General features: G+C 40.3%; 2 protein-coding genes across 2 annotated transcripts in view; both read left to right on the top strand.

Moving 5' to 3' along the window:
* LOC115633595 (Krueppel-like factor luna) overlaps positions 1-22,634 on the top strand; it is a 176,578-nt gene extending 153,944 nt beyond the window's left edge. The window contains exons 2-4 of the mRNA XM_030531041.1: positions 13,447-14,746; positions 15,518-15,658; positions 22,073-22,634. Of these exons, the coding sequence (XP_030386901.1) occupies positions 13,447-14,746; positions 15,518-15,658; positions 22,073-22,248 (1,617 nt within the window). The 3' untranslated portion in view covers positions 22,249-22,634. The remainder of the gene's footprint in view (positions 1-13,446; positions 14,747-15,517; positions 15,659-22,072) is intronic.
* A 40,362-nt stretch (positions 22,635-62,996) lies between these two features.
* On the top strand, positions 62,997-64,847 carry LOC115631665 (serine protease inhibitor 42Dd). The gene is made up of 4 exons (XM_030528481.1): positions 62,997-63,129; positions 63,207-64,129; positions 64,402-64,549; positions 64,612-64,847. Exons 1-4 carry the CDS (start codon positions 63,114-63,116, stop codon positions 64,734-64,736), a joined length of 1,212 nt encoding a protein of 403 aa, XP_030384341.1. The 5' UTR covers positions 62,997-63,113; the 3' UTR covers positions 64,737-64,847.
* Positions 64,848-72,089: the final 7,242 nt, after the last annotated feature.

Raw genomic sequence — 72,089 nt, 5'->3', positions numbered from 1 at the left:
ACGTTGTAGTTGGTGGTGAGGGAGGAGGTGTGAGGGGGGAGGGGCAAGCAGGAGTGTGGATGGGTGGGAGAATGGAGCTGTCGTTGCAAGACAAGTAAATCAAGGCATTACACTTTGTAATGTTGCACAGTTATTTGACCGCTGCATGTCCTGCAGTCTCCTTCTATATGTTTGTGCACTGATAATGCCAATAATTCAATTATCCTGCTGCGTTTGTTGACTGCCCGCCTGCTCGTTCGCCTGCTCGGTCGGTCTGCTCCGCTGCCTGAGATGTCCTTACAGTCTGCTGAGTATGTCGCCAGCGTCTGTTCTTGGCTTATTGTTATTGCCAAACTGACAAGCTCGTTGTTGTTGTTACTGCTGCTGCTGCTGTTGCTGTTGCTATTATTGTTATTGCTGTTGCACTTACAGCACAGCTCGCTTGTATTAAGAAGTCACTTAACTGACAGCCAGATAACAAGCAGCATAGCAGGGCGTAAATTGAAAACAATAGTTGCAATCCAGGGAAATAAAATGAAATGAAATGAAAATGTATCAATCGCTGCAGCTGACTGTGCACCACATACAGGGTGAGGGAATGGGGGCTCATCAAAAATTGACCATTAAATGAATGAATGGGGAAATACTAATAATAATAAGGAAATGCTACCTCCAAGGAAACAAAGTGAATTTGAATTCTCAAACACACATTTGACCGACCGGCCAGCTTTATTAAATGGGCGGGTTTAGACTTAAATGGTACAACATTCAAAATTAAAAGCGAATCAGTTTGAATGTTTCTCATCTTTTGTTTCTAAACTGAAGGAAATGGTTCAAAAATGTATAATAAAACAATTCCAATATCAAACGCTGCCATTAACAGCGTTTCCCTTTTTCAGCTTTAAACATCATTAAAAAATGTTTGATAATTATTTTCGAAATATTTCTCATAAAGTTGCTGAAAGGAATTAGGAAATCTATTCGTAGCACAAATACCATTTACATCAATACAGAATGCTAATGAGCTACAAATGAAATTATTCTTAAAAAGTTAGAACTTTTCAAAGCAAATACGAAACATAGTTTAAAATGTACAAGTACTGTTCATCACCCTGTACGTGTAGAAGATGATTTCTGTATAATGTTGCTACTTACAACTTTAATGTCTAGCTTAAAGTGCTTGTTTTGTGGAAACAAAAACACAACACATACGCACACACACACACACACACACACACACACACACACACACACACACACACACACACACACACTCACACACTCATATCACAGTGACAATAAGTCCCAGCTCTGTCGCCGCGCCGCATGGCCCCAAGCTAGTAGGCAAGGCAGGATCTAAGCCTCGCAACCGACATTAATTGTCAACATAATTTCATTACATTTCATTCATTAAAACTTTCGAAAAATTGTCGTGGTTGGCGTCGAAAAAGCAGAAAGTGAAATTAAAAAGAAAACGCGCAATGCTGCCTGCATATCTCTAGGGGCTTATAATGCGAAGCTCGCCGGAATTATGGCTCATTAAGTGACATAATGCAGAAAGCGAAATAGCATTTGGCGCAACCCCCATGTGTACAGAGTGCGCTGATGGCGCATATACGGGACCAATTGTGGGAGGATATTCGCCTGCCATGGCTTACTTTTCGGCAACTTAACAGCTGGGCGACTAAAGAGCTGAGCTGTGCTCTTCTGTCTTGAGTTGAGAAACCGCAGGCAACGTCGCCTGCTGGCGTCTGCTAATGTGTTTCTAATACACAGATGCGCACACGTACATACACACTCTTACACAAACACGCATACATATCGCATAATAGCCTTAACAAGATTTTTCGACATATAGTATATGAGTTCTTTTTTCATTTTCTTCTTTTTTTTGCCACGCCTGAGTCCTGAGCGTCAGAGCCGAGCCGAGCCGAGTCGAGCCCGGCCGTTGTCCTTGTCTCGACTTCAACATCGACATGTTCCTTAACTGCCGTTGCGTCTTTTTCAATTACACACATAATTAAATATGTGCTGCCTGCTGTCCCCTTCTACACACATACATACTCGCCCATGCACGTACATGTGTGTTTCTGTTGTGGCCTCCCGTTGGGAAAAACTGGGCCTAGGCAAACATTTTTCGTTGCCGGCAAATACTCAAAATCTCTCCCAATTGTGCGATTCTCCTGCTGTCATATCGCATTTTGTAGATTTTAATAAACATGCAGATAATTAAATTTAATCGCATGCTTTTATTTTACATTAGCAACAACAACGACAACAACAGCACTAGCAACACCAACCCAGTGGCATCTAGTCCTACTTATACAATGTGTATGTGTGGGATTTTCCACGTTCTTCTGAACAAACTCTCTAAATGGAAAACATTATTTACTGTGGCCAAATTGAATTCCGGGCATTTCACAGGAATTGCTTAGAGCCTAAGCTCAGTTGTGGGGGTGCGAGTGTGTGTGAGTGTATGAGTTCTCTGCATGAAGCCTTTGTGTCCTAGCTGAAAGCAAACATTGCCTTAATTTCACTTCAATTCATTTGCTTAGGTTTATTATGCTCTTTAAACTCAACTAGGGAAAAAGAAATATGAAGAAAGAGAGACAAACAACTTGACAAGCAATTTGCAATAATTTACTTTGGCAAACAACAAAGTACTCGTACTACTCCCCGTATTCTCATTTTTTGTACACATATGCCAATATTCTGGCCCTTACCATGCTTTTTCGATAATTATGTTTATGTACCTTGCATTGGCTTGCCACACGACATAATTGAGTTGTCAATGTATTTCGTCGTTAATTAATAAAACCCGTTTGGAAAGTAGCATAAAATATTAACATTCCTAAAGAACAGAAAATACTCTCCAATGCCTAAACAGAAAATAGATTAGGTAAGGTTATGCCGGTGGACCGCCCTTGGCTGCCCCACAATTTGCCTCAATATATGGAGATTAATTTTCTCCAGTAAGGCTAGCAACAATTTACGAGTCTTCAATCTTTTTGGACTAATTTTAGAATTTTTCCTTTAAAGTCCAGAAAGTATAATCGAGATAACAAAAATCAAATTTCCACAGCTTAATATAAAATATTGTCTGATATTGTATGATTAAATGTGAAGTATGTTTAAGCACATCTCTGGCACTTCCATCCACGAATCATTTAATTCAAGAACCATTCGAAATTGTTCACTGAAGCAATTAAAAGCTTAGACCCCAGAAGTCCAACCATATCACATATTCAGCCTTTAAAAGTTCAATAGACATCTGAATTCTAACTCACGATTCTTTTTAGGCGGCAAGATTTATTGCGGTTAAGTAATTGAATTAATGAATATATAGTATAGACTCAGCTGCAAAGTAAACACGCTAATACCAGTACACTATGATTCTGGCAGATCCATTAGAGTGAACAGAATTTTCTCGTTTTAATAACCACAGCTAAAAGCATGGATGGAGGGTGACATGGACTGAGATATCGGCGCTAAGTGCAGAAGATAAACCACAACAACGACGACTAACGACTTAAGGCTAAAAACAAAAGTTGAAACGGAAATGAAAACCACAATTTAAGATCGAGAAGGAAAAGAAAAACAAGCGAAACAACGAACGAGCGAACGAACGAGCAACAGCAAAGCTGTGGAAGTAGACGCAACGGAAATGAAGATTTTTATGTAGCCAACTTGGGCTATACATTGCCACAAACCCAATGCCATTGCACCATTTTCCGCTGCCTTCATTTTCCTCTTTAAATGTTTTCACAGTCTTTTGCTTCGTGACATGCATGGAAAAAAACAGCAGTAACAAAAAATACGCGCACTTGGCACATAAATTGCTGGCAAAAAGTGTGCAAAAGTGTTTGGATGTGTGAATAAGTGTATAGTATATGAGTGTGGTGGGCACACCCTCAGCCCAGCAAATAAATATCTATTAAACACAAATGAGCAGCACAAACAAAGTTTTACAAGCAAAGTTTTGGCCACACATCAGACTGAACTTGCGATACACGCTTAGATTGACAAAAATTCCTTGTGGCTGGCTGCTGAGTACCGGGGGGCGGGAGGGTAAATTATTGGATGGCCTGATTGTGTAACACCCTCAACTTTTTGCCAACAATAATTATGTTGATTACATGCCCAACAACAACAACATCAACAACTTATATCTCCACACTCATTTTTGGTTGAACATATTCGGCGCTTTAAGCTGCTTAAAAGCGTAAGCTGCTCACAAAATACCACCAAATTGCTGCAAATTTGTTAAATTTCATTGAAATTTGCAATATTGTATTTAACACAAATGAAAATATTCAAAATTCCCAGACACATTTCTGTGGTGTAAATAAAATGACTTAAATGTAATAAAATTTGCCATATTTATGGTGTTCTCGTATAAAAGCTGCCCGTGGCATCAATTTGTGTGAGTGAATGAAAAAAACGCTCTACATACGAGTATCTACACAAACTAGAGGTGGACATGGGTCGAAAGTCCTTTGAAATTCCACAACATAATTACGTTACAACAAATTATAATAAAAGTAACTTATATAAAATATTATGAATGAATCGTATAGTTTGTAGATGATCATTTTTCATGATTTTCATATATACAATCAATGAAACTTAATTAATAATAATAATAATAAAGAAAGTGTGAATTTAAAATATATTTAACATATTTCCTTATTTTAAATAAAATTATATCTTTTTTTTATATGTTCATTTTTTAACTAGAAATAACAATATTATCCAAGAAAAACAAATGTACTTAAGGTTTCTCTATAAAAACTTTGTTTCTTTATTTCGCGACAACACAGGAATTGTAACGAGATTTTCATTTTTGAAAGAACCTTAAAAATATTCACGAAATTCATAAAAATATTACCTGCATACCCTTTCGTGATTTCTCGTGCCTGTGTCACTAACCACACATTATTGTCGTTTTTATGATGTGATGATGAGAAAGTATGCTCGTATTGTTTTGCCTGTCAACCTTTTGTTGGTATTTTGTTGAACTTTAATTAAAAACGCGCATTAGTGGCCGAAATTGCTGCTGGCAAGCACATGCAGAGGGTCGCTTCAACCAATTTAATTGTGTTGGCCAGTCGCTGTCGCTGTTGCTGTTGCTGTTGCGATTTGCGCAATTATGTTGCTTAGTAAGAGGAGCAAAAACAATTGTTATAATTAGTGCACATTTTAGCATGATGATATACATAGATAGTAATGCTGTAAATGCTAACAAATTTTGACCGCAACCATCGAGTGCGATGCATGCAATAACAAGCACTCGCATACATACGAGTGTACATACTGATGAGCCAATTTGTATAATGTTTAACATCAAGCGGATTTGTTTTATTCATGTGCAGGGTGCTATCCTTTTTGCTTTCCCTTCCAAACGCCCCAGAAACTAATTAACTTTAAATGCTGGCTAGTCCCTTAGTCACTCGCCTGCCATCCCCAGGGATGTGGGCGGTGCAATTTTTCAAGCCAAATGCATTGGCACGCGCTCGAACTGTGCACCCAACGGCCATCAATCAGCGGCTATTGGCCATGACTGTTGAGGGTCAGTCTAGTGCACCTATCTAAACCAGGTGTGTTTGTGTGTGGGTGTGTGTGGAGGGGTCTGCATGAAAAATTTCAAAGTCGCATGCAATCTTTTGTGATTTGTTGCAACGACTGCAAAGTCAACGTCGCCGTCGACGTCAACGTCAACGCCAGCAGCGTTGCATAAATCAAAATGCCAGTTTTGGCCCTCTTTGGTGGGGGGATGCGGTAAATGCGGGCGCTTTTTCCATGGCATGTGTGTTTTGTAAGGCGGAAGTGTTCGCTTTTATATCATATTTCATATTCCAAACAGTTCTGTTACATTTTATTTAGATTTTTGCCCAAAGATTGCGCGCCAAACAAAAGCGACGCCAAGTCAGACAAATGCAGGCAGCCACCGTCTCATGAGTGGCCGGAAATGTTCGTTATGGGCGGAAAGCTGTGGGTGGTTGAATTTAAAGAAGTGGGTGGGGTGGCGGGGGGGGTGTATAAAGGGAAATGGAAAATAAATGCAGCAGCCGCACATTAATCATGCTACATGCAAGTGCAGCAAGGGTGTGCGGAGGCGAGAGCCGAAGGCGACTTAGCGAGAAGCCACGCGAGTCGCTCGCAGCTCTCAACTCCCGATTCATAAACCATTATAGCTTCTGTCTGTTTGGCTGGCTATAAATTCACGCAACTTGTTTACGCTGGCGACTCTGCGAATGCTGGAGCTGCATAAGCTTAGCTCCTCAGCCTCCTACTAGCCGGATCTCTCAGATCTCTCCCCGCTCTCTGTGTTCGCGCGTCTGTCTGGGAAGGGTTAGGAAATTTATGTGTTGCAATTATTTTCTTGAAATAACACTTTAAGTGATTTACTGTGTGTGCCGCAACACACGACTGCCTGTGTATGTGTGTGTGTGTGTATGTGTGCCTATGTGTACAAGTATGTGCGAGTGACCAAAATGGCAAAGCAAACGCCAAATAACAGCAGCATACTTTTGGGCGTTTCTTCTTAGCCACTTTCCATAGCAGCTTCGTGTTTTATTGCGGCTGCTATTTATTCCAGCTCATTGATTTTACGCATAGCCTTGCACTTAATAAGATTTGTTAGCTACCCTTACGTTGCCTGACCGTTGTCGATGACCAAAATGATGCCCCAAGAAGCCTCCGCACAAATGATGCGGTCAACACTAAAAATAAAACCCAATAATGTTAGCAATTTGTGCGCTTTAAGGTTTTAGAGCTTAGCCCGAGGCTAGTCCAACCCATTATAGTCTTCTATTTGGCTTTTCGAATGTTCTGAAAAAATGGTCTCTCTTTAGTTATTATTCGGGTGACTTACTGTAAGGATAATTTTATTGGCCTTCAGAAATGAAATATAAAGGGGTTCTTTTCTCATCCCATTGAAAAATATCCCTATTGCATATTATACTACTTAAATACATAAATGCCAAATGCCTGTGTGAAGACAAAATATAAAATTCTCTGGCTCTAGCAGCTCTAGCCACAATTTGTAATATACAAGTACATCGAAAATTGTCATCTAATAAGTATATACCAATCATTAAATATGGTTGAATACATTTACTCGTACTATATGTGCCTTATTCGATATCGACTCATAACTTCTTCTACCGAAACCAAAGTTTGAAGGCAGAGCAAACAGCTATGGATTGTGAGGGGTTGCGCCTCTCTGAGCGCAAGTCGACAAATTTAATATCCAAGCGTATGTCAATATCCTGAGCCACAGTCTGCTCATTTACGGCCCTAATGAGTTTTGCTGCTTGGTGCAACGGACTGCAATTATGTTCCAAGTTGCAAGTCGATAGCCTAGTCGCCATATGTAAATCGAAATGGATGTCTGCAACGCCCCCAAGTTTCCAATAGATTGTTGTTTTGTTTGAAATTGATTGCCACTGCAATGACAAAGTTCTGATGGGCTGTTGAGCTGAGGGGCAAATGGCGAATGATGTACGTCAAAAGGGCGTATATTTGTGCCTGCAGCGAAAAACAAGTGTACAGTTCGAAAATCTCGTCCTCACAAAGGCCTGCAATGTCCAAGTTCCTGCTGCACAGTCGTGTTACTACAAACTGCAACTTTTCGGCAAAGGCGAACTGCTGGTGCGAGGCAGTCGAGCGCGCATCAAAGGGAACAGGAACAAGCGCGCAAAAGCAGACTCCTCCTTGCCAAGCACCGCCCATTATTGCAGCGACACATAGTTGCGCGGCTCGGGTGTTCGTTGCTGTTTCTGTAGCTGCTCAGCCCAGTCGACTCCTTTTTATGGGCTCTTAATTGTCGCACCTAAAAGTTGAGTATGCAATGCCATAAATTCAATGCAAAATTATTACCTGTAATTGTGCACGCATAAAACATAATTTTGAAATTTATGTTTATGTGCCACAAAGTGCCGGCAACAAGGACCTGCTTGCCGTTTGTTGCAGCCTTTTAGGCGCAATCGCCAAGCCGTAAATTATTTGCTTAATGTGCTCTAAAATTCTTGAGTTGCATAAATATTTCTGAAATTTTAATGGCAATCGTCGTGTAAATTCAATTTGCTGCCTTTCGCTCGCTGTGCGTCCATTAGGCGGCAAAGTTCTTAATTCTATAATGGAAATGGTCAGGCAAACTTTTTCCTGCCACCAATTGGGACTCAAAAAAGTTAACCAATTTCTGCTGCGTGCAGTTGCTTCAAAAAATAAAAAGGACAGACACCAATAGGAGTTGTGTGTTTCATCATACAAAACACTCTGTTTTTTACGAAGGAACTAAATTAATTAAATGCATGCACTTAAAATTGCAAACTACAATGGAGAGTGAAGTACAATATGTGCACACAACTATTAAAAATCTGAATAATCCACTCACCTAACACGATTTGAAAAGCGCTTTGAATTAAGAACAAGTATTGTACTCCTAACAGAATATTTTGAATAAATTCTGCTGTTTCGCAAACATATTGCAACATCTTTTTCTAATTGTAGTAAATTCCTCTTTTTCAATTATTTCGCGTATAGTGCGTTAAAAAAAAAAAAAAAAAAAAAAAATCACCCGGAAACCTAGTTTCACCTTGGCTTTTTGGCAATCGTTTAGTATCCTTATTTTCTTGGATTCCAATCAACAATTAATCTGCTGTATGGGGCTGCTCTGCTGACGTATACACGTCATCGAAGCAGAGACAGCCCAGAATTTTTCTTCTTTGCTTGATTTTGCAAGTCATCTTATCTCACGTAAATGAATGCTGATGAAGACTCGGCCGCTCTCGGAGCAGCTGAGGAAGTAGTCAATAAGCTGCCGAAGTACGTGGAGATGAGAAAAATTTCTGGTAAATCACCTTCGGAGCTGAGAGCAAAAATAACCAAGGACTTGCATATGTCAATGGGAAAACCATACTTAAAGCCGTCAAGCTCAACCAGTAACTGGATTGCCTCAACCACTTGTACATCGACTACAAGTACCCTAACGTTCTCTGTGGTGAACTCTCAATCAATGTATACTACAGTAGCGACATCAAATGGCAGTTTGTGCTCCACACCCGCCGTTGTGAGTACACCGGCTTCAATCACAAACTTAGTTGCAAATCCAACTCTGGACAAATTTTGCTCGTTTCAAATGTCAGTACCCGGTATTAATAGGAAGCGGAAAGGAGCCGTCGAGTCACTAAAATCGGCTCAAAAAAATAAGCCAACTCCTGTCAATACAACCCAGGGACAACGAACTGCGTCCTCCTCTCCGGCAGCGCTTCAAAATAATAGATTTGCAGCCCTTTCGGAAGAAGCTGATTCCATTATGGAAATGGAAGAGCCAGATTCCGAAGATCCATCGAGCCAGCAAAATGAAGCCAGCCGTTTCCAGCAGGGAAGTAGTATTCCTAAGCCTCCTGCTATATGTGTGCCACAAGTTAACAAATTGGATAAGCTGGAGGTGGCGCTCAATTCTGCTGTCTCCCCTGACGATTACGACATACGCACATCGAAATCTGGGATCTCGCGTATTTATACGAAGAATTCGAATGCGTTTCGTGCAATAATCAAATTATTGTCCAATCAAAATTGTCAATTCTGGCACCACCAGTTGAAGGAGAACAAACCCTGCAGATTGGTGCTCAGAGATATTCATCCCAATGTACCCAGGCAATTAATAGAGCGCACCTTTACCGACAAGGGCTTTACAGTTTTGAATATATATTGCCCCAGAAAACCGGACTGGCGTAACATTCAAATTAATGAGGAGGATGGTGAGGACATAAATAATGTCAAAACAAGACAAAATATGTTTTACGTTAACCTCCAGAACGCACCCAACGTTGCTGAGGCACTAAAAATAACTCAAATTGGTAGACACAGGGTTACAATATCAAAGGCCAAACAGAGTAAAGAGCTGGTACAATGCTTCAGATGCCAAGATTTCGGGCACACGAGGAACTATTGCCTTAAAAAGCCGGTTTGCGGTAAATGCTCGGGGGACCATGATACTGGCTCAAAATCATGTAACCTGAATGATAATGGGGAATTTATATGCGCTAATTGCGGCGAAGACCACATGTCGAGCTTCAGAGGCTGCAAGGTAAGAATTGATCTAGCCAAAAAACTTAAGCCAGCTGTGAGGTTGCCGAGAGATGGTCTAGTCATCGGTAGCAATAGGAGTTACCCAAACAACCAAGGCAATAAAGTACAGTTCATCTCAAGCTCTGCTGTTAAGAGTGGCTTCTCTTACGCTGATGCAGCAAGGCCAATTGAAGGAAAGCGTACCATCGCGCCAACAAACCAAAACTCGCCTCGGGCACACATTTCCGCTGAAGATTGGCATCTAAACAATAAATTTAGTATGCTGGAAAAGGCGATTTTTGATCTAAACGCAAGAATGGATCAAATGTATAAGCTCATTCAGGAAAATATGGATTCCAATAGAGCCTTCCGTGACTTGGTACAAAAACTAATATCCAAATGTTAAATCCGCTGTTAAAAATCGGATTATGGAACGCACGGGGCCTGGTCAAAAACAATGATGAACTCAGGCTTTTCCTAAGTTCAAACTTGATCGATATCATGTTAATAACCGAAACGCATATGCGTCCTGGCTTGAACGCATATTTGCCAGGATACGACCAGTACTACGCTAATCATCCCAGTGGCACCGCTAAAAGTGGTTCTGCAGTCATCATTAGATCAAGTATCGCTCATTCACAGAATGAGCCAATTCTAAAAACAAGCATCCAAGCGGCCAGCGTAACTATACCGACGAATGGTGGAAGCATCAAAGTCTCCTCCCTATATCTTCCTCCCAATGAAGCTTGGTGCAGGGCCGACTTTGATCTATTGCTTGCAACCTTAGGAGATAAGTTTATTGTAGGCGGTGATTTTAATGCAAAACACCAATGGTGGGGTAATTCCAGATCTTGCAGGCGAGGAAGGTGTTTGCAAGAGGCCATAGCTAGTACTACTTGCCAAGTTCTTGCTACTGGAGAGCCAACTTTCTACTCTTACAACACACGGCTTAACCCCTCTGCACTAGACTTCTTTATTGTCAACAGGATTGCCCTAAACAGACTCACCGTTGAAACAAAATATGAGCTCGCATCGGATCACCTTCCAGTAGTAGCGACGCTACATCATGCACCGCAATATAATCCCAAGAGGGAATATATTCTACCACCTGGCTCCCGTATTGATGTTTTTAAAGCCGATCTCGAAAGAAGAATTAACCTGAACGTCGAAATTAACAGCCCAGAGGATATCGAAGACGCGATATCAATCCTCATGAAGAACATTTCACTGGCTGCGTCTTCTGCTGCACCGAAAACTTTACGCTTGCCAACCCAACATAGTCAAGCTAGTCTACCACCAACGGCTGCTGCGCTCTTAAGCCTGAAAAGAAGAGTCAGGAAAGAATATGCAAGAACTGGAGATACTCGCATTCATCAAATCTACAAAAGACTGTCCAATCGACTGCAAAAAGAGCTTGCTAAAATCAGACAAGGCAGAATTGATGACATATTGGAAAGTGCTGGTCCAGATGCATCATTTAATTACTCGCTCTGGAAGCTTACGAGGCGATTCAAGAGGCTGGTCATCCCTAAGACTCCAATTAAGGATCCTTCAGGTGGATGGAGCTATTCCAGTCAGCAGAAAGCTGAAATCTTTGCAAACAGCCTAGAGGAAAGATTCAAGCCTTTTGACTTTACATCAGCAGATAGGCGAAGGGTAGTCGAGCTTAGGCTGGAGATGCCATTCCAAATGGCCTTGCCTGCAAGCCCAGTTACACTGCAAGAAGTGGTACAGCAGATAAAAAATCTAAAGGTCAAAAAAGCGCCTGGAGAAGACCTTTTAGACAACAGGACGCTGAAACTGCTCCCCACAAGGGCTCTGCTGTATATTGTTTTGCTCATGAATAACATACTCAGGCTGAGGCACTTTCCAAACTGCTGGAAAATGGCGCTAATTACGATGATTCCAAAGCCAGAGAAACAGCATACTGAAGTAGATGGATATAGGCCGATTAGTCTGCTACCTGCCCTCGGGAAGATGATGGAACGCGTGATTCTGGACCGGATTCTCCAGCTCGAAGCCGTGACGCGCAGAATTCCAAAATGGCAATTTGGATTTCGAAGAAGTCACGGAACACCGGAACAGCTCCACCGTGTGGTCAACTTCGCCCTGGAAGCCATGGAGCAAAAGATGTACTCAGTGGCTGTGTTTATGGATATTAAACAAGCTTTTGATAGAGTGTGGCATGATGGTCTCCTCTGCAAATTGAAAGGCATACTAACTCCTCAATTGTTTCAACTCATCGAAAGCTTTCTAAGGGACAGAAGCTTCAGAGTTGCTGTTGATGGAGTGAAATCCACGAGGCGCTCAATTTGTGCAGGAGTGCCCCAAGGCAGTGTTCTCGGTCCTACCCTGTATACATTATTTACTGCTGATATGCCTGCACCGCAAGAGATCCTTGGAGTAGACGAGAATGACGCACTAATAGCTACTTACGCAGACGACACTGCGGTGCTTACCAGATGCAGAGATATCGATGTAGCTTCGGAAGCCTTACAGCAGTATGTAAGTAGTTTCGAGAAGTGGGCTCTGAATTGGAACATTGGTATCAACGCCAGCAAGTGTGCGAATGTCACATTTACAACAAGGCCGTCGTCATGCGGAGATATCACAATGTTGGGGTCCACGCTCAGTCATACAAATTCGCACAAATATCTTGGTGTCATTCTGGACAGAAGACTCAACTTCAGCAAGCATACAACAATGGTCAAGCGATCGGTCATGGCAAAAGCCGGAAAGATGGCATGGCTGCTTGCACCCTGCAACAAGCTGTCTCTGCACAGTAAGGTGACAGTATACAAGTCCATATTAAGTCCAATATGGAAGTATGCGCTACCAATTTATGGCATTGCCGCTGCATCGAACCTAAATAAAATAAGAGTTGCGCAAGCTAAAATACTCAGAAAAATATGAAACGCTCCCTGGTATATGCGCACTAGGGACATCGAAAGAGACTTATGTGTCCCCAAGGTTGGCGATGTCATTCAAATGCACGCAAGCAATTACGAGAAGCGACTCGGCAGTCACCCCAACGCACTAGCGAGGCGGCTCCTGTCCAAACCTAAGAAGAGAAGATTGAAGAAGTGCCATCCAAAGGATCTCCCCACAAGATCCCTTGTATAAAATATATAATATATATCATAAAATATAATTTCATTTCTAATGTAAAACATTGTAAATATTGTATATATGTACATAGATATAAGTGCGTCCTATAGATGCTTACTATAGACAACTTTTGTATTCCCTAACTTTCAACTAGCTTAAGCTGCCATATTGGTAGTAGAAAACTAGTTTAATAAATTGTATATATGTAAAAAACATCTTTTTCTGAGATTCTCTTCGTTCATCACCTGTATTTATTTACAATATTGTATTTATTTATTGCAGACCTGCTACGAACTGGAACGTTATTTGCGCGACGAGCCCAAATTGCAGACCTACAAGAAGAAGATGCAGAGTGATTTGGACACAGCCTGGGACAAATTCTACACACCTGCACGCATTTTCGAAGAGTTAAAGATAAAGGAACAGCACTTGGACACGATCTCCACGACTTCGTCGGTGTCGTCGAATTGCTCGGGCATCTCATGGGACAGCAATGGCTCGCAAGCACTCAGCTGCTCGGTGCTGGTCAAGCAGGAGCGCATCGATGAGGACGACGAGGATGCCGCACACTCAGATGATGACAAGCTAGGTGCACTCTTTGCCGCACCACCCTCCGCCATATCGCCAAATCCCAGCATCAGCAGTGCCGGCAACATGACGCCGACCAGTAGCAGCAGCAGCATCAGCAGCGGCGGTGGTGGGGTCAGCAGCAACATACCGCTGAGTCCTGCCAGCTGCTCCTCACCAGCTATTAAAGTCCGCGTGCTACAGGCCAAGAGCCAGTTGGGCAATGCACGATACAATGGCCAAGGCCTGAGCGTGCATGACTTTGTGCTTCCCACACTGACGCCACCCTCCTCCCCCGAATCCAGCCTGCGCAGCACCAATAACTATGCACAGCAACAGCAGCAGCAACTGCATCAGCCACAGCCAACGCCACAGCAGATCGATGCCAACGAATTGGCCGCTCTAATACAACAACAACAGCAGCACCAACAACAGCAGCAGCAGCAGCAACGTATCGGCCAACAGCCACAGCAGCAAGCAGCACAGCACTCAACGCCCACAACCGCCATTCTGCGCTTCACCAGCCAACTGCCCAGCGCTGGCCCTGCCAAGAATCCCACACTGACACAGGCCACCACGCTGCAGTTGCAACAGCAGCAGCAACAGTTGGCCGTGCAACATCTGAGCGTATGTCCGCAAACACTTTCGGCAAACAACAGCACCTCGGCAACGGCAACAGCAACAGCAGCAGCAGCAACAACAACGGCCACACCCGTCACACAACACAGCAACATTCCGCGGAGCACCATAGTCCGTCTGACCACGGCGAATGGCAAGACTAGCGCCGCCGGCATCAGTCTGGCCCGTGTCCTACAAATGCAGAACAATGGCAATGCCAATGTGGCCGCCGTTCTCAGTGCAGCGGCCAGCGGCAATGTTGTCCAGCAACAGCAACAACAACAGCAGCAATCGCAGCCGGCATCACAGCAGCCACAACAGCCGCCACAGCAACAACAACCAATTGTTGCTACCATGACTCCAGTGGCAACGCCGCGAGCTGACAAATCCACAACTGGTACGTACAAGAACATATTGACACGCCGAACTGTTTAATTTTTAGTCAGTTCGCTCATGCTGTTGCCGATATTTGAATGATAGGCAAATGAATTGCACACAAATACGTCAAATTCATGTCCATGTGGTATAGGTTTTTAGTAGGGAACAATTTTATTTTTAGCTTAGCTTCATTTACACAATTAAGATAAATTTGTATTTATTTTCCGATCTCAACAAATATATTTACAGCCTGATTATCAATCACCTAAGCCACTTGGTCCAGACCTTTCAGTTTAGAGGCACTCAAATAGTCCCCTGACTTATGCTTGTAGCCAACAAGTAAACTCAAAATTACAAGATTGTTCAAGATGTTACCATCACCTTTTATACTTTTTATCAGCGATCAGTGCAGTGTACCCTTTAATGAAATGAAATATAAAACTTAATTATTCTTTATAACCAGTAACAACTTTTAAAGTCCAAAAAAATTTTCGGCATTCTGACCGGTGACAACTTTGCTGTCTGAAGTTAAAGATCCCCAGTATTGAAAATAGAATATGGTGATATTCAAAATTAAAACAGAAATCAATTAGACGTATGACGAGTAGACATCTTTGATAAAGCAAAGCTGACTTCTAGGCGCCGAATGTGTAGATTGTTCCATTTTTTATTTCACTTCGAGTAGGCTACATATGTATGTTTCTTTAAGCCTGGCTAAGCCTTAATTAAATTTGTAAAATGTTTAACCCCCACTTAAAAGTTCGCTTCGGCTTTCAAATCTCTTTTGTAGCGTCTGCCAAAAATCACCCGCGCCAACATAACGAGCACAGCCCGGACGCCAAACGTCGGATACACAAGTGCCAATTTCTGGGTTGCAAAAAAGTCTACACGAAGAGTTCGCATCTGAAGGCGCACCAAAGAACGCACACAGGTGAGTGGACAGGGGCTGTTATTGTGCATGTGTCTGGCATTTTGAAGAGCAATGCCAGTGTTGAAAAATTGTCAAACGATTGCCGTGTACTGGAAGTGGGTGGAGGGGGAGGGGGGAGGGAGAAGGGAGAAGAGGTATCCACTGGAGACAAAAACACACGAAGGCACACCGCACTTCGGCGATGTTTTGTGCGATTAATAAATCAGGCATGAGCAACGACCGTTGGCCAACAGACCGAAGGACAGACATACCTGCGCCTGGCACCACCGACCCACCTGTACGTGTATGTGTGTTTAAAGAGGTGGCCGGTGTGGGCAGAAGTGACAGGTTGCATTGTTTTGCTGACACTGCTCACTCGGGCGCATTCAGAAAACATGAAGAGTCAAGTGCTCGGCCGGCAACCAAATCCCGAATGCACGTCAGCGGGCAGGGCTTGAAATTTCAATAAAAATCGCATAATTCAAAAATGAAATATTGGTCACACGCACACCATTGCGATCGCAAGCACAAAACACACACAAACGTGCTAACACCGCACATGGTTGTGAAATGAAATTTTATTACAGCACATTCAACATCAGAGATTTTGGTTCATTCATTCAATGGAACGCGGCAATGGACGGACGGATGTATTGATTTGTGTCATGCGCGCTGTTGGCCAAACTATGAATTTGTGTGTGCGTGTGCATGGGTGTGTGTGTGTGTGTATGCGCTTACAAGAGCTTTGCCAAAAACACTTAACCCATAAAACAGAAAACCAAAATCCATTTTGCATTCAATTCTCCTTTTGTGCAGAGGCCCAAAAATATTTGCAGTTGTTGAAATGTGTGCTCATGCAGTTATATTTTGGATTATGTTTAGAGAGGCGGGGCACGGTAAACATCTACTATATGCGTGCGTGTATATGCGAGAGTGTGTGTGTGTGTGTGTCTGTTTGTGTGAATCATGTAAGTTGAGCTCTAAATTTTGTCGGATGGCAAATGAAATGATTTGGCACTCGGAAAAGTGCAATCAAGCTTGAAACATTTTTGGCCATCTTTGGCATTATTGCCAAGTGCAGACCTAGTCCTCTATATCTGTATATACTTGTATGTGTGCATGCCTAAGCATTTACCACTGGCCATTGTGCTTGTGTCTAAGACAACAAGCAACAAGCTGGCCAAGTGAACCGTTCTTGGCCAACAATTGCCATTTCTTTGTTTGTTTGTTTGTTTATTTATTTGTTTATTTATGCAAGCAAGTGTTGTCATGTGTCTGTTTGAGATTGCCATTCGGTTGTTGTATTTAAATTTGCTCTTTGCCTGTAATACCAAATGAATTGCAAAGCGCAAATGTGTAGCCTGCTCGTACATGTCTGTTTGTGTGAGTTTTCGTTTTTCCTGCTAACCCTTTTTTGGGTTGCCTTTCTTCGACCACACTTTCACTTGATGCCCACATGCCACACACAATCAAGCAGAGCCATCAACTTCCTCATTCATACTTGCCATATGTAAATGGAAACTGTTCTCGTGTAGCACACACGTGCGCCGACTTTGGAATTTACAGTGTGTAGCTATTTTGGCTGAAGGGGTTCAATCAGCGTTAGCTTCCCGACCCCTGTTCTACAATCATTTTCCATTAATTTCATCATTTTAATTAACATTCAATTTGCTCAAAATTGTTGCCGCCGGCTGGCAGGCGGGCATGCGGACAGGCGGACAGGCGGGCGTGTTGTGCTTTTGTTAAATTGTTTGTTTTCAAACAACAACAGAAACAGCTCAATAAAAATCCATGGCAGGCACAAGTTTCGCTCATAATTTTCGGTTTATCTTTGGCGCATAAAAAACTTTCAAGTAAAATCGACAAAGAAAATTGAAAACCCTTGTAGGCGCAATTCTATAGCTCACACAGTGAGTGCAACTTTCCAACAAGGCTCCAATCAAGCGGGGCCTCCTTAGGCCCTTTTGTTGTGCTTACTCTGTGTTGTGTTGTGTTTGTCTACCATATTGGCCCATCGAGGCAGGCGCCGACGCGTGAAGTGTTAATTTGGTAGGACAAAGTTTTTGAGCAAGTTCTTGACTTAACTGTGCCTACAACTGCCGTGTCAGTTTGTGTGGTGGAGAGGGGGCATCCCTCTTTTTATGCAAATTTAAACTGATAAAAATTCGTAATTAATTGCACATGTGGAGGGAGTTTTTCGCAATATACTTACGATCATTGCGGCGTCCAGTGGCAACTCAATAAATCAAAGGAAAAGGTGTTCGAGCGATAAGATTGAAATATTTGATTACGTCCTGCCCGGTACGGCTGAAAAGCTAAAATGGAAATTCCAGCCATAGCCGCCAACAGACGTCGAGCAGCAAAAACCAATTACTTTAATGACACCATGGAGACCGTAGGGGCGAGGATGTGGAAAGGCCAGCGTGCGGACGTCGGCTACAAATTAAGAAAATTTAATGAATTACGTTTTTCGCATAAAATTAAGGCAAAATTTCATTAAGACTCGCCCGAGCGCCACAACGCTTTAATATTATCGCATTAAAAACGAAGACGTTGGCCAGTCGGAAAGAAATGAGAAAAAAACAAAAATAATTTATTGCAAGCAATTTTTCAAATTTATACAAACAAGCACAAGTGCAAAGAAATGCCCAACATCCTTGAACTACTACTCTACTTATCCTTGACTTTGCCCCATAATGCCGGCCCGTCAATCCACAAGACAGGAGTGCAAATATAGACAATCTCTCAGCCTGAGAGAGTTGGATGCAGGCGCTCTAATCTGATTTTGCACATTTCCGGCATTCATGGCGTTTCCTCTTGTGACTGGCATTTCAGTTTGCAGGGGCGACCTGGTCACATTTAATTAGAAATCAAATTAAGCACTCTCCTTGCATATTTTATAATTGAATGCCTATCAATTAAAGCGGCAAGCAGCAGCCAAGCAGCAAGCGAGAGCGCCAATAGCTGCGAGTATGCTCGTAAATTCCGCCATCGATGCAATTGGGGAGCAGCGCAGACATGTGAGCGCTGAACAGCGAGGCTAGACAGCGCGTAAGATTTCAATTAGTTAAACGCAGTGTTGTTGGTGGCTATAAAAATGCCGAGGATGCATGCGAAACCGTTAAGAAAAGATTACAAGTGCAATCAGGCGGAAAGACGCAAACAGACCATAAAAATTGTGTGTTGAGTGCAAAAGCCGAGAAGGCAGCAAATAAAAGACAAGAAAGAGCAAGAAATTGAAATGAAAAGAACAAACCGGAAGGAGTGAGTGTACCAGCTCAAGCAATGAAAGGAATGCCCAACGTTCGACCCTCCAACTCTACACGTTCTATTGCGGCAGCCGCTTGCTGGCGAAATTAAAACCAACGCCAGAGAAATTTATAAAATATTAACTGGCTGCTCAGCCTGGCTGTCTGCTCGCGGCTGCCTGCGGACTGTAAACCGCTGCTGCCTGCTGCTTATTGCCTTTAAACAATTTACAAGTGCAAACTTTATGGCTTATACGGGCTTGCCTGCCCTGCCTGCTGCTACGTAGTATGTATGCGAGTGTATGGCTGTGTGGGTGTGTGGGTGTGTAGGTGTGTGGGTGTGTGGGTGTGTGCAGCTATCAATATGTAGACAAACGGCTGAGGTTAAGTTTTAACTGCATTCTACTCAATAAATTAAAAGGCGCGCTCCAGTCGACCTCAAGCACATGGCGTCGCCAGCGTTTTTATGCTCTTCATGTTGCAATGTCTACGGCTCGTTTGCTTCCCCACCTTCTTTGCCACTTTAATGGCCCCAACCTGGTCTCTAACGGCGAACCAAACCAAGCAAAATGCAATGTCGGTGACGGTGCCAAAATAAAAAAAAGCACACATAGTAAGAAAAATGTTAAAATACTTAACCCAGTTGCAAATTGCAGTTGCCTGCTGTTGTTGTTCCTGTTGTTTTTTTCTCGTGAGCTATTAATTTTGGTCTGGCAAAAATGATGGGCGAATTTTTGCTTTTTGGTCTGGGGCTCGATGGAGCCTCATTGGCTGGCTGCTAACAATGTCAATGTGTAAAGGGTAGCGGGAAATTAATTAAAAAATCGTAAAGGAGTTCCCATTCTTTTGACTTTCGGCTACATATAAATGTAGCATACTTTTGTGCGTCGGCTGACTTCGCTTCGATTCATTTCGTTTGCGCTACTGACTTTTACTTGGCTTTGAATGGCAAGATAACACGAACCTTTTGTGTACAAATACACGCACAAAGTACATACACACACACTCGTATGTGTCTGCTTTATCGTCCGCCTCAGCTCAACTGGCTCTGCGCCGCTCAAATGCACTTCAATACGAGACTCCTGGGTCGTATCTGGCCTGCACTTTGTGCATTTGACGCTGATTTACACAGCCAGCCGTAAAAGAGCAAAAATGGCCAAAATTGCCAAACGCTTGCCCCCGTTACACCCATTCCCCTTGACTAACTGCTTCATCTCACTGTGGTTAGCTGTACGGCTTTATCTCTCTTTATTTTTGTTTCCCTTTACCGCTCTGTGTGTGTTTTTCGGGCAGCCTTTTATTTATTGCCACTGCTTCGATTTCTCTAGCGCCCAGTTCTGACAAAATGCCAAAGTGCAAGTGGCAGTCACATGCTGCCATGATTTGCAAATCGATGATGCCACCCAACTCCCCCTATAACACCCACTCACCCATACACATCCATCCCTTCAAAACATTTAAGCCGGCCAGCCAAAAGTTGTCCGCTCACTGACAGCATAAACAAATGGAAATTAAAAGCATAGCCAACTTGCCAAGTCGGTGGGGCCAGTGATCGTCCTGTCGACCCTGGACCGTGGGCCCTGGGCCGTGGGCTGTGGGCTGTGGGCCGTGCAACCGCAAGTAATGTGAAATTGAGCACGGAAATATCACACATTTCCGCATGCATTAAGTTTTAAGCTCTGCGTGTGTGTATGTATGTGTGTGTGCGTGTGCGTGTGTTTGTGTGCGTTACAAAGTTTTCCACTCAGCTTTATGCATTTTTCTCGAGCTGTCGTCATTTTCTTGCCGGTTATCTCTCTCTCTCGCTCTCTCTCTCTCAACGGCAACAATTTCCTGCCTTGGCTGCTGTTTGTCTTTTAAACTCAAATAATTTTACCAGTTTTTTTAAATTTCATTTTATTTCTTTCTTCTGTTTTTTTCTTCTCGTATTCAACTGCTCCGCCCCGTTCTGTTTCTCATTGCTCTGTGCTGGCTCGGCTATGTTCTGGCGTGTTCCTCTTTCACATTTTTAGGTTTTATGCTTTTGTGTGAAATTACAACTTCTGCATTTCCTTTTCCTTTCGGCTGGCTGGCTGGCTGGCTGCCTGCTTGCCTGTCCGGTGCTTCCCTGCACTCGCCTGCTTCCCTGTTTGGCTTTCAGCGCTTTGGCCAGCTACACGCGTTCCACAACGTCCCGCCCCACCATGTCCTGCCACCGCTGCCAGCATCCTTTGAGGCTTTTGGCACGCATGAAAAATGTTGGCAAAGGCTCCACGCAGTTGGCACACCGTTCGTTCATGTTGCCGCCATTTCGTAGCCGCCTTTCGTTCTGTTTTAATTTTCCAGTTTTTCATTTTTAATTGTCTTAAATTCTTGCTGTTTGTGCGTTTGCATTTTTATTTATTCGTGTTTTACTTTATGCATATTTTGTACGTATTCTGCAAACATGGAGACTTCCGGCGCGCCGCCACTGCAGCAAAACTTTTTTCATTTCGGTTGCCATTCGAGGCGAGCGCGCGCTAAATAAAAATTGTTTCTCACAGGATTCGCTTTGCTGTGCACCGCTCCTCCCTGCTCTGCTACGGCATTTCTGCATATTTATGCGTTTCATTGTGTTTTTGTTTGTGTTGCCTGTCCTGCAATGAAAATGCAACAACTTTTATTGTTGCCCTTCGGCGCCTGCATTGCAAACAGCATATAATCCACAAAGACACACACAATTAAACAGTTTCCTCAGCTTTCCAAATTATGAACCCCACAACGTTGAACTAAAATCTTAAGGTTCGTGGCTAAGCAAGCATTTCAGTTTTCAAATCAAGTTGGGTCGTTCCACTCTTGACCTGTCCGTTTATTAGCTTAAGCAACTGCATATTAGAGACATGTGGACATTGGATTTCAGTTAAATTTATTCAACTATTCGCTAAACACTTAAAACAAGATTTCCGCACTATATTTTAAAGCAATTATCATTTTCTGTTCGTTCGTATCTCTTCAATAACAAATTAACATATTTGAATGGTTCCCTGCATAATAACAATTAAATAAATAAATAAATAAGTGCATACAAGTATTTGTAATACCAATCTGTGTTTTTGTCTGCAGCGCACAATGAAATTAGTTTATTTTATTTATGCGTGTAAATATGTGTGTAAATATTTATATAAGTGGAAGCTGGCTTATTTTGATTTACCATCCTTTTTCGTTTCAGGTGAAAAACCCTACAAATGCTCCTGGGAGGGCTGTGAATGGCGATTCGCACGCAGCGACGAACTGACGCGTCATTATCGCAAACACACTGGGGCCAAACCATTCAAATGCCGCAACTGCGATCGCTGCTTCTCCCGCTCGGATCATTTGGCTCTGCATATGAAGCGCCACATGTGAGGCGAGATCTAAATGGCCCTTGGCCAGATGCAAGCTATTTGATCCTACAATACATACATACTACACTACCAGCAATTGTGCCATCAAGACAGCGACATCGATGGCTGACGGGCGATGGATGGAGGGCGAAAGATGTCCCTAATTCCCACAACTGATCAAACTGGCGAAAGCAAATCAAAAACCACCACACAAGCAAATACACTTCAAGCCTTTCGATTGACATACTTCATTGGATTTATTGCGAATGCCGCTTCTGTTCAAATTCCCTTGTCCGTGTTTCAGTTTTTGTTTAGCTTTACACTTATTTATATATTTTTTAAGTAATTCTATTTGCTTAAGAGCACTCAGCAATTTGCAGAATCTTTCTTTGAAATATCACGCGCCGGTTGACATCACATCATTCTACATTTATGAGCTGGAGTTAAGAACAAAAATATTGTACAATTTACCAAAGCTAAGCAATTTTATTTAGATTTAGCAGCAACACTGAAAGGCTCACTTGGCAAACAGCAGGTGAACATGAAACATGAAACATAACTATAAATTTAAATTTGAAAAAACAAAAAATTATAAAATTATTTTTGTTTTGTTTGTAGCGCAAACAAAATATGTAACACTGCCAAAACAAAAATACAAAAAAAAAAAAAAACAAAATAAAACAAAACAAAATGAAATATATTTAAATCGAGAATGCAAAGATTTAATGAACATTAAGCTTACTTCATACTACTTACAGCAAATACAAAAACAAAAACAAGTGCAAAATATGTTTTAAACAAAAATGTAGAAGCCTAGTTTTCTTAACTTAATTTATATTGTAATTTAAATGTTGTCACTTTTATTGCAAGCTGCCTAACCGCGCAGCATTCTCCTAGGTCTGATTTCATAAGTATGTTGTATAAAGGCAAAAAATTTATTATATTATTATTTCGGTAATCAAAAGGCTAGGTTATGAATTACTGGAATTATGTGGCGCCACAATTGATTTTTAAATTAAATCACTCTGCTTTGTTTGTAACCTTGAAACAAAAGAGGATACTGATTAGTGATGAAAAGTATTACAAAATGAAAAATATGTTTTTTTCTCAACAAAATCGGTTACATTTAATTTGATAAAAATTTAAAATTTAGAATGCAGAGATCATTTTGTTTTGCATGCTTTATTTATGCATAAAAATTCTTCTTCATGTGCCTCGTTAATTATAATAAAATCATAAAACAAAAAACAAATATTTACGTAATAGGTTTTATTCATAAAAAATTGTTTATCGCTTTCCATAATTATTTGTGCTAATATTTCTTTTAGTTTTTACGAACTACTTATTTATAGTTACATTAAATCTACTTTAAAACCATTTCATTTTGTTCATAATTTGTTTAATTTTTAATTATTTTTAACGAATAAATGCTTTGTAAAGATTAACCGTTTTGCCTTCTCCCCTCATTTTATTCTTTCGATGAATTTTGACTTTCGCTTTAGCACAATAACCTCGGCTGAGATCAAAGTATACAACACGATTGAGTACATTCGAACATTAAGTATGGTTTGTGTGATGAGAAATTCTGTGATCCAGAGAGAACAACAAATAGCTAAGGAAACAAAGCAAAAACCACAAATCCGAAAGGCGCAACTATTAAAAGCAACGCACAGTACACACTCACGAACGTAGAAAGGCACTAAAAAGTTTTGTTGCATTCCATATACATACATATACTTGTATTGGGAGCAACATTTGTCAATAGCAAGAAAATACACAACCACACACAATCACACACACACACACACACACACATAAGCAGTTTCAAATTTGAAAATGATGTGTGGGTGAACAATACTCGTATATTCTTTAAATTCTAGCTTAATTCACATAGCATGTGAGATTGATGTGCTGCTTGTGCTTTCTGTAATTTCGATGTTATATAATTGTACGTAGTCCTTAATGTATATGCGCCTCTATGTATGTATATAGCTGTATCTAAACATATGTATGCATATGTAACTGTATCTGTATATCTACTTATATATGTTTGTCTGTGCAAGGCAATACTTGGTCTCATTTGAAAACAGTTTATTGATAAGTGTGCATCAAAAAGCGGCACCGGCTTCCAGTCGTATCCTTTTGCTTCCAATTTTGTAAAACTTCACAAATACATACATACATACACACAGACACATACATACACACGCAGTCACGATAATTCGCAGAAAAGAGTTGAGAATAATAAATTCTATATACATGTTTAAAACGATCAAATGAATATATAAGAGAAACCACAGAACAAATGTGTACGATGTGTCAAAAATGCTTCAATCAGCTAAGTGTAACTTTTGAGAAAAACAAAAATCCCCAGAAAATAATTATAAACAAAAAAGTATAAAAATAAGAAATATTTTGTATAGAGAACCTTTAAATTAAATCTAAACATTTACATGTATAGCTGGTAATGAACAAAAAACTGCGCCAGTACATAGATTTGTGCAGTTAGATAAGTGGGCGTAACTATGGAATTATTTTCCAATTGAAACCAAAATTGTAAGTAAAATTATTTTAATGAAGAGAAAAATTATTGTGTATTAAAATAAAAAACAAAATGAAAGACTGGTCAACGAGGTGTTCCGCGTTTATGCAAAAATTGCAACAAAAAAGTATAAAGCATTATTATAAACAACATTAAAAATTTATATTATACATACAAGTACATGCATACCATATGTAAATAGTATGAAACTACACTATCCTTCAAAGCAGCGCATACCCAAATGAGAATTTACATTCACGGGAGTGAAGCATCTAGACGGAGGTGGGGCTTGATACCTCATCCTACTCTAACATAAGCTCGTGCATTGATCCCATTGACGATTTCCTTTTGAAATTGGGCAGTCCTGTTCATTCAGCAACCACATACTGCACAGTCCTCGGTCAGGCTATGCAAAAAACAAAAAACAAAAAAAAAAACCATTCAGCTACAGCTACTATTCATACGTAAGAACACGTAATTAAAGTTAATCAAGTACGAATTTTAAGAAACGCTGAATGTGAGTCTAGAGAGTACTAAATACCAAACCTAAAAGAGCAAAGATAAACAACAAACACACACATACGGACAAACACACAGACACAGTCACACACATACTATGGAACTATGTATATATTTTAGTGTTTACGAAAACTGCAAACCTGCTGCAAATTAAAAATTCAGCTCGGTATGATTACACACGATTAAAATAGTATACAAGGCCACAACAAAACGGAGATGGAAAATCATATGAGTAGGTATGAACTATGAACATTTTCTACAGATTTACAGTTGACACAAACATTATACTATATTGTGGCAGAGCAGTAACGAAGTGGAGAGGGAGACGAAGAGATACAGAGATAGACCGAGCTCCTGCGGTCAGTAGCACAACAGTATGAACGGAAAATAAAAAGCAAAAACTGATATTAAATAGCATCCATATATATTCTTCATTTCATTTCATATCAGTTGATTTAATTTCGTTTCCTTCTTCATTTGCGAAATGTGCTTAGCAATTTATTCGATTTTCGTTAGGCAAATATAAAGTTCGCACAACTAGGTGCGTTTTAGTTAAGTGTAGTTTATTGGCACAGAGCCAAGCGTAGCAGAAATATACCAGAGTTAAACAAAAAGCAAGCATACGAAGTGGGAGAACACAATGATGAGCAGACATGAGTAATCGTTTTATATAGAAGATTAAGAGCATAAATGTAAACGTAAAATTTTGTGTATAGTTTAGTAAAATGAATTAGTTTAATGTTGAATCAACTCAAATGCAAACTACATTAAAAAAGATGCTAAAATGCGAGAACAGAATAATTAAATAATTAATGAACAAAAATCGAAATATATATATATATACATATATATGTATATGGCAAACTATTTATGTGAAAGTTGTGTGTAATTAAATGAAAAATAATAATTAAAGGTAATGAAAATAAGACATAAAAGAAGAGCATGCAAAGCATCTAAATTAAGGCACAGCATTACATTTGTAACTAAAATTTACATTCAAATTGTATTTAAATTTAAACTGAAACTGCGGGCCACTGACTGCCCAATATTGCGGCTCAATAATTTTACTGGTGACGATGAGCTGTTGGCATTCAAGTCAGTTCTGATTCAGTTAACTAGTAACGTTATGAGAATGTTGGGCCAATTCGGAAATGGGCAGCCAGCCGCATGGTTGAACAGCAGCAGCAAATGGTGATTTAAATAGATTTTTATAAAGATCTTATTTATTTTAGCTTTTTGTAAACGTAAGCTTACGCATTAAAATGGTAATTCCAATAAAATTAAATTGTAAACTTAAGACGCGACATTGATATCAAAATTCACAACTTTCGGCACAGGTAATTAAAACTCTTAAGTAAATCAAAAGCGACAAGTCCAATGGACACAGTTGCGATTGCAGTCAGTCATCAAGATACATACGGTTGTAACTTGGGACTCTTCAAACGCTTGAAGGTAACTGAAAACTTAATACACAACAAAAGAAAAAACAATGGAAAAAAACAAAAAATCAAAAAAAAAACAAACAAAAAAATTAATAAAACCTAGCTAATAGCAAATAGAAAAATCTAATTGTCAGTGTTTATTGATGTGAATTTTAATGTGTGCGTATTTTGCGCTAGTTCTTAAAGCAAACTTTTGCCCCTGGTTGGTGTGTTAAGTGTTTCACTTTGAAGCGCTTACAAGTTAATATACATAAGTACATACCCATGTATTTCATAATTAAAATCGTCGGATACGAGTTAAAACAACCACAATGCAACTGCTATAAGAGAACGCGCGCCAACCCGCTCCACATAAGTCGAAATGAATTTTGTTTGGCTTTGTTAACCGTGAATTCATTTCTGATATGCGACAGCAAACAGCAAAATGTTTAAATAAATTATTAGTTGATTAACTGCAAATTAATAGAATTTAATTCAATTAGCATATTTTTCCAATATATTCTATTACTTATTATATACAACATCAAACGTGAATTATTAATTATTATGGCTTGTTTGTTGCGGCTTTTTGTGCATTTCATTATACCAAATTTATATATGAAAGAAAAATAAATACAATTAGAGAAAAAGAACAAAAAACTGAAAAAAATAGTACGTAAAAGCTAAAAATCATGGCAAACTATTTAGATAATTGCCCAAGAAAGAGGTGCACAGTGTTGCGGGCACATGAGACGGCATTCTTGTATTTACTTAGTATTAGTTTATACAACACCCCCTCCCCTACCCAAAAAAAAAAAACAAAACAAAAAATTAAAAAACGAAAAATCAAGAACAACAAGCAGAACGTAAACAGATCAACCAGCAGAATAATTAGAACCGTTATTTTTATTCTTGTATAAGTATAAACCGAAGGCATTTTCAACGTATGACAACTATTATTGTACGTAACTTGATATTTTGATGAGAATTTCTGTGACAAAATATAGAAAAATATAAAAAAAACAAACCAGCTGCATTTGATTTGAAGTGGAAACTGACTATAGCCACCGAACACACACACACACACATACAAACAAACACTTGTGCATATGTGATCTGTATAAGCAAAAACAAATAAAATGTTTTGCGTTTAAATGATGTTGACTTTTAAGCGGCTGCATTGCATCACATATCGCGGACGGGCTGCATATTTAACTTTTGTGATTGCAGGCGGCATTGTATAAACAGTTCACATCATTAGCCCCAAAGGAATGGCGGCCAACAACACCATCAACCACATTAATAAGAGCGAGCACATTAAAATGCATGCCGAATTGCTTTAAAGTGCCTCTGGCTGTCTCTATGTGTGTACGCGCCAGTCTATACCGATATATGTATGTGTACAAATACTATATATGTATGTATGTGTCTCACATATGCATGTGTGAGGTGGTGTGCGATGACATAACCTTATATATATATTCATTTTAAATTAAACTTTATGACGCACACCAAGTGCCATTTACTTTACACCCGTTTCCGTTTACGTTTGAGGTCGTTTTGACAGTTGGCATTACGTAAACAAAAATTATAGCATACTTCCAGGCGGCAATTTTAATTGGACGTGTAGATTGTACATTTGTTAAAAATTAAGCAATCCGAGAAAAACTTAAATTAATCTGCGGACTATTAAATTCAGGCACAGATATGTACAGTTTTTTCAGAGTCTTATTCAAATAAATTCTTCAAATGGCCAATTAATATTGCAAACCGCAGAGGGCGTGTTTCAAGGGTTGAACAAGTATGTGTATACATGTACGGGTAAGTAGTATGTATACTAAGTGTAAATTTGTTTATACAACCAAAAACATAAAAATATATTAGAAAAAAACTTTTCAATTCTCCAAGCATCCATATCTTAATGAATTTTATAATATGTATTCCGAAAATCTAATAGAATTTCACATATTTAGCTGACAATATTGGTACTACAGAAATATTGTATAAGCATTTAATTAGAGAAAATAAAATTCAAAGTTTCAGGGTTTTTTATAGAATATATTCAACTCCAAAAGGCACCATTTACGCAGCGAGAATGTTGTTATGGATATATGGATATATAGTATTGAGCTTCACAAGAAATAAACCAGTTGCTACATACATTATTAATGGTTTGCTTATAAAGTTCCACAAACGTATTACAACATTTTTACTAATGTTCTAATGACAATAACCATTTTATCTTAAATTCCTCCTAAATGTTGAATGTAGCTTTTGGTCCTTTTAACGAACCGTAATTTTTGTCCTGCCTCAATCAGCATTCGAAAGAATTTTGCTATGTAAAGCAAGTTTACAGTTTAAATCAATTTCCTGTCCAAATTTAGATAAGAACTTAGAAAATTGTTTTGCGTTTCTTTATTCTGCTAATGAAAGTGCACACACACATACAAACACATAAAGTGTACATATATATGCAGACATAAACAGCGTCCTTCCTACCACAGAATTGCTCAGAGCGTTGCCAGAATTCTTTTCTAAAGAGACAGCCATCCGGTATTTTCACTGTCTTGCCGCCATGCTCCTGCAACTTTTACATTCCTTTTAATTTTACCATAGACGTAATTCTTTTATTTTCAAGCAGCAAGCTTTCTCGCATTTCCAAAGATTGTGTTGCTGCAGGGCAAAAGTTTTCATTTTCTTGATTTTGTTGTGCATCTTTGTGCCCAACGTTTTACTTTATTTTACTGGTGAAACTTCTAATTACGTACATGACCAGCACATCGACAGAACTCAGGCAGGACCATCAGAACAACCAGGGGAAACATGTTGTGTGTGCGAACTGCATCACTGCCTCATGCACTGCCATCCAACGACTGCTCGATGCGCGATCCCCCATGTCGTTGGCCATTCATGCGCCTACCAATTTGGCTCAGTGTAAGAGTAAGTGTAAGTGTAAGCAAGCAACTTGGCCTGCTGCATCTTTATCAAAATTGTTTCTAAAGTTCAAACCACTTTGCGAGCGCAGCGCAAGGAATATGACTTTTAAAAGTTTTCAGTTTTCGCCGCACACACGTAGAAAACTTGTAGATGTATATACATATTTAGATATAGTATATCTGTATAAGTATACGAGTATAAACGTATATATGCCTTCCTGATATGTAGCCTGTTATGTTGCACAACATTTGTAGCTTGTCAGAGTGGCTCAACACGCCTGGCATGTTAACTTATTTTCCTGGTTTCTTTCTGCTAACTAGGCTGCCAGGACGCCAGGACGATGTCGGACAAGCTGGCAGATTCCTGTTCAGGTCAACATGCAACCTCAAGGTAAGCACGCACCACCACTCTCATACACACACGCATACACTAATAGAAAAAGGAGTTGAAAAATAATAGCAGAATTCACTAAACAATGACTAAAACTAATTCCAGAAATATCAATATTAATAAGACATAGGGATTTTGTTACGTTTTTACGATATTTAAGTTCCCATATACGTTAAATAATATCCAATAAAAAATGTATACTCGCATTTTATTTTATTTTGGTGATTCCACATCTTATTATTTTGTATATGAATAGAACGAACCCCATTTCAATTTTCTGACGTCTATGACGGCTGACTTCATATAAATAATTGTCAGAATAATTAAAATAACACCGAAAAAGAATCTTTAATCAAATCTATTCATCTTAGAACTAATTTTTAGAGTGTAAAAATGGATATTTCAAAAAATGTATGTGCATTGTTTGTATATGTAGACATCGTATAATGCCTAATGGAAGCGACAGGAACACATACACATGAGTACACCATTTTGGCCTTGTTTCAATGTCTGCTGTGGGTTTATTTCGAAACAAAACTCTTTCTCTTACACAGTATAAATTACAAACAGACTTCCGAGTCAGATTGGAGTACGCTTGTTTATGTGTTTGAAGGTGAATGCATGTGTGTGGCCCGTTTGCGGGCTTTTCTGTTGGCCATAAAAAAGTAGCATACCAAACAGCACATTTAACACTCGCAACCAAAAATTTCTTCAATTGTGAAACTAAACACTAAATGTTCTTCTTCATAATAGATCCAACTAAAGTAGCATACAAATGCGACTAAATCGATATTATTAGGGCTGCCCAAAAGGCGATAGAATGTGTAAAAGGCTTTCACATACCCAGGAAACAATAACTGACGCGAAAAAATGTACCCATTGGAGGATGACCTGTCCCGTAAATGGCTTCTTCGTTTCGTTTTTTTTTTTATTGAGAAAACTGTAGTTTCAATAAAAATGTATTTCACAAATATTTCAATGTTGCAGCAACGCCTTACATACAAATATTAAAATTTTTATAAATTTAATTATATAAAAGGCCCAAATGTTTTATAAATATATCTTAGAATGAAAAACGTTGGTTCCAAATGCTTGCTGGCTTACAAATGTACAAGTATGCATAAATAAATATATACATGTATCAAGTCCTGTCATAGAAGAGCAAACGAGATTGTCCGATTCAAGGTTCGACTTTGAGTTTGGAGTTTTGAGCCTTGCACTTTAGGTTTTGGGTTTAGCGTTTTGAGTTTCACAACGAGTTATAAGCAACCCCACAATTTTGTGTGCACACCCAAAATGTAGCGACATGAAAATTATGATTACAAGCAGACTGTCATTTGCCATAATATTTGCAACATAACGATTATGGAGCGCTTTAGACGAGGCAAAATGGATAATAATAAAGTGCTGCAAAGACGCCACAATTGCACCCATAGATGGCTGAGAGGGCGTGTGTGTGTGTGCTACATTCTCGACTGTGGTTAGCAGTACAAGCACAGCCAAAAGATAACACTCCCACACACACACACACACACACACACACACACACACACACACACACACACATACAAACACATGCACACACACACACTTGGCCAAGTCGAGCCACTGCCAATGACAATGACATCAACTGCAGACAAGCCCACAGACCAACAGTACTACATATATGCACATACATATATACATACGTATACTTGCTATATCTGGGGAGTAGAGTTACATTTGAGTTTTGGTTTTGGCGTTGTTAGCAGAGCCACACTCACACGCACACACACGCAGACACTCCTACACGAACAGCGTGTGACAAGCGAATTGTGTTAAACGTTGAATGCACTCCTCACTTTGATTTGATTTGATGCACCATCAGAGCAGGACGTAAAAGGTTAAACTGAAAATTAGTAAAGCGACTCAGCTGCTTCTTACAACTTGCCAACTGCACAGCACAAAGTTTCCATCACGAAATTCTCACTACCACTCGCAGCTACTTCTAGTTATTGACAATTCCAAAGTGCCAGCACTCACAACTTAAAAACGGTTTCGCCGCCGATGTCACTGTCACTGCCAGACTAAACAGTTCAGCAGCATTAATCCAAAGTCGCGACGGCTTTGCGAATCGCCAAATCTGATTGGAAACTCTGCCATCCACACACACCAACACACACTCACATGCCCATCCAGAGAACAACAAACAATCAAACACGGTTGGCACTTTGACTTGGCCTGACATTCTCGTTTGGGGGTCCAGCATGCAAATGTGTCAGACCTATTCGTAGCTACCGATCAGTCAGTGAAACAATGTCTTGACTCTTTTTCACAACAAAAACTACACCGAATTTGCTGAGACGTTTGTTTGTTCAAATTTCAATATATATCATAAATTTCTTTTGGTCACAGCGATTTGACAACGTTTCAAATGGATAAAATGTTGAACATACATATGTCATCGATATTAATTAAGTAATGCTCTATTGCTTCTATCTAATAGACACAAGTCACTTAGCACTTTTAATAGTCAGCGAAATAGCTCATGAGAATGTGCCAATATTATTCAATTTCAATAAGTTTTATTTAGATCTATTTCCTTAGGGTTTTTTGCCGGGAGCACGGAATTTGAATGTTTTCTTGACAAGAAGATAAGGAACGAACGATGGAGTTCACAAATTCAAAATGGATTCGATTTAAAACATCAAGTAAACGAACTAAAGACGTACTTTATTTTCTGCAACATCCTTTCATTTCTCTCTTTTTTAAACTCCTGACTTTATTTTATTTGCATTATTATAGTGGTTGCTCAAAAACCGATTGAGTACAACGATTTTCCGATTAACAACAATTTAAAAAAAGAACCAAATATGTCCTTCTTCAGTGATTTTGCTTGGCTTCTGAGTAAAGTTTGTGAAATGAGTTTAACTGTCTGAACAGCAGGTTCAGAATATGCGCGTGCGGCCCCTGCACTTGTAATCTATGCCAACCACTACTACTACAGTTTCCCTCCTCTACCATTACGATACCCTCCGAGTGCAGGCTGCCAATTGCCAATTGCCAACTGCTGACTACTGGCTGCTGTCTGATTTCACATCGAAATTGCTGCTACTGCCAGCGGCATCGTCTGCCATGCGATATGTCTGATCGACACCGACACCGATACCGACACCAGCAACTGCACCCAAAATCGAGAGAGAGAATCGAAGACGCGAAACAGAACTGAACTGAACAAATCGAATTGAATCGATTGGAAACGAACAACCGCAGGTGCAAAACGTGCCCCGCTCAACGAACTTTTTGGCAACTGGCGGCAAGTGCACTTGAAGTGTATCGAATTTGTATGGATTTCTCTTTAGCCAATAATTTGACACTTGCATTGCATTTGCTGCCAACAACAACAAACAACAAAAGGTGGCCGTCTTGCGATGTTTCTCTATGGGTGGCGACCCAGCGATTGGGCGAAATGTGAGCCAAGGCATATTCCTGAATAAAGTTGCTCGCGTCGCATGTTTACAACACACTTGCACTCAGGGGCGCTATAAACAAGCACAAACATACATATGTGCATGTGCAGTATATATACATGTATATTGTACATGCATGCGTATGGGTCGGATGCATAAATGCATGTTGAGTAACCAACCAACAATGCCAACAATGCCAACAAAAAAACAAAAAAACAAACAAACAAACGCAATTGTCATCACCATAAAAATAACATAAAACTTTTTTTACGACTCTAACAACGATGCGTGTGTGCGTCTGTATGTTTATAGGTGTGCGTGTGTTTGTGCTTCTCAGCAGGTTTATGAGCCTGTGTGTTTAAAAGTTGCTAAGTCGTCATGGCCCCATTTAGCGGCGCCTATTACAAACAGAACCTGGTCATTAAAGTTTTAAGCTATGCTTGGGGATCGCCGAAGTCCTCATGCACAACACAATCAATGCAATATATAGTAAGCTAGTATATGTATATTCCAAATGTCTAATTACAGCACTAGAAATCCGCATTTTTATTTTTGTCCAAACTCCAATATGCATTTTTGAGAATTACTTTTTTTTAAACTACAAAACAAATCTTCACATGTTGTTAAAACTAATAGTTTACATACATAGCTACTTTTTCTAATATTTTAGTACACATAATACTTGTAATAGTTGATATAAATGGTGAGATATGTAGGCAACTGGAAAAATTAATTAAATTGTTAATATTAAAACTTTAAAATTGAATTTGTAAAAGTATACTATCATCAACCGCAAGGGGGCCTGAAAATTGAGCATTTGCATGAAATTAACTTAATTTTAACTAAAGAAAGCATGATTTTGGGATACCCATTCATAAATGCTAAGCCTGAAAAGACATTGGAAAAAAAATGAATAAAACGTAAATAAAAGTGCGTAAGATTATTAAGAACAAGCTATGCAAATATATTAAGGTATGAATTAAATATTTTCATACAATTTAATATTATTATTATGTAGCAATAGTTACGGACTATTTTTTTCATATTGCCTTTTACGTTTTTTGGAATTATCACACTCAAGTTGTAGTTCAGTAGTTCCTCTAAATAAACTTTTTGATTGCGAAACTCCACCCTCAAGTTTTGAAACTTGTAAGGACTCATCAATTGGTACAGGCATTAGAGTTTCGCTTGAAGCCGTACTGTTTCTGGTTTCCCATTTTGTATATTATCTATCTATGCATAACAAATTCGTGAGTTTGCAACAACATGGCTGCCTTGTTGCATGGAATATTATGTGTTTTTGTTTTTGTTGGTTTCTGTTTGTATTTGTTGACGGCGCAAAGTTCCTCACTCATAATTCAGCTAAATGCGTCTGCCTGGCGAAGCGACGGCCTGTTTGGCCAACCGTAATTGATAATGCATTCAATTGGCTAGCCAATTTGCTAAAGTGCCTGGTAAAGTTGGAGTTGTTCGAGTTGCTACAGTTGTCTCTGTTATTGTTGTTGTTCGTGTTGGTGTTGCTGTTGCTGTCGCTGTCACTACACAGATTTAAAATCAACAACACTGGAGGCCGACGCCGACGAAGCCAACAACGCCACCAACGCAGCCAACAATGTCGGACCATGGTGAAGCGAACACTCATTTGCACTAAAAGCGGCATAAATATAAACAACAACGTGGCTAAAAGAAAGGCCCAACCAGAAAAGAGCATTGCATATAAAGAGTATACTTGTACAAACATACAAATTGGAAAGTGGGCGTGGGCGGGTGGTCTCATGGAGATAAGAGTCGGTCTCCCCGATTCTATCTCTGTCTCTGGCTGTGTGTTTGTGCGTATCGAGCTGAAAATGAATTGCATGCAGCCAAACGTGTGCACAACTTAACGGTAATTTAAATGTTAATGCACAGCACTCTACGCCGATGTTACTACTCTTGTTGCTGTCGTTGCTGTTCTGTACTCGTAGTTGATTATGTTGCTCCTACTGCTGTCTGTAGTTGTTGTTATTTGCTTGGCCACCGTTGTTAAATGTTGTTGACATCATTGACTTGTTGTTGTCAGCTGGCAATCGCATATAAACATACCTACATATACATCCGTTATGTAAACTGTCGTTGCACTCGCAAAATGGCCGCCCGATGCCGCCATTTGGTTGCAATCGAAGTTGATAGTTGGCCGGCCAATGCCACTCCCTACGCAAAACGCTTCTCTTAATGACCTGTCGACGTATGTCAGATGCCATTTCAGTCTTATCAAAAACCCTCTTTTTCTCTCCTCCTCTTGCTTTTCCACTGTCCCTCCCTTCCCCTGTCTGATATACCATATTTATTATGGCGAATTGTGCTCCGTTTTATGTATTATATGAGCATAATTGAAAAATTTCAGCCAGATGACTGAAAGCGGAGTGTGCTCGCCTCGCTATTAACCTCAATTTAAGCGCACTTGCCGCTAAATAACGTAATTTTTAATTAAGGCGGCAATAACAAAACACAAAAAAAATGTGTCACGACCAGTGCTGAGAAAGATCGTGATTGTGCTATTTTGATATTAAAAAGAAGGATATTTACCGCTACTACCGACACAAATATTAATCCGATTTCGATTTAATGCATTGTGAAGAGTAATATTCTTTGGCATAAGTAAATGAAACTGAAATGAAATGAAACTTTAAAATAATAAAACTAATCCAAAGAATTTTCTTTATTTATTCATCTTCCAAATTGAATTCAATTAAATATGTTTTTGCAATTCTGTGTAATTGCTCGCTTGAATGTACAAGCTTATTTGAGTGATTTTCCAATACTTATCCCTTTCTCTCAATAATCTTATCATAAACATTTATGTTTTAGAATATGTAAGAAAAGAGGTATGGGGTGATATGGAAATTGTAGTCTCTATTTCAATTAATTAAAATTTATATAATGTTAATGTATGTACATTCGGAAAGTAGTATGCACAACCTTTCAGTCGCAGTTTTTTGCCATTTTCTCAATCACTGTGATTTTTTGCGCACCACTGGCCAGGACTATCGTTTAGCATGCGTGCTCAGAACATTTCATGAGCTGTCAAGAGGAACGTCAACTTTCCTTTTTTTGTTCTCACCATCCCTCCGACATTGAGGTGATTATAATGTAAAACGCAAATTAGCCCGGCCATGCCCATCTGATGCCGTGGAAAAGGTCGTGCGTGTGGACAACGTGCTCCATCATATCGCGTTGCCAGGCCAGGCTGGACTCAATGGACTTGGTGACATTAATTTAGCGCAAAAATGGACAAACACACGCGCTCAATTAGACACAACCGTTAGCATTGTGCACACATATTTCATATTTCAAATTGCTGTATCGCTGAAGGACTTGCGTATGGATAAAGTTGGCTTTTAAATACAGTTCCTATTCTCTGATTTGGTAGACCATTCACACTATTTTCAGTCCATTATTTGTCAGACCTTCGTGTGTCATTTTGCATTCGATTGGCCTGTCAGGCCGATTTCAACACCTACATACAATTATGATCTAAATACGTTAAATATTTTAAGTTCGTGCACGGTATTCCAATATGTCCGACCCAGATGTGCGTGGATAACGATTGCAATTACAACGGGTTTTCAGATTTTGTTGCATTTGGCTGCATTCCAATTAATGTCTGCTATTTGACTCAATCAGGACAGCCATTTAACTGAAATCAAAATTCGATTTTATTGCCGAAAATAAATCATTCACAAATGTCTCGAAACGGTCATGGGAATTGATGATGTACATTTTTTAATCTTTTAATATTAGTGCTTCACTAATTAAACGGTTGAAGTGGCTTTGAAAATCACAATCAGCATGTTGGCAATTGAACCTCCCTATCATGGTAACAAACAAACAAGGGGAATGGAAATTCAATTTTTGCATTACAATATTTGTTCCTATTACAATTACCACGTTCAAAATCTGGGGAAAATGTACTCCTAAGAAGCTTTTTAAAGCTTTACAATATCAGTCCTATAGTCTTCCACTTCAGGCACAATCGTTTTTAATTAATGTTGGAATAATTTGATTGAAACAAAGTAAATGGCTGCGACGCATATTCGATTAAAAAAGATTTTAATTTATTCCTTTACTAATATTGTTATAACTCATCTAGTGGCTGTTAGGGTTATATCTGGGAACGTTCTTAATGATTTTGTTCTGAAGGTATAGAACTATCTAACTTTTTAGTTTAATTAGTTATAGCTTCAGATTATGGACTTTGTTAACTTGGTTAGGCCTTACACGAGTCTTAAAGAAATCTTGCTTATATACGTGCTTTGGACTCACTTACTATTGTCTCCTTTTAAAAGCAGCAGCTTCAAAGATTTCCATATATTATTTAAGCATTGCGCATCCTTTTCGTGCCTCGCATAAAATTTTCTACGAAAGTTTGTCTGCATCACGTGCATTCGTTGTCCCGACCCCAACACTTGGCTGTTTTCTAGTCAGTTCTGGCTTCACAGAGCGCACTTGGTTTATATATGTGTTTCCGCTCGCATTTCTTTTGCCATTTAAGAGCACACCTCGTTCTTTTTCTGGTCTATCCTTTGTTCTCAAGCTCATCCAAACACGGGTCTGCTTGTTTATGTGTCTTCTATGGTGTTGGTTGGTTCCACTGGCTTTTTGTTTGTTTATGGCTTGCTTTGAACCTTTTTTGAACTGGTTTAAAATTTCTTGGCAGCGGCAGCGGGGGAGGTGGTGTGGTGGATACAAGCGGCCAACCTGCCAGGCCTGACAACCCATAGGCGCTGTCCGGCATACACAAGGAAAGGACTTGGAAAGGTAGCTGGGGGGGTTGAAGCTCATAACTTCGTTACACACAATTAAGAATTTGATGCTTTGCCAACTTACTGATGTCTATGTGTGTGTGTGTGTGTGGGTATGCAAGCAACACGAATCTGACAGTTACATGGTGTGTGTGCGGTTGCATGCTACACTTGTTGTGCTGTGTCTTAGATATATGAGCTCTTAAGTGGGCATCCTTAATTGAAATGTGCTTTAAACGCAAAGTAACTGAAATGGCAAAAAACACGCATACGCCCCGTGTGGCACATGCACTCTAACACACCCTTGGAATCGTGGAGGATGCAGGTGCGACTGGGAATGCAATTTCCACGTAAATTTTATGCGCTGCTAAAACTTTAGCTACAACAAAAAATAACGCTGGTGTAGTTGGAGTAAGCGAAGGCAGCTTATGCAAAACTTTAAGGTCAACTTGTTACTTGGTTTTAGTTTGTTTTTCCTCGTCTATCTGCTTACCCCTTAGTGGCCAGCGTATTATGTGAGACGCCCCCGCACGTTAATGCCACAGGCAACAGCTGCCTCTAAACGCTGTGTGGTATGCGGATGCGGAAAAATTAGCCAAATGGCGGGAAGTGTTAGTTGGACATTTAAGTGAAGAAATGCGTTCAACAGTATACAAATAACTGCAACTTTCTCCTCGGCAGCCACACACAGCTGCCAACCATGCTGGTAGTCATCTCCACCTGACCTTCACCTGAAATGCCAACTAAAACTGTCAGTATGCAGGCATGAAGATGGGTTAAGGATGCAAGTACCGTCCTGTTTGCCTAACTAATATCAGAAACTGTAAACGATTTGAAAAATTTATGAGAAAATATTTTGCTAGTCAACGATGCGACGCCAGCTGCTGACAAAGACATCTACACACCAGTCCTCCTGGCAGAACACGAGAAATTTTTGACATAGCAGCTCCCATCTTACAATGGCCATCAACCAAATAATATTGTCAATTGTTACCTTAAAGTTCATTTATAATTGGATGGACGAGTAAGCCGTCGGACTCAGTAGTAATTAAAACTAGATATTTATTTCAATCGTTAAATTAAATAGAATTTTGCTAGCAGGAACAAATATATAAATAAAGTATTCGGAGCTTGTTAATATTTTCTGTACATTTTTTCTTATTTTATATTAATATTAATCAACATTAATATTTTTGATAAAACTGAACATTTGCTTTTCTTGTTCCATACTTGAAAATATTGAACGATCGCTTAAATAAATAAATCTAAACCGTTTATCAGTAAAATAACATTTCAACTATGTATGGTAGCTTGAATAATAGAAGTAGTCCTATTCAACTGCCCAGGAACGTACGAGCATGTTGCAGGTACAAGAAAATTTGCCGTTGCGGAGTGCCCGCTTGCCGAAAAGATTTTTAATAATTTAGCACACATATTTTCACATCTTAGTCGCAAAATTCATGTTGAAAGCCTGGCACACAGGTATTTTCAGAGCACAGATACAAATACATAGATACTGTAGGACGATGAAGTCCTTGAAACAGTCACCGCTGATGCTACTCGCCAGGGATTGGGGTCTAGTTGCTTTCACCTCAGCACTATGATGAGTAATGTGAAACCAATTTTTGCACGCAACATTACTTAAAGTCTGAAACATGAAAGTTTAACACACATGCGGAAACACACATACACCCACACACACAGCTCTGGTACTTTGATGTTGAAAGTCGTCGAGTGGCTGCTCAATTGTAGCGCCCTCAGATGAAATATGAGCAGCTGCTCCAGGCAAATTATTTGCACAAATCTTGTAGCCACACAAAGTCTCAAGGCACACAAATTAGAGGCATGCATAAGGCTGCAAAAGGGATCAACAGAAACAGCAACAGCAACAGAAGCAACTAAATAGCGAACGGTAATCATTTTAAGGCTTAGCAAAAACTGTTTAAACATGCCTTTGATGTTATCGATATGCCGCCAGCCAAGGAAGTTGGCTCCTGACATGCAACTGGGAAGCTAGGGAGCTGGTAAGTTGGTGAATCGGGGATTTGGCAAACTGACAAGTCGACAGTACCAGTCAACTCATTATCCTTATTGGAAGCTGTTGCTTGGGCCGGCAGCCGATAGTCGTGGGAGTACAGTCGCTGTTTTAATTCAATTCAAAATGGCTGCACATTAAGTCCACGGGTCGTATGCTTAATGTATCCCCATTGCCATTTCTCATAATCCAGAATGACGTTGCGGCTGCCTATGCGTCAACATTTGCACGCTTTTACAAAATTGATATGAGGCAACAGCATGTTGCCTTTTTTAGTCACATTCCAGAGTCCTTATTGTGGCAAGGACACGCACATGCCTCCCCATTTCACAAATGGCAGACTGCATTATACATATGAGCCTCATTTCCCACTGCCTTTGGTCTTAGCGTTGAGCATGGCCTGCAATCCTGCAACCCTGCCAGCCAGCCTGCCTGCCTGCCTTGCTGCCATTTGTTTGCGCTTGTTGGTTGCTTTGTCTGTTGTGTTTGCGCAAACACGCTTTTACATCACTCACTGTTGAAAATTGAATTTTAATACACAAAAGCTGGCTGGCAGTGGCAAGTGTGCCCCCACAATATCCCCAACGGCTTGTGTCGCACATTCCTAGACAATGATGGTCGGTGGCTTCCTTTGGCGCGGCGCCCACAATCTTCTTGGCCGTTTCCTCATTTGGCTTAGCCACGCTGCATTGCACAAAATGCTGAAAAGCGGCGTTTCCATTGCCCAGACTGGCTTCATTTAAAGAGCGCCTTTTAAACGGAAACAAATTGCATCACATTACCTGCATCCCTTTATGCACAGTACAAATTATCTCTAACGGAATGTTGAACGTCAGCAGCTCGGGCATGCCGTAATTCCATTTGCTCTGCTCTGCTTTTTTTACCTGAACTCGAACAAAAATCGACAACTTGATGCCATCTTCATTGACTTCCTAAATATATTTGCCCATCCTACATGCACGCTACACCGAAAAAAACAGCACAAAATAATACCAATTAAATTTTTCAATGTTGCCATTGTTGCATACAAATTTACAATTAATTTTGCGATCAATATCAAATATTGAAATTTTTCTAATTAGGAAAGTATTCCTACTTATGAAAATGTTGACACATAGTATATTATTTCAGAAAGCAGGTTAACATTCTACTTTATACATTTCTTTCAAATCAGTAAGATTAAGCAAAATGTATTTACACATTTTATAGAAATGAACCTAATTTCTTGAGTAGTAATAGAAAATATTTGGGATTTGTATACTGAAGTAGTGTACTGTTTTTTGCTTGCAGAAAGAAGAATGGTAGACTACAGGCTCTCTGTCTATCTGTATTTGTTACTAATGCACCCACAGCTTAAGATCTACCACATTGAAACATTGTATCGAGTATTCTTTTTTTGGAAACCAAATATTATGTCGAGATAATATACAAGTTGAATATTGATGGTGCTACATTATCCATATGTCGCGAAAATTGGCAAATATGTCGGGCGCTTGGACCAATACAGTTTTAATAGTTTTATTGGTTGGCTTTCAAAGTAATAATGAGTGGAGATAGATACTCGATCAATTTTATGACATAAGACCAATATATCCAGTGAAGTATTGTTATAGATAAGTACATAAATAGAGACCAACACTCTTGAGGAATGCGGAAAGGAGCAGCAAATGGTGGTGCTATTGAAATGTGCATACAACTGGACTACTGCCGAGCAATGATCGATGAGGACGTCAATAGCCTATTCCTAGTTTATCAAAAATTGGCAGCGCCTTTGGATACCAACTTTGAAAAAACAAATACACATTATTGTTGTTCATGGCCAACTTCACCATCGAACTGCTCATTTTCCGGCGAGAATCCAACGAATGGTCCAAATCATTAAATACATATTTATTTTTTACGGTGCAATCAGTAGTTGAAACAGTTACTACTGACTTTTTACCTTATTGCACGAATTTGCAGTTTTTATTTATTTACAAAAACTGCATTTGCTATTTTATATTATTTCTGGAAGCTTTTCGAAAAAGGGGCCAAAACTCACCGACAGTGCTTCGGTGAAGCACACTGCACACACACCAACACACACTGCACACACACCAACACACACATGCGAGTACAAAATCTTGAAATTAAATTTTGAAGTAACTTTCACTCGAGCGCAGTGCAAACTAAATAATTCATGGTAGCAGCAACTGCGATGGCAGCGTCGACGCCGACAGAGCAGCAACAGCAACAGCAACAACTACAAATACTCAATACAAACACGTGCATAAAAAGTAAATAGACACACACACATACAGGTGCATACCCACTCGCATGTGTGTGTATTTAAATAAACAGCACTCAGTCGCACGCAGGCACAACAGCAGCTTCATTCACAATCTCCTGCCACCTCCATGGCCAGCGCTCGCTTCGGGGCTTGGCATCTGCCCCATCGAGTCAACTTTTTACTGTTGGCTTGCAAACGAGGCAAGTACCAAAGTACCAAAGGGCAGACGCGAAGGACCAACGCCAGCTGCGACGACGGCAATGGTGACGGTGACGGTGACAGAGACGGAGGCGTAGACGTCGACAACCCTGGCAGCCATCGCAGTGTGAAGCATATGATAACGCTAGTCGTAGAGTACAGAGTATAGCCAACCCTTTTTGGGGGCCTTTTGTATCGTTGTAGTCGACGTCGACGCCGTCGTCGTCGTCGTCGCCGTCGTCATGCCAAAATAGGCAAGTTCACTCAGGCAAAGCAATTGCACAAATGGCCAATTCTAAGTAGAATTTCGTTTCGTTGAGTTGGTTTCGTTTGGTCTGAAAATGGCAGCACCCCACTTGCTGGTGGAGGGGGAAATGGAGGGGGGCAACTAAAACACTGCAACTGAAAACACAAGCATGACTACATGTGTGAGTCTCTGTGGGCGTATAAGTGTATACAAATGTCTGTGTGTGTGTGTGTGTGTGTGTGTGTGTGAGAGTGTGCTGGTGTGCTGGTGTGTAACGAAGCATAGATAAAATAAACAAAACACAATAAACATGTACGCTGCAAAGCTAAACTTTAAAGTGCTAAGAAAAAAAGGAAATCAAAAACTTTCTACCATGGGAACCTGATTGCATTTAAGTTGATATATGCTCGTAGTAGTCGGAGAACCCAAGCACGATGGCTAACAACCACATGAGAGTGGGCTTATTGCCTCCCAAAATAAGTTCGCAAGCAACTCCGAAGCCAGCAATTAAAATATTGAAGCAGAAAACGTGCAAAACAAATTTTTTGAAAATGATTCAGAACCTACGCTTTAACCGCATTTTAAATTGCATTTTCTTAAATTTATAATTTATTTGTTGAATTTATTTGAAATTTGACAATACTATAACAATCAATCGATATGTACTTATTGGTTTCAATATGACAATATTACTAAGCTCAGATTGTAAGGGCAATCATAATTTCATATTGAGAATATTATTATGATTGAGTTAGTGGAATTTTCATTTTAATTATAATTGTTTGGTTATTCTTTATAATATTAGCATTATATAATATTACACAATTGATAGTATTGTATAGTAATATATTCTCTTTTACTATTATGATTATTTCCGATATTATTATTAGGAAGGATATTTGCCTAACACTTCTTCAAAAGGTATTTCGCTTTCCAAATACGTTGAAAATTCTTCTTTAATGCTATCCTACCAACAGGAGTTAGATTTAATGGACTCAGAAATAAAGGAAGGCAAAGTTTTCAATACTCGAAAATCAGTTTTTACTAAACATAGCTCCACAGGAATATAGCCAAGGCTTTGAAGGATTAGTAAACATTCAATTTTTAACAACATTGATTTTTCCTTGGAAAAGTTATTAGCGGAAACAAATGTAAGTATATTCCAGCACCGAATAAATGATCGACTGTAACATTCTCTTTTGTTTATACTTATTCCAACTAATTTATACTCTTTAAGCAGTATTACTGTATTACTGCACGTACTCTTAGGTTTTGACGAGTAGGTTGGGTGGTGTTTGTGTTGTTGTCATATGCTGATTGCATTTTTATGCACTGCCATCGATGCAGTAAATTAAATTTCATGCTGCTTCCGCCATCGTAATTAAATCCGTGTACAATGTGCACATCAGCGACTGGCAACAGGCAGCTACTGCCAACTGCCAACTGGCGACTTGAAACTTGCTGCTTTCAACTGGCAGCTGTTGTCCACTGCTGCTGTCGCTGGTGATGTTCGCTGTTGGCTTATTCGATTAACTTTAACAAGCGACCGCAGCGCCATACGAGATGGCATCAGCACCAGGAGCATGTTGGCCAATATGGTGGTTGCCGCCTACAATGCCAGCTGTTGCAGCAACTGGCCATTGCTGGTGGCCATTGCTGGTGCCAGCGTTACAGTCGTAGCTGGCTCTGGCTTTGGTGTTGCAGTTACAGTTGCTGCGTCCCATCGCGCGACGTTGCGCTGCGCTGCGTTGCGTTGCGTTGCCGGAAAGACGACGGTCAGCGTATTTACTCATGACACTTAAACACATGCGACAGAAACTGCTTTATGCTTAATTGAGTATTATCCTTGTTGCAAGCCGTCGCAGATACACACACGCCGAGACATACTCGTACTTAAATACATACGGCCAGTCATGTTGAATGTGCGTGTGTAAACAGCAGCTCTGTTTGTTTAATAGCATGGTCAGTAAATTTAATTAACTTCCCTTAAGGATACATGCAACATATAATAAAAGCACAGCACAGGTCCAAAACAAAACGGCACAAAAAGGCGAGCAGCAGTCAACTCAACTCAACTCTCTCGTCCATGTCCATGTCCATGTCCTTGCCCATGTCCATACCGCAACTCCTGAAACTTCAACTCACAGTTGCTGCCAACTGCTATGGATGCTGTCGCATGTCACAAACGCCTCCATCTTTGGCTTCAAGTTGCACCGGGATTACACGTATGTGACTGCCTGGCTGGCTGAGTTGCCTGCCTGCTGGCCTCCCCGATGGCCTGCTTGCCTGTCGGCTCGCCTTGCCGTCGTTGTCCTTTGAGATGTTGTGCAAACAAGCAGCTTAATGTCAGTCGACAGAAGACAAACACAAACACAACAGAGAAATTAACTTCTTTTTGATGAGCATATGTTGCTCAGACGGCAGACCTTCATGCAGACAACGATGAAGATGAAGGCGAAAGGCTAAGAAAACCAAAAAATAAAGCGACTCCCAAGACCAGTTGAAATAAAACACGCTCCGCCCGTCGGATTGCTCAAAATTATAGTGCTCGGTAACGTTACCGACAGCTGCGCCCCAGACAAATTGCACATCGCATTGCGAGTGCAAGTACTTCGATCTATTTCACTTCGACTTAGGTCGGCTCCTGCCCACTTTCCACGTTGCATTCTTGGCTGGCGCATTCATAACTCATGATGCGGCAGTTATGTTGCCTATTTTGCATGCCGCCGGCGACGCGCACGTAGCCGGCATTGTCTTGTCTCACCCATGTGATGCCGTTCCCCTTCATAACAAATGATCCACTCAAGCCCTCAATTGTGTGCACTTGGATGGAGGATACAAGCATGGAAATGCTGAATTGAATTCCGTATTCGTAACATACTCTAAAAGAAACCATCGTCAACACCATCAGTAGACCTCATTAGCAGGCCATGGTCCAGGTCGTTTAAAAATCAATAAATAAGTGTATCATTATATTTAATTGTTCGCTTTTATCCAATACATATTGGTATGTATTTTTAACAATGACGGGCTTTTATTGACGTTTAAAAACAAATTAAATCACTTGCCATGAAAATCATTGACGGTAAGTTGCATTTTTGTGGAAAGTAAAACGCCTTTTCATTTTCTCATGCACGGACAATAAAAAGGTGTGCAATAAAAGGGGAAAGAAGAATAAATAATTGTTAATGAAAGATGCGAGTACAAATAAAAAACTCAGCAGAAATCAAGTTTTTTTTATAAAGAATATATATATATTTTAATTTCCATACAAGTTCAAGAGACAATAATTAAATTTATTAAACAATTTTTTAAAATTCAACTGAACAACTAACTACTCGCTTAACTATATTTTAAGCATGCAGAATAGATTTTATTGTTGCGCCTATCGTCGCTTACTATTTCTAGGTATCTCCCGATTTTAGCGCTTACACTACATTTGGGAAATTTCAGTTCGGTTTGAAATTATATTTTCGTGCTTGCTGATTGTAATGCTCGTTGCATAATCGACCTTTGACTAGGCATCTAGGTTACTCATACGCGGCGTGGTGCGCGGCTTCAAAACCGTTTAATTATTGCCGCAGCGAAACGTGCTGCATTAAAAATCACGCTCCCACACACACATACACACACACACACACACACTAGGAGACAGTGTAATGTGCAGTAAAGTGGCCAGCGGCAGCTGTCAGTACAATCGCCATGGCGCCACAACCGACCACGCAAAGTTCGCCAATGACGTACGAGGATGTGAGTGTAAGAGTGGCCGTGATGCATGCAATCAAAGTCAAGCAGCCGCAACTGTCGGCATAAGTCATTTTGTCGACCACACACGCGTACTCCGACCGAGGCACAACCACGACATGGCAGCGTTTGCCGCTCGGCAGCAGAAAATGGCATTAATACGCCCGTTAACATTGCGGTTAGCCAGTTGCCGCAGCCCCGGCGGCCAGTGCTGCCGGCGGGTGGTTGTGGGAGTAAGGGTTAAATTGGAGGCGGGTGGACAACGTGTTGACTGCCGCCGTCATGTTGGCAGCTGCAGTTAACACTCGATGTGCTCAGCGCCATTATTGTCGACGTCATTGGCAGGCAACTGTTTCCTTTGGGCCTCCGCTGCCTCACACACTCCATAAGACGGACACTGGAGTCTGGCGCGAACTCAGACTCGGACTCGGACTCGAGCCTGGTTGGTGACTGGTGGCAGGCAGCTAATGTTCGTAGCATAAAGTTTAAGTTGACTGCCAGTAAAAGCCATTTAAAATTACGTGCTTGGATTTTATCCTACACTGCGGCTCTCCTCCTGCTGCCCACCAACGGCTGTCGCTGCTGCTTCCGTTCGCCGTGTTATTGAGCGCTGGCGTACGTGGACAACGTGAACGAACGAACGAGCGAACACACGATGCCAAGTCGTGGCCGTAACTAGAAACCAACAAAGCGAACCAACAGCGAATTGCAACCGCAGCAGACGCCGCTGGCTTTGACAGCAGCGGACAGCAGCGGACAGAGCTGTCTGCAGTCCGCCACAAACTGACGCCGGCAGGTTTGTCACTTAAGCAATTTCGGCTTCAATTCCTGCCATAGCTTCAAGCTGCAACCTGAGTATGCGTGTATGTGTGTGTGTGTGTGTGTGTACTTGTATGTGTGCGACGGCGTTGCACATAATTTTCACATAAACGAAAGCCTAATATAAAAATTTGCGCAAATCGTGACCAGGAAGCGCAAGTGATTGAAGCACACCCCAAGGTAGCTCTGCCCTCTATCTTAAAGAGCGGAACGGTAGCCACTTAAAGTTCAGAATGCTGGTCGATTGCTGCTGCTACTGCTGCTGCTGCTGTTGCTACTGGGCCTTAAGGGCGGTGCCATAAATAAATCAGCAGCAAAATGTTGCGCCCGCATCGACATTTTAAGTGTTGCACATTGACTTTTGATTGCTTTGGCTCCTGCTCGCCAACTCAACTCCTTCGAGAATGCCACGCCATTTGCTGCTGCTACTGCTGCTGCGAAAAATTTAATGAGGTTGCAGTCAGCAAAGATTCAGCAGGGTCTGTGCTGTTGTGAGCCAGTCGCAGTAGCAGCGGCAAGCTCCATAAACGGCAGCTGTGCGGCATGTCCTGTCGCGCTTGTCTCGCGGGCCACAAGCGCAACGCAACTTTTGCCAAAACTATTTTCACAAAATTTGTCAAATTAAATTGCATGTAGAGGCAAGGCAAGGCAAGGCACGGCCGGGCACGGCAAGGCTTGTTGCTGCCGTTGCCATTATTGTTGTTGCTGCTGCTGTTCCAACCCAACGCTAAACAAAAAATGTGTTCACTTTTTGTTTTGTGCCCGCCTGACGGCCTGGCGGCGTGACGGCCTGCCTGCCTGCTTGCCTGCCCTGAGCCGAGATTGAATTAAAAAGTTGGTCGCGCTGCTCGGCCAACAAATGCCGCAAATTAATGTGCATAGTTTTGTTGTTGCTGCTGGTAATGGCAGCTGAGGCGTTAACATTGGCGGCTTTTAATTAAAATTGTTTACTAAATATGCTTCAATTTGTATGCGTGATGTGGTCCGGTATGGGGCTGCTATATATTATATAAAAAATCAAAAATAAGGTCAATGCACAATGCATTTGAAGGCAATAATGTGCAAATCAGTGCACAAAATCCAACCTTTGTAATCAGAGTGACAAATGTTAATTAAGTCATAGCAGAAGAAGAAGAAGAAGAGGGGGAAGGAGGTTGCGGAGGGAGTGGAGACGCACAATAAGCACAATAAGCCGTGGCAAAAGGCAAATGCCTCTTGCACACTTAACAAGCGCAATATTATCGTGGAAAGGACAAGACAAGGAGGGGCGTTTGGGGGGCGTGGTGCGACAATGCATAAAAGTCACTTTGCGCAGCTCTAAATAAAATGCATTACAGTGATGCTGTTGTTGTTATTATTATTTTCAAGCTGTTGTTGCGTCTACTGCGTCTACTCAGACTGTTGCTACATAATTCAACAGGACATGAACTGACAATAAAATGTAGTGCTGAGAACGCATAATAAAGTCTAGTTGCCCCTTTGGCCGTGGGGTAGCTATGGACATGGCTTGGCATGGCTTCTGGCCATAAGTAAAAGGGCTAAAACTAAAAGTATAGCCGTGCGTATAAGAAAACTGTCCCCCAGCCTGAGAACCAGTTACCAATCTAGCCAGATAGCCGGCCAGCGCAATGCAGGCTGCTTGCCTTACAGGCTGTAAAACTGTAAGTTGGCATTAAGTTGCAAGCTTAATGAAATTATTTCTCAAGCTGGCCTGCCACACATAGCAGTAGTTCTAACGGCCCATCGCCGCAATGGCTGCCACTTTTCTACTGCTCTGCCACTCTGCTACACTCTCTTACTTTTTTCCCGTTCCTCTGCTGTTCTTGTTGTTGTTGTTGTTGTTATATTTGCTTTGTGTTGCTCGCTAAGAAGCGCGGCAGCGGCACATAAATACTTCATGCTTAATTGTCCTTTTGGGTGTAATTTCAAACGCTGCTACACACATAGCAGCAGCACAATACCAACAACAACAACAACTACAACAACATCGTCAGCATGAGGAGCAAAAAACGCACGAGATGACAGCTTTAAAAGCTGACTGCTCAGCATTGTTGCTGCTGCCTGCTGGCTCCTTTATTGCCAGCGTTTGCGCCATTCCTTTGCTTTATTTTCATGTGATGCTGTAATTTCAGCGCTTGACACCATAGTTGCAATTTCCGGTTGCTTGCCAGCAATCTGCTTCACGTTGCAACTTTATACTAGCCGGCTTGGTTGGCTAAAAGCCTGTGAAACATTTGATCTCATTCGAAAGAATTTTTTGGTCAGACACGAGTGAAACAGAAACATTATCTTGTACTATATATATCATATAATGCTGTTGGTAGCAAATTGGTTATTGAAATGCATGTTGTTGACGATGGCATCATTCACTTTATCGATTGTCGTGATTTTCAGTACTACTTGTAGTATACACAATTTGTATTCACACTAAATTTCATAGTAGTTCTATCTCAACAGAAAATAAACGATGATTCCCTTGGCTATATAGAAAATATACACAGCTCCAAAATTTTAATAAAGCTAAAGCTAATTATCTTACTAGTATTAAGTTTTATAAAGAAAATAAAAAAATATACAATATAATAATATATAATAATAATTTAATATAACTATACTAAAACAAACGAGAGATACAAATTACACATAACTTAATCAAAGCTCTACTGTACGTACTGTATTTGTTTCTTCATTTTAGGTAACTTTGTTGTTGGCCTTATTCTTAGTATCGTATATTAATACAGTACAAGTATACTCTGTAGGGTGAAAGGATATACTGGTTTTGTATGAATGTGTGTAACACATAGAAGCAGGTGTGGTAGTATGACAAGACGAGTCGATATAGCCATGTACGTCTGTCCGTCAGTATGATCGTTAGGATCACGAAAAGTGTAGGAACTAGAATCACCAAATATTGTATCCAGTTTCTTTTGAACAGATCAAGTTTATATTGGTTTTGTTGATGCACCCCAACGTTCCCGCTCCCCGGCTATTAGTGATTATCCATAACTTCTGTATTTTTTGGAGTTTTTAACCAAAGGTCCAATGCAAAGCCAAAAATATTTGTATTAAATCAGTAAGATAAAACATATAGCATGTATGTGCGCATTATTATTCAATTGAATTAATTCATTAAAATAATAGATTTAGTTTTTAAAAAATACATTTTATTTTTAAATACATTTGTAAAAGCTTATTTTTTGCGTGTGCATTAAGTCGGATAATCGGTTACGTTCGCAAATTTGTTTGCTTTTCATGGTCACGTTTCGTATTTTTGTAGAGAGCACGCACATCTCCAGTGGTGATCAAAGTTTAAAATCAAAGTCTAATGCTGGCAACACAACAACAAAATATGGAGTTTCATCAATTTTTAAAAGGTACCGCGCTCGTTTCCTCATCAATGGTGGCCACACACACGTGTGTGCTCCAAATAAGGCCACAAATGCTCGTTGGGAAATCAAATGGCACGTGATTGAAAGTTGCTTGCGGTGGCTTATCCTGCTGCTAGAGCTCATTATTATGAGGCATGTCCCGATGCCCTTTGTGTGAGCTTTAGGTTGGCCTTATGATTGAACGAGGAACTGCATTGAAGAGGAGCAGCATCAGCAGCGAGCCCAAGGCGTTGCAGCTCACATTGGGACTGGTGTGTCCTCTCCATATAATTGTAGGATTTAAGCCAGAATTCAACCCCCATAAGTGTAAGCTTACCACGCTCCCCAAAAATAGGTCAAATATCTGTTCGCAAATGCACGCGTATGCAAGCAGTTAGAGCCTCACGCGCTACACCTGTAAAGCTGGCTACAAACTGGTAAGTCGTCCTAAGCCAAAACGGCACTAAATAAGTGAAGGCACGGAATAGCGCATATAAATGGCACTCAGCTTGAATGCTGCACTTAAAATTCAAACAGCGCATTTTACTCATGCATCGCATGTGTTAAATATTTTGCCTAGTTATTTTTTTTCCTTATTTTTTGGTTTTTTTTTTTTGCTATTCTCAACACTCAACGTTTCGGCGTTCTTTGCATATTTGGGCTGAAGGTGGTGGTGGCAGTGGTGCTACGTTCTTTGATGCAATTACGCGCGCAAAATGTAAAATTATTTGCATAACCTGAGGCGCTGGCACGCAACAGCCGAGGGTAACACGCCCCGACGTCACTCGGTACTTGGCTCTGCCCACCACTGCATAATTGGCGCCAATCAACATTATCAACTGGCCAAACTGCTAAAATGTCTGTTAGGCTGTCCATTTGTCTCTCTAGGAGGGGACACGCCCCCTCCTTACTTCGTATAAGTTTCGCGCCGTTGCATTCAGTTTGACTTCTTCGTTGTATGTTGTTGCTGTAATTCGCTTCCTTTTGCCTAAATAGAAAATGAAATATCTGCAGTACGGTGCGCGCGCGGTCATTAGCAGTAGAAGCGGCAAAAGCAGCGACATTTTTCGCTTTCCACTGCGCTCTGCACGCCGCTTCGCTCATTTCCGGCATGGCCAAAGTTTTATGAGATTCATAACTTTGCTGGACAATTTTTTGTTTTTATTTTTTTCTTCTTCTGTTGCTGCTGCTGCTGCTGCTCCTGCTGCTCCTGCTGCTTTGTCTGCCGTTCTGCCTTTCTCATTTTTATTGCTTGCTTAATTATGGAGTCACTTTACATTGACACGCAGCTTGGCCAGAAACTCAAGGCAGTCGCACTGAGGCAAGTCGTCCTAAGAGGGGGAAGAGGTCTTGAAAATGCTGCAGAATAAATAGAAATAAGTTCATGGAAGCCGCTTAAAAGTTACAAACTACAACAAAGTTAAACTTTTCCATAACCTTTTCCACTTTTTTCTCAATTCTGCACGCAGAGTTATTTTTTCATTATTTTCTCTTTTCTCCTCTGGCAGCAGTTGTAGCTCAAACAGCTGGCCGTTAACGGACGCACTTCTTTTAACGGGTAATTAGCAGCATCAAAATGGCTTTTCAAAAATGGCACTTGCAAATTTGCTCAAAACATCAAGTTGCTGCTCCCGATACTATAAGTTTACTCAAGCACTGGAAGTGGAGTTGAGTGGCCCAAGGCCCTTAAAAAAACACAAAGAAAAAGAAATGCACACGACTATTGCTAACTAGCATTAATCATACGCCACGTTGCCAGCAAGGGCCACAAGTGGCACCTTCGGTATTCGAAGGGGTTGGGGTGCCGCTATAGGGGCCAAGATACGGCGCCTTATACAGCCACGGCCCTAACGAGGCGTAAGCTACTCAAAAGCATACCACAATAGACCATTAACTGGCCAGATACAGCGGCGACAACAATCTCAACAACAACAAAAACAGCAACAAACAGCAGATAGCAGGCAGGTAGGCAACTATTCTAACTACCTTCGCCTGTCCGGCGCTGCATTTAGTTAACGGTTAGCCAGCGTTAAGTCAAACGACACTTCCGTCCAGGCTCAAGGCACCTAGACAAAGTAAAAACGATAGAGAGAGAGGGTGAAAGGGGACATCCAGTCGGTCGTATCCTACGCTAGGTGCACATTTTGTCGCGCCAACATTTACAGCTAACCACATTTCCGGATTTGCAGCTCGTGCTTCCGTCGTCCACAGACCAAATGATGACAACTCCTGCCTATGCACTAACAAAAATTAGAATTAAAGATACTAGCTATATATCTAAAATTATAATCCATACACACAAGTATGTATGTTCATACTTTGAAAGTAAAACGAAAAGTATTTTTTACATTTTACTTCATAAACATTTTGTTTTGTACCGTTAAGCTGGGGTTTTTCTGTCCACTAGTTTTACCGCATATTAATGTTCAAGATGCGAAATTGTTTAAGCATAATTAATATAAAATAAAATATTAATACACGCACTTACATACATAATATATCAAATAGCTGAACTATCGGCTCAACTAGCTTTTTCTCTCGGTGTATGACTAGTCATAGCAACCTCTGACTCTCCATCCACCCTGCCCACGATTTGCTCAGTTTGGCTTCAGTCGTTTGCCGAGTTTCTTTGCTCAGTTTCATTTTAGCATTTGTTGGCTTTGCGGGCTGCTACTCAAATTTTGAATTGAAGTGTTTACACTTCGTTTAATTGGCCGCAGCATTCGTTTAATAAACAATGAAGTTGACGGTCGTTCGCCTGGCTGGCCTTGCATTTAAATATTTTGAGCTGTACAAACACATAAACTGACTATCTATATTCGTATTAGGATTTGCCGTTACATTACGCATACGCAGAGTGTGGCACTTTTTCGAATTGCTGATTTCGCTACTTGGCATGCCCATTCGCTGGGTCGTTCACATCACTAATGAATAAATCAACATCGTTACCATTCCCAGTGCCTGTACCAACATAGAGAATACAAAAAACATGTACTGGCAAGCTCTAAGTGCTAGCTGCCACGTCCTGGCACACTCACTAATGAAGTCCAAAGCTTTGCGCACGTACGTCAGCGTTGGTTTAAGCAAAACGAATGCTTGTTTTGTGCGCCCGGACAAATCAATTATGTAACACAGAAACTAAAACCAAAACAACAACAACAACAATGGAAGCAGCAACAGCAGAAAAAGAACAGAACAGCTTCATTTGTTCGAGTTCAGCTCCTGGTCTCTCACTCTCAATGTTTTTCCTTCTCTCTTGCTTGGCTCATCCCACATACACGTATGAATCCGAACCACTTTAGGAGTGGTAACTTTTTACTCAGTAACCGTAACTCTCTTAATTATGCGCCACCGTTGCAGTTGGAACGACATTCAAAAGTTATTTAATGGCCACTGAACCGAACCCACGCACACTCACGCAACAGCTTGTAAACTTTCACTTTTAAAGAATGAAAAAAAAACATAAATAGTTTACAGTTCAAAGTTAAAAGCTTACCAACAACAGCACCTGAGGAGCAACACACACAACTGTGTTATGAATAGCTTGCCACGCAGGCAGACCATCAAATCTGTGGCCCCGGTTCCTGCATCCTTTCTGCACAAACTTGTCCCGTGCGTGGAATTTTGACAGTTAACAAATTTCTGTGCAAAAGTTTTGACATCAAAACATGTTCGCCATTGACAGAGAATTATGCTCAGGCATGTCAGTTGGTAGTGCAGACATGCCTCGAACGGAGTGCAGCAGGCAGTTGCAGTGGCAACCACAACAGTTCTTGGTGAGAAAATTAAGTGAAGCATTCGTGCGTGTCGCCAAAGGTGAGCAACTGCAAACAGCTGGATGGCCAACTTTGCTTACCACTTGACGCTCGTCAACTTTCTCGGCTGCCAATGAGTGCAGCAGCTCTTCTTTTTGCCCCCCACAGGCTGAGAGAATTAATTAAGAGCACACCGCTTGTCCGTGTAGAAACAAAATGGTTCTGCAATTTGTTACAATTAAAGTACAGTTTGTTGCATCTGTATACAAACCAAGGCAGCTTGAGCTCATCAAAGATGGCGAAAATCCATATAATAACACGAAGAAAGGCTGACCAAGCCCTTCACACAAAGCTCAACATAAGCCGCAATGTGTTTAAGGTTGCCCGCAAACCATGTACATGACAACGTTTAAGAGCCAAACTACATAAAACGTTTTTTCGGCATAACAAAGGGCAAGATATTCTTGTACTTGCACACAAAAAAAGAACGAGTCATTTTTGAATGGAATTGCATTGAATGCATTGAAGCTTTAGAATATTCGGGTGAACAATTGCCAGTATTTTATTTTATATTTACTCTTACACTGGGGTGAAGAATACTCTTTTATTCATTTTATTAATTTAATTTAAATTTTATACGATCACTAATTTCCCACAAATAATGTAATATAAAATGATTATAATTGGAATTCCAGACTTAGATGTACTTTAATAATCGAAATCAAAAGAAGAAGATATCGAGGTTTAAGGGAAAAATGCAAAAAGTATTTTTAAATCTTAATATTCGTTAACTGGTGCAACAATTAACACCACTCCAATAAATTTTTGTTCTACTATATTACTGTAGAAATAAAGCCTTGTGATTTGTGATCTCAGCTGACAATAAATAGCTAAAACCTCGTTTTAACAATTTTCCAAGCACATTTTGTGGGAATTTATAGAAAAAACGAGCTCAAGAAGCATTTTTTTGAACATTAATTAAACATTTTTTAATGTGTATTATTGTATTTCATATTACGTTTTTTATAATATTATATATTGTAAAATAGAAGTTTTATTTTAATTAATAGACAGTGATTTTGTATAAAAATTTCTATTTGCACATCATATACAATATATTTTTTTGAATTCTAAATATATTTAATGGCATGATTTATTTCAATCAACGATAGCATTACCTGCAATAATTTAGTGCCTCATGGTCCTTCTGGTCGTGTCAGCGCTCGTGAATACCCTCTATTCACCCTATTCTCACATCCTACACATATTTGACGATTAGACCTTCCACATATTCACCATTTCTGTACAGGGTGTAAAAACAAAATGAATTATAATTTTATTAAATAGAAGAGCAACAACAAATGGACTTATCACGTTTTTTCTCCAAGTGTATGCTATACTCGTATATGGACATTGCTGTTGCCTACCGTTCAGTGCGACTGTGAGCCTGGTTGAGTCAATCGAAGTGACTTGTCACTTGTCGTCGCATGTTGTTTACCAATGCCTTAATAGGCATGGACAAAAGACATGGAGACATGGACATGGGGCAAAAGCTGTCAGTGTCATCAACTTGGCTAGATTTGGCTTTAAACGCTCTTTAAAGCAAGGCGGCATATTTGCTATTTTCCTTGCACTAAACCTGCACAACAAGCTCGAGTTAGGCCAAAATCTTTGCTTGTCCAAGAGTACATGCAAAACATAGAAGGATGCGATGAAACTAGAGGACACGACAACGACGACATGTAGTCGACTCAACACACAAAGAGGAAATTAAGTGCTGACCAATTCTGGACATGGAGCTCAGCAAGCAGCCAACCGGAGGCAAGGAGCCAACCATTCATTTCACTTTTGCACTATTTTCGGATTAAGTCTGCGCCTGTCATGTTGATTTGTATTCGCATCTGTGCTAAGTGTGTTTGTGTGTGTGCGTGCGTGTGTGTGTGTGTACGGTGTCTATGTTTGTGTGTGTTTACATCCATAGACCAGAGTCTGCGGTTGCTGCGCTGTTGGCATTTTGCGTTGGTGTCGCTAGCAGCTCACTGTCCATCCACATTTACATCGGTATGGCTGCTGGCGACAAATTTGAATGACGACCATGAACGTGTCCATGCACGAGTATTTCAATGTGTTGCTGAGCGCGTTATGTGTGTGTGCGTGTGCGTGTGCGTGTGAGACCCAAATATTGTTAATCCCATTGATTTGTGTTAATGATTGTCATTGCCACTGTTGACAGAATTGTTTCAACTCGAACGGGACGCATGTGATAGGCGAAAAATGCGGTTAACCCGACGCTTAAACCCCCTTCCGCTTAAAATACTGCTAGACTAAATCTTTGTAGTGCTAACCACAGTTTTTGTTGCCCTGCGTCTGACAATAGTCCTAAATCGCTTTTGAAATGCTTAAAGTTTCCCTACAAACGGACGCTAGATTGATTGCCGGTCAGTCAAATAGTCACACCTCTCCAGAGAACTGTGTACAATGGAATGCAGCCGCATTACGTTTTGCCATGTGCTAACCAAATAGTATGAACAGTCAGGTTGCCCAGAGCTCAAGTGGACTTGTCCGGAGATGGACGACTACGTGTTTGCTTGCGAATCTCGCCGTAAGCCTTAGCAAACTTGCCGTCGATAGATGTTGAATTGATATTTCACGTGAAATCAACACAATATACAAATACAAATAGTCATACACACACACACACACACACACCTACAAACATAAACATACAAACATTCGTTGTATTTCTTACTTTGTCACCATTTGCAGCGGAAATGAAAAATCAAATTGAAGAAAGGCACAGAAAATGTTGCGTTTCGCTTTTCACTCGACCATTTTTCTTTTCCTCTATGTAAGTGTGTTGTTGTGCTTGTGTTTGTTTGTGTGAGTGTTTGTGTGTGTGTGTGTGTGTGCACATGACACTTGACTGTACAGCTGCGTTCTGTTGCTAGCTAGTGTGTGTCCTTCAATGCTGTTTAAATTTGGCCAATGTCTAAAGCGAAAGAGTATATACGCAGACAAAACAGAGGACCAGAAAACCTGGCCAAGCAATTGGTAATTCTAAGAGCTCTTTTATTCCGTCCTGTGTGCTTACCAACTCAGCCCTGCTGTCACAGACATGAAATTGTATTTTTATTGTCTTCCTCTGCGTTATTCTTGTTGTTGGTCTTTCTCTTACGGTATTCATCGCGCACCCAAGACGTTTTTATCGTCTTGGCCATAAGCCTAAACAAATACAAACAATTTTGTCTCAATAAAAACTTAAAAAGCAAAATGTATACAGCCAAAGAAAAAAGTTTAAAAAAGCATCCAGCGATAGAAATAGAAATGGCAAACGTACAAAAATCAATTGATTTCGGTTTGCCAATGCGAATTGGCAAATGGAGAAGCCATAGGTGGGCCAAGGATCAGGTTATTTGAGAAGAGATTTTTTAAATTTAAAGCTTCTTATGAATTTATACAATTTATTTAAAACCTTTAAAATAAATTGTTATTCAAAAACATGTACACTTAATATTACTATAATATACTAAATCTAATTTCGATTGAATTTATGAATCTGCAACATTGTTTTTAATAACAAAAGGTCATTAGGTCATTAAGCGTAGAAGTTTAGTTTTTATAAATATTATCTTAAAGCAAAATATGATTTGCAACTGTGTAAACATAATTAGAAAATGTGAACGTTTTGAAAATATAGAACATAGAAAATTAACTATAAATATATTTATCGATGAATTAATCTTTTACATTTAAATACCCATGATTTAAGATATTATTGGTGAGTTTTACGTATAATTAACAAATGCCCTTGAAATGTTTTTAGTTCCCTACTCATATTACATATGAATCATACGTACGTATGCATGAATTGACAAGGACATTGGTTGAAGTACATTATTGAACGGTTTTACCACAAATCAGACAATCCCAACATATTGGAAATCAACTAATTAAATGATGAGTGCATCTGACATCAGTTGCGAAAGTTGGTTAACTGGCTGTGTAACTGCCTGTCTGCCTGTCTGCCTAGCGCCTACCTGGCAACATGTGAATTTTGTCGGTTTCGAGTTAATGTGCAAACAGGCAACAGGATCTAAGGCAGCTGCTGCAATTCCCAGCGCACAGTTGGATCGAACAATAAATGGTTTAATTAATAAATAAATAAGTGTGTGTGAATGTTGGAGAAGTTACGAGAGTCTGTTCGTGTCAAATGCTGAGCCTGACAACACCTCGACCTCGATGCTGGCTCGATACCAACTTAAATCTCGTTCCTGGTCTCATTTGTGCGTTCGTGTGCAAATGCATTTGCCCTTGCTTGAGCGCACAGTTGGGCACAAGTGTTGTAAACAATTAATAATTAAGCTCTATAACAAGAAGCTCTTCACTAATGAGATGCACATAAGGAGCATTTGCAGTGGCAGCATTGCGTATACGTAACACGATTTTCACAACAACTCGACGCATCAGACTTTTGATATTTGATCTTCCACATAGGAATAACAGTGACAAAGAGACCGCACCTTACCAAAGCACAAAGCCAAAAGCCTTGAGCAAATAAAATACAATCTATTGACAATATTGCAGTAAATAAAAGGAGCATACAAAAGCCGTAGCATAGCCACCTATGTGGAGGCAACACCGGAAGTGGTTCAGCTATCTGAATTCTATTGACGTTGCAATACTGTATTTTGTACACCTGTAACCCCTAAGATAGACCTCTCTACTTGGAATTTTGTGTAGCCGCAACAGCAGCTTGTCAATAACCACATATTGAATACTGCAAAGGAGCGTTGTACGTACATTGTGAAATGTTCAATGAGAATCAGCAGTCAAAACACTGTTAAAATTGAATTATTTTATTATTTGTAGCACTTCTATTGTGTCTGAAATATCAATAGAAAAATATGAAGAAAATTTGGGTGAGTGGAAAAACTTTAAAATTGAATTACCATATCGTTTGAAAGCCCATACGAGACATACATATTGCAAAAAATAAAATTTTCACTCAAGCAAAATTTAAGAGCCAACTTTTTTATTGCGTGAGGGATAGGATTGTGTCTGCAATTGGCTTGCCATTGTAAATATATTTCAACATTTTAGATAACAACGAGCTTGTAGTGCGCTTTCAAGTCGAGTGGTTCATCAGAGCTCATCGCAAACCATTTAAGACAACAACCGATAGAAGGCGGGGGACGAGTCAGTGGGTCCACAACCACAAACGAGTTGGCTGCTCGTTGGATGGTTGCACTCAATTCACTGCAAATATGAAGGCAACCACAGCATGGAAAGTTTCACAATCGAAAATGATAGCTACGGGCGTTGGCATCGCATTGCAAGCCATCAGTTTCTTCATCAACGCCAACTATTTTCGACAACTGCTGCTGCTGCTCAAACTTCCGTTTCCGTTCTATTCCGTTAGCATCGCAAACTCTACACCCAATATACTAAGTAGCAAGTACTTGCCCTGTCGCGGTTTTGAACGTACGCCTCAATTCATTTCGAATTGTTTAATTTGCGAGCCACGGCATGGGTAGCCTAAGCCAGCAAAGCCGCATAATACAGAAAATTTGGCGTTTCCAACTTTGGTAATGCCGTCGAATTTCTTCGCATTGGCTTTCCCTCAAACTGCCAGCACATATGCGAGTGATGGAATTTATGGGTGTGCACCAGCAGCAATATAGTACGTATACGTGTATGTGGTGGGTGTACACAAGAGGCAGTTTCCATTCGAAGAGCTTACCACAGCGCATACCTTGAGGCGCTTCATGAAAATACAATTAGTGCGATTTGAATATGGTACTTATGGCCAAAGTTGTTGCAAGTCCTGTGGCATTTTTCGAACTGCCTCTGCCCATCAAATTGCTCATCAAATTCAATTATAATTTCATTATATCGAGCAACTAAAGCATATGCTATGCTTCAAAGTATTTGCCACTGGCAACATCGAAAATTTAGCGAATTAGGGACTGAAAAGACGTCCCATTCCAATATGAAATGCAGTTGCAGTTTGTACTTAAATATGAATAATTTTTTTTTATTTTTGTTGTAAATACATTTGTACAAGTACAAGTATGTAATTGTCAATATGCGCGAATAAAATAGGAATCGAAAGAAATTTGCATAAGATAGTCGGTCTAGGGGGAGCCTGTAGAGTGTCCGAATTAGCGATAGCGTACTGTATGCTGTACATACATATATCTTAAATCAATGAAATTATATCGACAGCCGCCAATGGACGCAGCAGTTAAACGAATCACACTTAAATGCTCCAATCAGACGTGAAATTTGTTCATTTGCACCAGCCAAGTGCATTTGCATGAATAAATGAATGATTGAATGGCTATGTATGCATACTCGCATATGTGAGTCAGGACAGATGCATGCATGACTGCGAGACACGCACACACACACACAAGCACACATACACTCACGAATTGAGCGAAAACAAGGTACGCCCTGGGCTTTCCAAATGATATTGAAATATAAATACAAACGCATTGGGCAAAAATACGGGGGGCATAAGTGAAGCAATCAAGCGCGATATTTGCGCGAATCGACGCGTAACTGCAGAGCTAGAGAAAGAGCAATTGACAGCGAAAAAGAGAGTGCGAAAGCGGGAAAGAGAAGGAGAATGCGATAGTGAGAGAGAGGGACTCCACGAGCAGACATCTTTTAAGATGTCAAGTGCACATGGCAGCATACACACATCAATGCTCAAAGAAGCATAAACACACACACACACACACTCGCAGTCGCACTCCCTGGCAAACGAAATTACGCTGACTTGAGGGGGAGGAAGCTTTAAGCTTTGGCACAAATGCCACCACATTGCATTATTGACTTACAGTCGAGGCATTCAAATAACAATGCAGCTTCAGCTTTGAAAATATTTGCGAGTCGAGACAAAAATTGGCAGCGATGCAGACGAGCAAACAAAAACAATGGCGCACGAGGGCCCAGTTGCTGGCACAGCAACTGCACAGTAATAACAAAAAATCAAGCCAAGCGCATAACTATGTATAATAGAAATGCAACAACAACATTACAAAAACAAACATAATGCTCGCTGTTTAATTTGACAATCAGCCGCAGACTGCGTATAAGTAGAAACTGCGAACAAATTTCCATTCCCCATTGCCTGCCAAGCACTCTCGAACTGCACCCCATAAAACAACAATATTATATTAATATAAATACTATTTGACTAAAATAATATTTAATTATTTTAGAAAGCCATATAAAAATCTAACCCTATACTATTTTTGGCCAGAAGAGATGGTTCGCCTCTCGTTTAAGGGTAGCGATAATTAAATAGTCATCGAAGATAACATTAACATTTTCGAGTGATCTTTCTAGTGATGCTATAGGCTGTATTTACATTCACAATAAATAGGTATGCTCATTATATGGATTTATTAATTTTGGTAAATAATCATTAAAAGACATTGTTGTCATGAATATTAATTTCAAATCATTATTATGCATTAAAATTTTCATCGACAAATCATATTCTCTTTTTATCAAATTATCAACTTTAATCATTTCACAAAGCTGGGCAAATCAATTTGACCATTTCCACTGATGTGTTTTTTTCTGTGTAACCATTGTCATAGGTTGAAAGGGTCACAGTAATGAATTTATAATGCATCGATATTCCAATTTCAATGGAAAATTTATAGCCGTATACAATGCACCTTGGGAAAAATCATGGCTTACCGGCAAAAATGACAGCCAGACCATTAGATGCAAATGGTTGCAAATTCTAAACATTCCTCACCATACTACTTAAATAATTTTCACAATCGTCCTAATTGATTAGGAAATCTACACTCAGATCACCACAAATATATATCCACCGAGCCGACAAAATCCATTAGACAATCATATTTTGCAAATCAAACCATTTTTAAACAAACTCTAAGCAAAAAATAAGTCGATCCTGATTAGCTTCTTCTACATTTCAAATTATTTAACTAAAAGTATTAAAGTTTTTCTTTATAAATTTACATAAATAAACTTCTGTTTAAAGAAAATTTAGTTATTTTTTCAACAAGTTTTCATAAAATACCATTTCCTTTAGAATTTAACCATTTCCTTATTTTGATGGTTTCTTTAGTCTTCATACACAAATAAAACTAAGCTATTCATTTATATTTATTCGAAATTTATATTTTAAAAACATATATTCTTAGATGCGCTATAAATCATGTACGAGTATGCCTTGTCTTACAAAGTATGTAATCCATAGTGCTGGACCCAAACCGGTTTCTATTGTTTAACAACAGCAATGAGATCATGAACTGCTTATTTCGTGGCATTGTTTTGCTAAACTTGATCTATCAGCTGTACGAGTAGTCTTAAAGTAATAGCTTGTCGCTGTGACAGTCGCATCTGTTTCTCCAAGTGCCTCACAATGAACACTACGCTGGGTAAGCAAATTTAATCAAATTTGATTTGAACATATATTTGAAAACATTTACGGAAAATTTTGAATCTAATTTGGCAGCATATCTGGGCGCTCATGCCATTATTGCCCTCGTACTAGCCAAAATGGCGGCTGCAGGTACCATACTGCCTCCGATCAGCGCCAGTCCCATTGTATTTGCACGCAAATTCTTTCGGGCCATTAACGAGGAGGAGCCGCTCGTCAACATGGTGGTTTCTCCTGCCGCCGCCCGCAGCGGTCTGACACTTGCCTTTATGGGAGCCCATGGCAAGGCAGCTGAGGAGCTACGTGCCGGCCTACTCCTTGGAGTGGCCAAGAAGCCGGTTATAGCCAAGAGACATGCTGAGTTCTGGAGCAAGGAGTGTACCTGCAGCGACCGAGGTGTGGCTATGCGCCTTGCCACGCGCCTTTACGTAAAGGACGACGAACAGCTGCAGCCCAACTTCAATCAGACTGCTGCAGAGTTCTTCAATGCACAGGCCGATGTTCTAAATTTGACCAATGTGGATGATGCAGCAAATAGGGTTAACAAGTGGCTAGAGATGCAAACTTTCCACACAGTGCGTAATCTTCTGACTCCTGCAGCTTTTAACGATGAAACTAGCGTTATACTCGTTAACTCGCTCTACTTTCGTGCCAAATGGGACAAACGTTTTCCATCAGAGCGCACTAAACTGAAGGACTTCTGGATCAATCCAGAACAACGCATGGAAATTCAGATGATGCGTCAAGAGGACCAGTTCAAATATGGTGAATCCAAGACACTGCGTTCTAAAATTATAATACTGCCCTTCGAGGAGTCTGAAGTAAATATGATGATCATAGTGCCGCAGGACAAAGATGGATTACCAGCTCTGGAGCAGAAGTTGCAGGAAATGGATTTAAATGAAGTTGCCGCAAAAACGATTTGGAAAGATGTCGAAGTAGTACTGCCCCGGTTTAAAATTGAGTGTGATTTGGACTTGAAAGTGCCGCTACAAAAAGTAAGTGGTCTAAACTGATCTCAAATTATATAAAGCTGATATAAAATTATAATATTAATCATTTTTAAATCAAGACAATTTCTACCATATCAAGTACTGATTTCATTAGCGGGCTGAATCTTGATACAAATAGCTATATGTATATCTTCTCTGCCAAATCATATAATTTATCATTTATTTCAATTTCTAAAGTGCACCTTTTCTCAAATACAATATATGCAGATAGTGTTTTACAATTTTTAGTTTTAAAATTTAACACTTTACGCTTTTAGCTGGGAATTTCGCGTATATTTGAACCTGGGGCTGACTTAAGCGGAATATTTTTGAAACGCTCAGAAACACCGCAGAAGATTTCCGAAGCCAGGCAAAAACTCTACTTGGATGTGAATGAGTCTGGTTGTGAAACGGATCCGGATACCGGTAAGTTGATATCGCACTCAGTAGCGACACTATTAACTACTGCTTCTTTCCTCTTTTCTTAGCACCAGACACTGGCACTATGACTGAGAATCCAAATCGCAAACAATTCAAGGCAGATCGTCCGTTTGTCTTTGCTATTCGCAACAATCAAACAGTTTATTTCGTGGGTCATTTTGTCAAGCCCTGATAAATACTTAGGTTCCTATGCTGCACTGTGATTATTTCATGGGTAGCAGGGCGAATGATTTTAAAATAAATATACATATATAGTAAAGGAGATGTGCAATAAGAAAAGCAATTGCAAATTTTTTATTACGCGCGATATCAATGACTGATTTTGCCATTGGCTAGAAATGACAATATACTCGTACCATGGACATCAAATTATTGCCGGACAAATGTGCACAATACACGGATATAACAACAAATACCAAAAACAGAAACAGAAACACAACAGCACAAAACAAATAACAAAATGACAGTCAGCACCAACGGCTACAATGCTCAATCGTCGAGCGGCGGACACGGGGCTAGATCATTGCGAAATTCGCTGATATGAAAAGGATGTATACAAAGGGACCGACGATGATGGCGTGAGAGGGGGTCGGGGCGTGCAACAGGCACTAGTGGGCGCACAACAATTGCAAATGAAAAAAGTTAAAAGCAGCAAACGAGCAGAGCAGTGAAAATGCCTTTGCAACTACATACCCATGCTCGTACTCCCACAGAAACACCGATGCCCATTGCTATTCTCATACCATGGCTATTTCTTTTTGCGCCCAACTTGTTAGCCAATTTTAAATACAACTGCTGCCACTGACAGTAATCAAGATTGCACGGCTGCCGCAGTAACAACAATGCCATTCGCCATTCGCCATTCACCATTCCGCCATTCCGCCATTCGGCTGCGCCAACAACAATTGAAAAATAAGTAATTTCTCAACTGTAGTGAACTGCGAGCGGCGGGCAACAATAATAACAACAGCAACAACAACTAGAAGGCGAGACAAGATGGCCAAGTCGGCCGCAAACTTTGCCGTCGCCCATCGCTCCAATTCATCGATGATTGTCGTGGACGCGACTGCCCGTTTGCCGTCTGCCTTCTGCTATTGATGGCAGACGAACCCACGAACCCCCTCAACCCCCCTCCACCACCACACAAGATGGCGCTGTCTGAGCTGAGCTTGCTGCCCGGCTGTGACCAATGTTTATCTTTCAGTTTGCGCTGCGTATCTGCCACGCTTTTCTTCAAGTATAGTTGTACTACATTTTGCCAAATGGCGGAAGTGCAGCTGCACAAACTTTACCGAGCTTCGTTCGTGTACTCGCATTTTGTCATTTCCCGTCCTGGCAGAAAACTGAGCTAAAGTCATTTACCAAAATGCTAATGTAATGTCATACTCGTTATAATGAAATTTAATGTTATGTGCATGAAATCATTACAAACATTCATGGACAATTGCAGCTCTTTCAATTTGTTTGTCCCACTTCGATAAGCTTTTAACATCGGGCTAAGTACTTACATACATATAGTATATAGTATAAATGGATGTTGTTGCACATCCAATCTATCTACATAGTATCAACATTTGCTGGGCGCAAAGTTTAATAATATGGAGCAAATCAAGCACTCGAGCAATATAATTTGAGAGCAAGCATCCAACAATAGCAATGCCAGAGGTTACAAAATTATATTTTGAACGCTTTATTGCACGACCATACACCATACACACGCACTGCATAGGTGACACAATGACTATGCACACACACTTATAACAATAGTAATAATAATGGCAATTCCAGCAACAATTGGCCTCTCAAATCACCTTGCGTACGATACTGTTGTTTGTGTTTGTACTCATATTAGTATTTGCTGCAGCATAATAACAACAACTATTCAAATCACAGCATGTAAATTGCACAACTATTGAGTATATAGTATTGCAAGCACTCAAGGCCATCTGATTAAGACGTGCTCTCCTCCCATCCACATACGTACATACTATACATACATATGTTTATTAATCTTCATTAGTCAGACCAAAAATAATTGCATACGCTCCCGCTTAAGGGCTGTGCGCGTGTGCATCTGTGAGTGTTCGTGCATAATATCAATAATAGCCATAAATGTGTATACACATTATGTATTGTGTACAGTTAAGCCATGAATATAGAATAAAGGCGGCCAGGAAATCTTTGCGGAAATCAAATTCATTAAAGTGATTTCAGTCTTATACTCGTAGTATAGCAAAAGCTTGAAAAAATTGGAATTTTCTTTCATATCCTAATTCCTTCCCTTAAGGCTCTGTGCCAATACACTTAACATAGGACTAAAAATTATTGCACCGCTAACGTTTAATTCTTTTTACAATCATTTTAGTTTAAGTTTAATGTTTAAGCCTAGTCTTTGAATAAGTTTTTGCGTATTTGGAGCATAATTTATAAATACAAGGTATTATTATTTCATTTATAGCAGTAGATTAGTTATGTATTTTCTTATATGTAGAGGTTTCTTTAATTAAATATTATTGTGGAAAATTAACAAAACTTGCAGATACCACGAATTAGAACCTAACGCTCATATCGAGGATTGCTCGTACATATTTTCAGCGCACAAACAAAGAAACTCACTCCATATATAGTAGTCGTGATGCTTTAATAGGATTGTGCGAATTGGGATATTTCGTTACCATGGCGGACATCATTCGCTGACGTGTCTCGCATGGTAAGTAGTTCTTGCCTTTTTTCACAGCGTTTTCTACTTAGACATCTGGTGTTGAATGTATATTATTATGAGCTTAACATTTTGCGAGAAGAGGCTTTAAAGCCTTAGATATGCGGGCAGGCCAGCACAATAAATTAATTTTCAATTTACGACTGACCCCACATGCAAGAAAGTTACACTCGTCTGCTTATTCTGGCTGTGGCTGCCGACAGGTGTGGCAGCTCGTCCTCATAGAAATGGCCTGCCATGTACTCACTTATCGTTTGGCTGCAGTTCAACCTCAAGCACCGGTTAATCCATCAAAAAAGTGCAACAGCCATCTTGCCACGTGACTGGCGGAGCATGCAAAGTGCTGCCGCTGCTGATAATACGCCGTCATGCAGATGATGCTGAAGAGCAGACAGCGGTTCTACTTTGTGGCTACGCATACGTACTTCTAGCATTGGCTGACGTGATAAACTGGCAGACTTTAGACAATTAAGAGGAAAGAGTTGGGGAGCGTTTCACCCAGAATAGTTGTTAATTTCGATTGCTCCTGCCCAACGACCAACACTATGTTCCTCCTTAACTCAAATGGCAAGTCAGCGACAAAAGGAACCCTTCTTAGCAGCTACATTTATGTGAGGGACCTTGGCAACTTTCTTAAGTATGCAAAATCTGTAAGACGAAAAGCAAAACAGAATAAAAAAAAGGGAAAAATGAAAACGCATAAAAACGCACCAAGTCTGACAGGTGATTTAAAAGCCATTTGTCAGCAAAGACGACAACGGCGACGACGACGAGAACGACGACGGCAATGACGGCGGCGTCGCCTTTTGAAAAGTGGTTTGGGTGATTGGCTGGGGTCAGTGAAATTATTCAAATTATCTTGAGGAAGATTTTACTGTCAGGTGCCACGGCAACAATAACAACAATAGTCACGACTAGCTAAAGGCTGGCAGGTAAGCTCTTGCAATTGCTTTTGTATATCCGTTCATCCCCACCCGAGCTGCACTCAAACGACGCAGAGCAGCTTTAGTGGCATTCTTATATTTGTTGCTAGCGCGCTGCCAAACGTGAACTTGCGTTCTGAACCCGACGTCGCTATTCTGATCTGGCAGTTGACAGTCAACAGCCGCCAGGCGATTGCTGGCCAGTATGCCAGTCTGCCAGTCTGCCAGCCCTCCCCCTAGCCACCATTTTCGCCTCCTGTGCTGTTGTTGATGACATTTCGAGATCCCATCTATTATAAGTGCTTACCGCTTGGCGTGCATTGACATTTGGCTAATAGCAAAAACGTCATCGCTCTGTGAACACCGACAAACAATCGGCCACAATGACAGGACGACTGCCTCTCGGCCGCTCTCCATTTAATGGCAGAAATGTCTAATTTACGCTTGCCCTTCTGTGCACGAAGGGTGACTTCACATTTGGCCGAACATCTTCTGAAATTTAAGGCCGGGACTAGCTCAAGAGCTTTAAACTGTCAGAGCTGCCTCAAAGCTTATAATCATTTTTCTTCACAGAGCATATATATACAAGTATTTGTTCAATTATTTGTCTTTAAAAATTATTACTTTCAGAAGAAAGAAATCACGTAAAAATTATATCTGAACATAATGGAAAAGTATAACAACAATTAGCTCCATCTATTCCACAATATCAACAGCACAACTTCTGTACAGTTTCATACTTGTATGTTTTAAAATACGTTTAATAAAAGTCAAAAAAAAAACTGCCTATAATTTTAAAGCTTTAGTCATACTTTCCCCAAACACTAAGAATTGAAAACAAAAATACAGATCATTTTTTAAGAAGCTGTCATAATTCGTTCAACAGCTGGAAGCCTTCAAGAGGTGGCAAATCGACGGCATTCATAAATCAGTTAATGTGATTCATTGATTAGAGCGCTTTGTTAGCCACACATGCAGACGGCATCGCAATCCTCCAATATTTAGTTGGGTTGCAGACATCGGCTGCCTTTATGTACAAATTAATGTGCGTGCTCTGGGCCAACGAAGAACGAACACATTCAACATGGCTGTCGCTTAATCATTCCCACACTTGCGCTGGAGTGAAAGCACCATTGATTAATATTATGGGCCAGCGGGAGGCCAAATGTGAAACTAAATTGGCTATAAAAGTCCAAACCAATTCGAAATATGTGCACACAAACTTGTAAATATTCTATATAGATAATGATTGCATCTCCAATGATACAATTAGAATCAAATTCAGTCGATGTCAAATATACTCGTATATATAAACGCCCGAAATTGAGCCTGTCTGTCGAAGCAATCAAAAATATTGCAACAATTAAAACTCCTTTAGTGTATTGTATTGGGTCACAAAAGCAATTAACTACACTATTCAGAAATAGACAACACACATGTATACGTATCTTTCCCCGTTGTTCTTAGGAACTAGTAGGCACCACTTTGGTGGCCACCGGTACCGTGTTCGGATGCTAAGAAAAATAATTATTTATTTTGTAAGCTATTAGAATGTCTGTTAACTGGTTATAATATCAAACAAATTATTTAATAATTAGGTTATGTAGGAGTGCTAAAAACATCTCTTTGAAACGATGATTTATTCCCTTCCAGTAAAAACCTGCCGTTGTACAATAATCTTATTTGGTTGGTACTGAACCGCTGTAGTACTACGGTTTTCAATAAAGAAAACATTTGTTTCAAATCACTTATTTCTCGAAAAATTCTCATAAGATAATTCGTATTATTGTATTTAAATCCTGAACTAAATAGTGGAATGTAATCTGAATACGTTGGACGAAACTCGCATTCGGCCAGCCGCTAGATGTGAAGCTCTCTGGTAAAAATCATGCGCATTACCCACTAGCATAGACCCACGGGGCTATTGCATGACTAAGATCTTGTCATAATTGAAATCCACTCGTTTGCTTATTGACATGCAGCTGGCTATGTAAACTGATACACAATTACCACAAAATACATGCATACGAGTATGCAATTTATAAAATATACTGGGAGATATACAAGTGTGTGTGTGTGCATATATGTGCATGTTTTGTCATGTGGCAGGCCAGCACATTTGTTATGACAAGTGCCGTGCGTTGGCTTTGTCTTCCCAAATTCTCAGATTGTTTTTCCATTAAACACAAATTTAAATACGCCCGAATAGTTAGGGAGTACCATAGAAGCATAGGCAACAAGATCTTCACACATACAGCTTGCTGAGAGCGCTGAATTTTTGTGCAGCTGCGATTGGAAAACTGTACGTTAATGAAATACAAACGAGGACTGCGACAAGAGACGACCAGCGGGCGGCTTGTTCATGCAAATGCACGGCACTTGTAATGCATTTGCAACATTTGTTGCATACTTTGAGGCGGCGGCAGCGGCTGCTGCTCCTTGACTTGACAAACTTTCACGCACTAAACAATAACACATTAACATAACATTTACATGGCTGTGAGGAACTCAGCCTGCACTCAGCATGTCGTGCAACATATGCGCCAACATTTTGGGCTGTCAATCAGTGCAACTGAATTCAACAACTCGACAAGGAAAACTACAACAAAACATTTGACATTTGCAAATGTCAACGGCACAGAATATGATGAATGCGCTTTCCACGTGTGTGTGTATGTGTGTATATATATATACATACATATACAAACCCCTTAAGTGAAGCACGCTAAGCGACTCGGAGAAAATGCCATCAACAAAAACGCACCTTTTTGCATTGCCAATTTACACGACAAGCTGCGCCGAGTGGAGAGTACCAGGAGGAGGACGCAGCGAGCAGTGAGGGCAGACAGCGGGGAATGGGAAACATTTGCCCAAGTCAAACAAAAGACAAATGACCACAAAATTTATTTTATGTGTGTCTTGTCTGTGCGCCGGCGGGCATCGCTCGACAAAACAATGACCAAGAATAATTGCATGAAATAAAAAGCGGATTTGCATTTTAGATTCTCCCGCTGCTGCTCCTGCCGCTGGTCCTGCTCCTACTTTTGCTTTTGCTGTCGTTCCCACCTTTTTCGGAACTGTTGATTTTTGTTTGTCATTAGAAGCACAAAACGAGCGCCACTAGCGGACAGCAAAATATTTTGCCGCGCTGACGTTTGCCATGGGAGACAAGGAGACAAGGAGACAGAAGGTACACCGGACAGACAAACGATCCCGAGCCCGGGCCCGTGAGATAAGACATAGCCACAATCACAATTGCAATGCTGCGTAGCTCGACGGGCACTGGCCGGCCACTGAATGAATGTCAGCGCACGCTGGCAGCTTGTCACAGAGAAAAATAATACTCAAGACAATTTTTTATGACAGCTTACGTTGCCTGCCTGCCGTGCTGCCGACTAGCCAACCATGCAACCTCCCGGCCACCCAACAAGGGCCCTGAAACATGGCTACTTGTGACGAATGATTTAAAGTTTGGCCATTTTGTTATTGTGACCGACCGCCCCACTGTCATTCCAATGTTTCTGTGTGATGTGGGAGAATTTTTGGTGTTTAGTTACATGTTTGTCTTTTCGCTTAGCGGCAACTGTGGGCTTGATGAAGTGTCTGTGTAGCTTTAAAGTGGGTAATATATTTTTATGATTTGGCTCGCTTTCTTATTCCGGCAATGAGATGAGATTTCTCGCTGGCAGAGGCTGAAATTTAGCAGCTTTGCCACTGTTTTATTTGCGCTCATTTCTCGTAATGCGAGAAGTTTTATGAGTTGTGATTCCTTTTTGATTTGGGCCGCATTGCTGCCATAACACACATATACTCGTACACACATGAATAATGGCTATGATTAACGTCCTGCATAAGAGCCTGGCAATTTGTAGCCCACACATAC

This window comes from Scaptodrosophila lebanonensis, unplaced genomic scaffold (assembly GCF_003285725.1).
Source record: "Scaptodrosophila lebanonensis strain 11010-0011.00,11010-0021.00 unplaced genomic scaffold, SlebRS2 tig00000001-arrow-pilon, whole genome shotgun sequence".
NCBI lineage: Eukaryota > Metazoa > Arthropoda > Insecta > Diptera > Drosophilidae > Scaptodrosophila > Scaptodrosophila lebanonensis.
The sequence above is the reverse complement of the archived record's forward strand: the minus strand, read 5'-3'. Positions and strand labels throughout refer to the sequence as shown.

Bases quoted from the DNA above. Each gene is read 5' to 3' on its own strand.
- LOC115631665 (XM_030528481.1), top strand. The intron at 64,130-64,401 runs GTAAGTGGTCTA...TTACGCTTTTAG, and splicing joins TGAAAGTGCCGCTACAAAAA to CTGGGAATTTCGCGTATATT. The intron at 64,550-64,611 runs GTAAGTTGATAT...CTCTTTTCTTAG, and splicing joins TGAAACGGATCCGGATACCG to CACCAGACACTGGCACTATG.